The following is a 58,110-nucleotide window of genomic DNA, read 5'->3' as shown; positions in this document are numbered from 1 at the left end:
TGAATGATTTTATGGCTTCCATGACAGATATTACTGGTTGTCTAGGTTGCTTCCCTACAATCTTTTTTATCCCCATTTTTTTCTTAAGCTTGAAGTGGAAATGTGTTCATCCCCAGAAGATGGAGTCAAACAAGTCTTCTCTCATTTGACTAACTTCCACTCATCTCTCAGCATCAGTGGACTCCCCTGAATCTAGGTGAGGTGGTCCTCCCAGATGCTCACCCAGTACCCTAACCTTTTTCTGGAATGTCTGGGTTGGAACTCCATGCCCTTGCCTGTCACTCTCACTGGACTCATGAGGAAACTGCACTAACTGCTTGCTGCATTTCCGGCAGGCACTCAGAAATGACTCGTGATAGGAGTGAATGAAACTGGACCATGGCAAGTGGAGCTATGGGATTGCAACTGACAACCAGAAGGGTGTCACCTATAAATTGAGGGGTTTGAACAACGGTTGGGGACCCAAAGTCTTTGATACCACAGAGGCTTGTCCCACGCAGATGGACCCCAGGTCCTTTCCAAACTCACTCTGACCACCCTGCGGATGAAGGGCAGGGCCAAGCTTGGTGTCGCCGGCTCCTTGAATGTCGTGTCTGGGAGAGTACCTTGAATGCAGTGGTTCCCAGACCTGGTTGGCTGACTCAGAACCTCCAGGGATCTGCCTGTTTAATAAACTTGCTAGGTGATGCATCACACCACGGGAGCCTGGCTCCAGTCCAAGAACTGGCATTCGGAAACCCCTGCTGCTGAAGGCCGATCTGCTTATTTCGTAGACAGCGTTAGACAGTCTGGTCATGAAGGTCCCTTCAAGCTTTCACTTTTCTTTTTTCTTTCTTTCTTTTTTTTTTAAAAGATTTTATTTATTTATCTGACAGAGATAGAGACAGCCAGCAAGAGAGGGAACACAAGCAGGGGGAGTGGGAGAGGAAGAAGCAGGCTCATAGCGGAGGAGCCTGATGTGGGGCTCGATCCCATGACGCCGGGATCACGCCCCGAGCTGAAGGCAGACACTTAACGACTGCGCCACCCAGGCACCCCAAGCTTTGACTTTTCTGATAGACAATCCTTTTTCTTAAATTTCAAAATAAGCTAGTGAGTCCAAACTGTTGTAATATACATCATGGATATACATGTCAGGCACCTAAAATATGTCTTTTATAAAGTCGTATATGATAAGAAATGTCTCCACTTTCTTAATCTTCAGCATTTTTGTTCTAAGCCTCCGTTTCACAATGCTAACATCGGAGATTTTGATTTGATGAATCCTGGGGTGTATTGCATTAGGATCTGACAGATAAATTACATGCATCTGAGTCTTGATTTAGCTCTGCAATCACAGTCAATCTGCACCCTGGCTTTTGGGCACTGGCTAGCCTTTACTTCTACATATAGCATTTACTGATTTTTATTATTGGAATATAGTACTGGTTTTTAGTCCAAAATAGGTTAGTCCTAATGTTCACGCCTCTCCAAAATTATATATCTCTGTCTAAGGAAGCCAAATTGCAGTAGACTTTCCACTCTTTAAAATACCTAATATTCCGTAATGGTTTGGCTGGTTACTGTATGGAAACAGAAATACCATATGTCAAAACCCCACCGAATCCCTGCTCTCCCTCCGATTCTAGACAAAGAGAATGAAGTTCAGAAGCAACGTGGACAGCCCCTCCCACGAGATCTGCAGAGCCAGAGCGGGCTCGTGTGGCTTAGAGGAAGAGCAGAGCCACAGAGGCCGAGTGACCACCTCAGTATTTCTGCACCTCGCAGGAAAACAATGCAGCTCAAAGTCTGCATCTTTTCAACTCAAGGCCTACTTGCTGAGTACAAACTGGGGTCAAGCATGCGGCAGGCATGGCGGGAGGTGAATGCACAAGCAGTTACAGATAAGGAGCTTGCAGTCCTGTGGGAAGAACGTTCTGGAAATTCTAAAGAACTCAGTATCCCATAGAACAATGATAAAATTTTAAAATTCTCACATTAATTTGAATCCTTCAAAGGGAAAGAACACCAGATGTTCAACACTCGGTCAGGGCGTGGGGGATGATTTCATGGTCTGTGAGGCACGTTCCTCACCCCTTCATCACTAGTGAGTATTCGTTTCCAGCAAACATTTAAGAAACAATTAAGCCTTTGTGACTAGTCAGATGTGCATGAAAGTGTTTGGTTACCATTTTTCCGGGCTACCGCTATGATACTTGTTCTAGACTGCAGGACTCTACTGAAAGAACCATGACTTTCTAAACTCATTTCCACATCCCCTGCTTCCCGGGCCTGTGATTGGAGGTGAAATGGGCCATCCACTGAAAAGCTGAAGTTCTTCTGACTTCTCTGGATAACAAAGGGCAAGGAGACCGTTCCTGACATTTTGGCTTTGGAACTTGCCATCAGTGTGTTCACTAGAGCTGTGACAAGTCCTTTTCTGCCTTCGTTTTTTCTTTTCTTCTGTCTTTCTGTGAATATATATTGAGCATACCTTATGTACAAGGCCCTGTGCCAAGCTCTGGTTTAGTTGTTTCAGAAGAGAGAGGCAACAAAGTGACTGCCGACAAAGGTGTGCACAGAGTATTTAGGAAGTACCTGGGTCATCTCTGCTTTTGTCCACTAACCTCTTAATGAGTGATCACCATGCTGAGTCGGACACAGAGGTGAAGTAGAAGGAGTTCCTGTTTGTAAACACTCACAGTCCAGTCCTGACTCCTAGATAGAGGTGACTCTGAAACAACATAGATAATGTTGAATAACGTAAAGGCTGATAGTCCACCTACTCGTCTTTCCACACACCAGACCACCCTTCCATCCAACAAGTATTTATTAAATATCTCCATTATAAACCAGCTCTATTCTCAGCTCTGGGGATGGTGTGCACTCAGCAAAACCGGCATGCAAACCACAAAAAAGAATATTAGTGAACAGAGTTAATTTTAATAGTGAAAACTTCTACAAAGGGAATAAATCGGGATGATGTGCTAAAAAGTGCCCCAGATATAGGGGTCATAGGAGGCCTTACTGAGGCAAGGACACCTGAACTGAGGCCGAAGGGGTATGGAGGAGCCAGACATGTGATTATCTGGGTGAATAATCTCAGGCAAAAGGAATAGCAAATGCAAAAGTCCTGAGGTAGGAATTAGTTTAGTAGGTTCAGAGAACAGAAGAAAGTCCAGTGTGACTGGAGAGTAGCTGGGGGTCAGGGGGCTGTGGAGTACAGGCAGAGGAAATCTGAGAGCAGGGCATAACCCATATCATGTGACCTCTTAGAGATCCTATGAAGTTTGAATTTTATTTTAGTACATCAAAATGCCTTTGAGAATTTTATTTTGAAAGGGACATATTCTGATTTATGCTTTTAAAAGATTGCTCTGAACCTGTTTCTCAGTGATTAATACAATAAGTATACAAAAAAGTGAACAGTAAAGATATAGATCCAAAGAACATGTAATTGATATTTATAGAACATTTTCTACCCAATAAGGGTAAAATACACATCCTTTTCAACTACGACCAAGATCAAACATTTATTGAGCCATTAAATAAATCTCAATACATTCAAGCAACAGAAATCCTGTAGACTGTGTTCTCTAAACCAATGAAACTAAATTGGAAACCAATCAGAATAAGATTATCTAGAAAATTCCACCAAATATTTAGAAATAAAATAACACATTTCTAAATAGTACATGAATCAGAGGGGAAATTCCAAGGAAAACTGGATAATTTTGAACTAATAAAGAAAATACAATATATTAAAATTTATGGTATACAACTAAAGCAATGCTTAGAGGGAATTTTATAGTTTAATTACCTATATTAAAAAGGAAGAAACATTTAAAATCAATGATACAAGTTTCTATCTTGAAAAGCTAGAAAAAGAACACGTTAAATCTGATATAGAAGAAATAATAAACATAAGAGTAGAAAACAATGAAAGGAAATACATACCTTAAATAGAGAAAATTGACAAAGTCAAAAGTTGATTCTTTGAAAAGATTAATAAAATTTATAAATCCTTATTAAAATTAATCAAGAAAAAAAGAGGGTAGGCACTAATGACCAATTTCAAGGATGGAAGAGGGAATATTTTATATATAGATATTAAAAGGGTAATAAGGAATATTACAAACCTCATGTTAATAGTCAATAATTTAGATGAAATGAACAAATTCTTTGAAAACATAACTTACTGAAGCTGACTCAAGATGAAACAGAAAATCTAAATAGCCCAATGTCTATTAAAAATATTCAATTCACAATCTCAGTCAAAAACATTTCCACAAAGAAAATTCCAGGCCCAGATGGTTTCACTTGTGAGTTCTATCAAGTATTCATGGAATTAATAGTACCAATTATACACAAACTCTTTCACAAAAATAGACATGAAAACTTTATTTCTTAACTCATTTTATGAGGCTCACATAATCTTTCTAGAAAAACCTGACAGACATTTAAGAAAGGGAATATATTATCCTTGCATCTCGGGTGAGAACACTGAGGCTCAGAGTGGTGACACAGCTCGCCCCAAATCTCAGGATTTGGAAGTGGCAGAGCACTATCAGGGCCCCCATGTCCAACCCAGACTCCTCCGCCATGCTGTCTCCTAGAAAGCGGCCCCTGCAGAGTCCAAAACTTACATCCTTTAGGGGCGCCTGGGTGGCACAGCGGTTAAGCGTCTGCCTTCAGCTCAGGGCGTGATCCCGGCATTGTGGGATCGAGCCCAACATCAGGCTCCTCTGCTGTGAGCCTGCTTCTTCCTCCCCTACTCCCCCTGCTTGTGTTCCCTCTCTCGCTGGCTGTCTCTATCTCTGTCAAATAAATAAATAAAATCTTTAAAAAAAAAAACTTACATCCTTTAAGCAACAGTTTAAGGTTCCCAGGGCCAGGAACTGAAACCCGAGGAACGCTTCTTCACTTCTTCCTACTCCGAAAGGACTGGCGGGTGGTTCTGTACCCCATATTGCCTATTTCGTAGTCCCTGGTATGAATCTTCCTATTTAGAACGAACAACTGTGTGAGGCCAAAGCTATATGTGTGGATATAGGGGGGAAAAAAAACGAAAACAAAAACAAAAATCCCTTCCATATTACATCTGGTTTTGTCATTTGGGCCAATAATCCTGTCTAGTCCATTATGTATTGCTTTGGGTAATAGATACGGCCCAGAAGAAATGCTGAAAAGTTTTCGCAGGAGCGCAAGCCAATGCCAGAAGACAGCAGAATGGTGGCATAGTGACAGCAAAACTCTACTCCAATTCTACTTACACAGAGGGCCAAGGATTTAAATTGAAGCTTGGGTGCTATGGATTGATATTCAAATAAGTAACATGTTTCATATTTTACCTATTATCAGAACTTGAAACAGCTGCCTCTGTTCCTCCACGGCCCTGTAGTTTTGGTGTCCTGGGTGGAACATGGGAACTTTTTTCACAGTGTCTGTTGTAATGGGTTGTGAACCTTCATGTTGGAGAACATGGCTTGGGCTGGTCTTCATCTCTTGGCCTTGATATGTAATATTGCCACCTCGTCAAGTTGAGCCTACCTCCTGTATCTCTCTCAACTCTGCTTCTTCTCCTCATTCCCATCTGTCCTTGTTCGGGGGGCTTCCTTGTCAGCTCTATGGCCATGGCCTCCTGGCATGTTCCTTGCCTTTAGTCTCCTTGCCTCCAGTCTATCTTTCCCAGGATCACTAGAAGCTGAATCTCTTGTTAGCTTTGTATACCAAAAACTCATCAGTATGTCTTCCTAAATTCCAACCTCAGTATGTGTGATTTCTCAAATTTAATCTCTCCAAACTGAAATCCCAATATCCTTCCCTAACCTCTCCCCCACTGTCTTCCCCATCTCAATTTAAGACAGTTCCATTCATCTAGTTGTACAAGCCAGAAACTTGGAGTCGTAGCTGGCTCTACCTTTCCTTTCTGCCCTGCACCTAATCGAGTCAGCAAATCCTGCCATCTTTATCTTCACCAGAAATCCAGAATCCTTACTGCTCACCACCTCTATTTCATCACCCTGAATCAAATCTCACTGATCTCTCACCAGGATTATTGCAAAAGCTTCCTTACTGGTCTCTCTGCCCTCTCCCTTACTCCACTATTATTATTTTCAAGTAGCAGCCAGAATATTCCTGTTCAGACCCAGAAGCCAGTGTGCAAAATCCTGTGCACAAAATCCACAGTTACCACCTTGCTCAGAGTAAAAGCAAAACCTATTACAACGTTCTAGAAAATCCTACTCTATCCGGCCCCTCATAAGCATCCCAAAACCCATCTCTAGTATTATCTCCAGTGCCTCCTCCACTCCAGCCATACTGGCCCCATCCATGCTCCAGGCGAGCTCCGATCTCAGAACCCTGTGCCTGGCATTCCTTCTGCCTGGAAGGCTGTTCCCCCACACGTCTGCATGGCCCACTGTCTTATTTCTTCTAGGTTCTTTATCACCGAGGCCTTCCCCGACTACCCTCTTCTCTGACTTCTCTGACCTTTTCTATTTTTTCCTGATTTTTTTTTTTTTGACAGAGCACGTATAAACTTCTGGTGTACTATATGCTTATCTAATCACTTATTATTATTTATAATCTGTATTCTCAAACAGAATATAAATTCTATGAAAGCTGAACTTTGTTTATTTTATTCACTGCTGTGTCCCCAGTGCCTGGCACATAATAGGTACTCAATAAATATTTATCAAATGTGTGAATAAATGAATATGTTTCTCTCGCCTCATCTTCTAGAGATTCCTTCCTTTTTGAACACTAGTTGTTAAATAATAGTGATGATGATAATGATGATAGTGATGACAATATGCATTCCTTGGAAAAACTTTGTGATATACAAAGGAGGATAAAAAAACCTCAGAGATAACTATTGATTGTCAACATATGGATATATAACATATTGATTAAAACAAGCAGACGCAAAAAGAATAGAGCCAAAGCATGTGCAGAATACATCAGTGAAGAAAGTGCTCAGTGGATTCCCAGTTCTGTGGATTTACAACAACGATGGCTCCCTGGTCTCAACAGCATCCCAATGGTAATGTCACAGACAAGAAACCAGATGTTGGGTTTATTGTTCAAAACTCTGTGGTGATATGGGTGGGGCTGCGTTTAGCCATCATCCCCTCAAGGTCCTAGCTATTAAATATTCTGATTATTTGGCAAGAACAGAAAGCGTTCCTGTGAACTGCACAGCGCCTATTTGGATCCCTCTTGAAAAGAGAGATCACTCAGGCACAAATGGATCACTCGGGCCCAGGATGTTTCCGGGGAAAGGAAATAGCTAAGTCTCTTCAGTGTTGTTTGACTCTCCCTGTGTCTGGGATTGCCAGATGCTGCAGGACACAGGTGCATGGGATGGTCCCATTTCCCAGGGCCTTGTCCTATTTCAAGCTATGTTGGGACATGTCATGAAATCAAGATGTTTCTCCCTGATTAGAACTTCCTTAATGTCCCTCACGAAAGTGGGTTTTCTATCTGCAGATGACCTACATTCGATTCCTCTACTCCACCCCATATGCCTCAGAAGCCAGGGAGTCAGTCTTGTTAGAGACAGGCAAGCCAAGCCCTTAAAGAGTCCCGATGGGCTACATTTGCTTTTTAGCATCTCCTCTGCCTTCAAGATTTTTCTCTCCCTCACCCTCAACCTCTCCTCCAGGGGTTGTCAAACTTGGGGACACATGAGAATCTCCTGGAGGGCTCCTTAAAGCACAGTTCCCGGGGTCCACCTGCATAGTTTCTAATCAGTAGGTGTGGGATGGGGCTGGAGACTTTACGGTCCTGTCAAGGTCCCAGGTGTTGCTGCTGCTGTCGGTCCTAGGACCACACTCTGAGACTCACTGGTACCCTTCCCCACCGTCCAAACTACCTCTTTGCTCCATCTCCTCTCCATTCTCACTGCCACTGGCTTTGCTTGGGCCCTCACAGATTTCTAAACTTGGAGAACTTGCACAGATTTTAATCAAATTAATAACATCTCAGGGAGGGAAAGTAACAGACTCAAAGTTGCACAGCTAGAAGCCAGTAGAGCCAGGATCCAACCTCAGGTCCTTCTGATTCCACGCGGCACCATACAGTGATTCCATTTCCTGCCTTGCTAGGAGGCCCTGGTTTCTAGAAAAGGACCGGCCTGACCCAGGGCCAAGGCACTGAACAAGTTAGTGGAGGGGCGGGCCTGAGGACCCCGCTCTCTTGGCTCCGAATGCTTCTCTTCTTCCCACTTTCACTCAGCTACTCTAATGAGTACCCACTGGGCACCGAACATGAAATGATCCCTTCATTCTCTCAAATACACGTGAGCAGCGACTACGTAGCCGGCTCTGTCTCAACCCCAGTAGTGAGACTGATAGTCCTCACATGTTCAAGTTCATGGTCTAATGGAGGGATTAGACATTAACCAAATAACTACACAAATTAAAGTTGAACTGTCTTCAGGGCTATAAAGGAGGAGTTCATGGTGCTCTGAGCACATGTAAATGGGGAATTTGATATAGACAGGAGTGTAGAGGAAATTTTCCTGGGTAAGTGACAAGTAGGTTTATATCTAAAGGGCAATCAGGTAAAGAGGGGAGGGAAAGGTATTTGGTGAAGGGAGAAGCATAGATAAAGGGCCTGTGGTAGGAGGGACCCTGGTGATTACAGGGAATTAGAAAGAAAGAAAGAAAGAAAGAAAGAAAGAAAGAAAGAAAGAAAGAAAGAAAGAAAGCAAGCAGATGGCTAGAGTAAGAGGAGTTGAGGCCAGAGAGGTAGGGGGATGCCAGGCTTACAAGACCCAATAAGGCCCATTAAGAGGTTTTAACTTTTAATAACAATAGGAAGCCACCATGGGGTTTTAAGCAGGGAGCAACAGCATAATCAGATTTGCTTTCTTGAAAGATCCAGGTGGTTTTCATGAAGAAGGCAAAAGTGAATGCAAGTTCTGTCACTTTTAAGTATATCCCATTAGAACCAGAGTATTTCAACTTCATTGGAAGAAAGCAGAACCACGATGAAATCTCAGATCAGTGGAAATTAGACAGCTTGACAGCTTGAAGGGATCCATGCAGAGTATTTTATTAAATTATGAAAGCCCCCAAACAGAAAAGTTAATTGCATGTTCCGAATGTAATCATTAGATGTTTTCAAACAAGGCATCTCTAGCCTTCCCAAATGGAAATATATGGCCACTTGGCCGTTATGAATCTAAATTCATCCTACCTTATTTCCCCAGAATTCTTGTGCCCTAATAAAGAGTTGAAATGTATTCTGCTATTACCTGATAAACTTGGGGAACACATTTCAACTACACACCTTTCTTCAACAGCTCACAACTTTGGGGCCCTATGCATAATTCCCTGTTTGGAAAACCCAGATGCCCCTTTTTCAGATTAGAGAGGTTTCTAGCTATCCTGCTCTCCGCTGATGAACAACCCATTTCCTCAGCAACCCCCGGCGATCTCGCCTCAGCCTCTCATGGATGAGACGTCAGTCTGATATGTCATCTGTGTTTTGCTTCAGTCTGAATTCTGGGAAGTGTTACCATTTCCCTTCCTGAACGTTTGCTTTGAAGATAAAGAGAGGATGTCCATCTCCCCCCAAGAAGCTCCCAGGGCGTTCCTGCCTGTCAGTCTTCCCCCAGCCTTGGCGAATTCCATCAGACAAACATGAGCTGGACTAACAACCCATCAGGACACTGGGCTCAGATGAGGAGGGCCCAAGGAAAAGCCCTTTGTAGAATCATTTTCCCCTTTGCTACCCAGGAAGTGATTTTAGGAAGGTGACTTGCTTTTACTAATACCCACACACCAATTTAAGTAGACTTCAAAACCATACTCAAGAGCACTGAAGCATGATAAAAAGCCCAGTGGCCTGGCGTCTGGGTTCCGGGTCTGACTTTGCCACAGAGAAGCTCTGACCTTGGACAAATTTCTTCGATTCTCTGGCTTTTGCGTTCGTAATTGGAAAGTGGAAGAGTTGAATCAAAGTCATAGTTACCAACATTTTCAACTATATTTTCAATCTTTTTTATTAGATCCTTATTGCTCTAGGCCCCCATGTTTGAGAGATTTTTGACTTCTAAACACACTGAACTTATTAAGCAGGCTTTATTTTATTTCTCCTTTCTAGTCATCAAAGCACACACCAGAGGCTCTGATCAACAGGGCTGGTTGATATTATTCTAGCCAAATAAAACCTCATTGTAAGGACATGTGGTTTTTTATAGGATGTTTGAAATTTTGAAAATAGGTTGCAAATCCCTACTGCAATTCTCGTAGACTCCTAAAAACCCTAAGGATCTCAAATGGAGGGGAAAAGATAGAATAAAACATATTTAGAGGAACCATCTATGTCCAGCATTCTGAAGCTTAGGCCTGAGAAGATAGAAGCCCACCGTCCCTATAGTAGGAAAAAAAAAAAAGTGTTTCAGAACCGGTTTAAATAGCCAAACTCGGGCTGTGAAATCCCAGACTCTTTCTTTTGTGTTGAAGGAGACCCACTACTGTCTCTGGATGACATCTATCCATGCTTCCCCTCCACTAGATCTTGCCAGTCACAATATTCACTGGATAGATCCGATCTCTCCACCAGCTACATCCAAAATGGTGAGTACCAAGCAGCTCATTCACATTTCTGATGGTTCCATATGCCAACGTCCCTGATACTTGTGATTACTCTAGACTTCAAAAATAGACCATTTGAATTTATTTTCTATCTCCACTTTGTATTTTGATACACTGATTGAGTGCCTAAACTATTTTCCAGGCACACCGTGGGTACCTAGCACATGCTTGCTGCATGTAGGAATAAATCAACCAACTCACATATGACTAAACTCCAACATTTCCACATATTCTGTGTCATTTAACTCTCTCAGCAACCCTGCAAGGTAGGGAGTAGTCTTTTCCTTTTACAACCGAGGAAACCAAATCTCAGATGCTGTGACTTCTTTAGGTCATACAGCTAGTAGGTAGTGAGGTAGAACTTGAACCCAGGTCTTCGGTCTACACCCTGGAATGGTACCCAGCAGGGCAGCCTGACATGGATTCCTACTGTTCCTCCCTCAATTCTGAATGAGCTGACTCTGTCTCTTCTCCCTCTCCACCACCGGCCCCACCCAGTCCTTAGCCGTCTTCTATCTCAGAGCACTTTCTTTTGCCCTATCTTGCTCCCCCACGTGTCATCCTGTCACTTCCTATCCAACAATGTGAATGCTTGTCCTTTAACAGTTTTTATGCGGGAACAGTTCTCCCCCCAGATCCCCAGCAATGTTCTGATGGGACCACTGAGCATCCCAGCTTGGTGAGACTTGCAGTTTCCTGGTTCATCTCCTCCCTGTGCAGACAAGCCCTTGGGCTCCAAAAGAGGACATCTCCTGCTCACCATCTTCCAAGCGTACATCAGCCCTCCTCACTGTGAGAGGCTCGACCGCTTCCCCTTCGGGACCTTACCCAGCTCCCTCTGGTCCTCGCTTCACCTCCATCCTAACACCTCCTTCATCCTGCAAAGGGCCCACCTTGCCCCCTAAAAGCTAGTTTTATCGCCAATTAGCTGGGTGGTATTGGGCAAGTCACAGCCCCAGCTGGGGTTCCATCAGGTAAGTGGAAAGATTTAACTTGGTGGCCCTAGGAGCTTAGACACATCCTTCTGGCGAATGCCCTTTCTTCTCTCCCTTCCCATTCTCAAGGCTACCCAGTCATTTGCTGAGCCCTCTGTCAGCTGAGGGGCCAGAGCACTCCTCTGGAATCACAGCTCCTCAGGGTCTTCCTGGATCAAGTGGCCCAAGGGGCCATTCTTAGGCCTTTTGATCTGGCCTGGAGCTTAAGTATCTCATCACATTGGAACCACAAACTCCTGGAGAAACACGAGCTGTTAATGAGCACCCGCTGCCCCAGGCCTGCCTGTGGTTCTCGATCCTTTGAAACTGGACATGGCTGAATCCATCCCTTTATCACTACACCTGAGTCACTCCGGTCAACTTCGGAACCACAAGTGACATTGCATTTCCCCGCCTTTTAGAACTGGGAAGGTTCTTTCAGAACAAGTGGTACAATGGTACCCCTAACACCCATGCCCATCTTACAAATGAAGAAGTCCAGACCCCGAAACGCCTGGGTAAAAGGTCGTGATCGAGTACATGAAGGACGGGGGCACCCGGGTGGCACAGTCGGTTGAGTGGTCAACTCTTGGTTTCCGCTCAGGTCCTGATCTGAGGGTTGTGAGATCGAGCCTGCGTCGGCACAGGGCTCAGCAGAGTCTGCTTGACTCTCTCTCTCCCTCTCCCTCTGCAGCCCCCCAAAATAAATAAATAAATAAATCTTTTAAGAAAGGAAGAAGAACATGAAGGACAATAAATGACAGAGGCTTTTAGTGATCGGTGGTGGAGGTGTTTGAAAGCTTTCCTTTCTCTCTCACAGGCTAGACTGACAAAGGACCCACTGGGACAGTGGCTTCTCCTTATTAATCCTATTATCAATGACAAGGCCTGTGCTTTCCTCCCCTAGTAGCACAATAGCTCAATCCCTCGCAAACCTAGCCCTGGTGGGAGCGCTATGGCGCCACCGCTGTAGGACTGACTTCCCCCAGATAAGGGCCATGGCTATACTTCTGGAAGACAAACAGGAAAACCTGCTAGCCAAGTATCTCAGCTTACTCTAAAGCACCCCATGGGCCTGTGCACGCACATACACACGCCGTACACACACGCTATCCCATCCCTTTGACCAAACTAATGTTGTAGCCCTGACGCATTCTTTAATGAAGGGAAAAAATACCCCAGGGCTGGTGTTCGGGGACGGACCCTTCCCTTCTTACCTGGTTTGCCGGGCTGGTGCCGAGTAAAGTCCAGGATCTGGGATCAGAAGAAATGGGGGCAGGATCCTGGCTGTAAATTTGACTCATTGTTGGACCTGGGGCTAGTCCTCTGTCTCCCGAGACAGAAAATAGAAATGCCGCCAAGTTGTTCACAGCAGTGCTGTGGGCACTGGAAGAGTAAAGGCAGCGAAGGCTCCTGGCAAACTGTAAAGTGGCTCCAATAGGAGTTAGGAATACAGGTGCAAACTGTGAAGTGCTCCTCCAATAGGAGTTAGGAATACAGGTGCAAACTGTGAAGTGGCTCCAATAGGAATTAGGAATACAGGTGCAAACTGTGAAGTGTGGCTCCAATAGGAATTAGGAATACAGGTGCAAACTGTAAAGTGTGGCTCCAATAGGAATTAGGAATACAGGTGCAAACTGTGAAGTGCTCCTCCAATAGGAATTAGGAATACAGGTGCAAACTGTGAAGTGCTCCTCCAATAGGAGTTAGGAATACAGGTGCAAACTGTGAAGTGTGGCTCCAATAGGAATTAGGAATACAGGTGCAAACTGTAAAGTGGCTCCAATAGGAATTAGGAATACAGGTGCAAACTGTGAAGTGCTCCTCCAATAGGAGTTAGGAATACAGGTGCAAACTGTGAAGTGTGGCTCCAATAGGAATTAGGAATACAGCTTGTTACTCCTGGGATCTTCTGGGAAGCTCATGTAGGTTGGCCAGGTCACGTGTACGCATGCACACACTGCGGCCAGCTCACTTTCTCGAAGGTGGCTATGCCCACATCACTCGTCCACTCAGAAAGCCATGACAGCTTCCCCCTGCCTGCTGCCGAAACTCTTTCACAAACATCGGTGACCTTCCAAGGATGGACCAGCCTCACCAACCATACTGACCCTGTCATGATTGCCCAACAAACTTGACAAACCATCGCTTTCCTCCTTGCCTGCCTTCCCCCCACCGAGAATACCCTGTCCCACCTCCTCCACTTCCACAGTTTCTGCCCAACAGAAGCCCCCCCATCCTTCTAGACATGCTTGTGATGCCACCACTTCCAGGGATGCTTCCCTGATTGTTCTTCAACCCTCTCCCAGCAGAAGGAGTTTCCTCTCCTCTGAATTCACTTCATCTGTCCTTCTCTTAGTGGGTCTCTTTTCTATATTAAAGCTCATTAGGGGCTTGTTCTAGCTCCCTTTACCAAAGCGTGAATTGCTCAAGGCCAAGTTCTCCATTGTGCTGTTCCCCCATCCCCACCCCTTCCCCAGCACCTTGCACAATTAATTCCTAGCCCCAGTGAGGGTTTGGTGCTGAATGAATCAGTGAATGGGTGCACTCCTGCTTCCATCGAAATGGCCTGGGGAATTCATTCTTTTCTCTCCGGGTTTCAGCTTGATAAAGAAAGCTGCACGTGGAACACAGAAGAGCTAAGGGATGTCAGCAAGTGGAGATCTCTGGAACATGGGTAACACAGACATGGAAAGTCAACTGGTCATGTGAAGCCACATCATGCATGGGTTGGCAATTAACAACAACCAATTAGCCACAAAGTCCAGGACATATTTTTAAAAGGCAGTCAGAGTTATAGGGTATGTCTAATAAAAATCATAGTAATCATGAACTGATTTAATGTCTTAATGGTTTTACAGCTATTCTTCCAGGATATTTAAGCAAAGAGCCAACCTCCAAGGGATAATCTGGGAGCGGGAGTGTAGGGTGGCAGAAACACCCTAGGCTGGAAAATGGACATTCTAACCCGAGCCCTGCAAACAATTAAGTATGTAGACATGTCAGAAGAATATCCCTTAGGTCCCCTCTGTCCTCCTGTAAATCACAGTTAGACCAGGTGGTCCTACGTGACCCTTGGATTAAAGAAGACGTGCCGTTTTCCCACCTGCCTCCCCAGTGCCTTTGGCCATTTCCCACGGACTTCTAACAAAAGGCCCTCTGGGTTTACTTGAACATTAGTCAACTTGACAGTAGCACGTTGTTGGCCAAAAGAGATTTCCTGATGACAGTTGTGGAATAGGAGCCCTGAGAAACAGAGAGGGCTGCCAGCAACTCACGAGCCAGGGTCTGTCTTTCAGCTTGGGGACGTTGCGGTCCCCAGATATCACAGGCGGGGAAGTCGAAGGCAGTGGTCCCGGGTTGGAGTTCCTTGCTTCGCTGTTTTGTCTTTTGGAGGCTCAGCTTTCCCACAGAGAAACTGAGGTGACATCTTTAAATCAGTCTCCCGCAATTGTGTATTAGCCGGCTGGCTACCAACACCCCTTGGCTGCCCCCCAGAGCCTGGTGGCGAGCCACCATCAGCAGGGGGTGAAAGGCAAACAGGAATGGCCCTCCCACCCCTCTGCCACCCACTGCCCAGTGCAAACACCATCCTCCTCCCTCCGCAGCAAGTAATTAGGTGTTCCCAGGGTGGCCTGTAAATTCCGAACTTCTCTCTTTGGGAGGTAGGAAGGAAAAAGATTGCTGGTGAATATTTCTCTATGTTTCTGCCTGTGGGTGAATGTGTATTGAGAGATAGCGTGTGTGTACGCACCCGTCTCCCACCCTGTGACTTACACGCCTGGGTGTTTGTACGCCAGGTGATCCCTGCAGGAAAAGGCAAGCCCCCAGCTGCTGTGGAATTTTAAGAGATCTCCCTGGAATGCCCTTATGGGATGTCTGGTTCTAATTGCCTCAGTCAGCCAGCATTGGCGAGCTGGCAGGAGCAATGAGAGGTGAAATTGAACAGATTCCAGTTCACATCAGACCCCCAGCCCTGCCAGAGTCCCCCAAGGGCCAGAAAAGAAAACACATGTGGCCACAGCAGTGGGTGTGGTGGAAAGAACTCTAGACTGGAAATCGGAAGGCCCAGATCCCCAGCCCTACGCTGCCATGAACGCCCTGCATGCCTTGGACCCAGCGCCTTCCTTCCCAGGCCTCCAGTTTCCTCATTTGCTAAATGAGTGCTGAGGACTGGCTGGTCTCCACGGCCTCTTCTCAGTCACCGATTCAGGGACAGAAATGAGGAGTTTGGTGGGGCATTTTCTTTTGAACCTTAAAACCAGACGCTCTGCGTTTTTAGATCTTTAAGAAGAAGAGGGACAGGGAGAGGATTTCATTCCCACCCACTCTGTGTGAGCCCCAGCCCCAGCCCCATTCTTTCCTCTCTCCCTGGAGGCCTGGAGGAGACCTGACCCCAGCCAGAGAGGAGACAAGAGATCCTGTGGTTCCTTAGTGCCCCCTATAGGCCTAGAGGGCAGTCACGCCGCAGCTGGGAGTTGTTGGGGAGTCACCTGCAACCTGGCACCCCCAAAGCTGCTTCTCCGGCACAGCCTCGGGTTTGAGAAGCCGATGGTTCAAACTGGGCACTAATTCGTGGGGAATCTCTCTCTCTTTTTAGCCTGCTGGTTTAAAACTCAGACGAAAGCCACTGATACAATGGCCACAACAGTTTGGGGGTGAACAGCTCTAGGGGACCTACGGTCTGTGCACAGCACAGCGTGGGTCACCGAATAGGAAGTACTGCAGACTTCTGGCCTAACACCCTGCTCTCACCCTCCCCCACCCCCGCCATCCCTCCCTACCCCTGCCTCCGCCTCTTCTAACACCACAGCTGATGCTTGCACATCTCCAGTGACGAGGAACTCACTACTTTGTGAGTCAGCATGAATCAGTTAGGCATTTTGTTTGATTCGTAACAGAGTCCAAATCACGAACTGGGGGCTTATCGGCTCATCTACAAGGTGCCTTTGAGGATAGGCTGCAGTCCTCAAAAGCATCAGGAGCTGAGACTTTTTCTAGATGGTTTCTCAGTCATTTCTAGAGCATGACTTCCTTACAGGCCTCGCAAACCAGGACGACCACTTAAATTCTAGCCAGCACCTCTGCACTCCGGAGCGGAAGACGGGCAGGGCAAGGGGCTGCATGGCTCCTTTCCACCAGGTCAGCCCCCGGGAAGACCTACCTAATAACATTTGTGGGCATCTCATTGGCCACTCCAGCAGCAGGGGTGGCTGAGAATTAGTCTCCTTGCCTCTTGAAGTAAAACTGGAGTCTGTCACCAAAGAAGAAAGGGAAAAAGGATTCTGGGTCCACAAGGACTAGACCGCCATACGGCCATGTGTGTTGAGAGAAGCCATGAATGGCTGCGCAGCTCTGTTGTCGCCTCGTATGGACGCCAGTTTCCCTGTCTGCAGAGGAGACAAGGCGTTCTGTCTGCTGGCTCACGCGGGAGTGCTCACCTGATCAAGAGAACTCCTCACCTCCCCACACAGGATCAGACTCCTGCCAAGTTGGTGGGGAGAGATGGTATCTGCCAGCTCACTCTCTCCTGAGGATGATGCCAGGCAAGTGAAACCTCCAACCTGCTCTGAGCCAGGCCTCTCGGGTACTTTCCCTAAAGAGAACTATGCCAGCTCACCTGCGAGGACCCAAGCCCAGCTCCAGACACGCCCCCCCTCCTCCCCGCCAGTGCTCTCTGGCAGATCTGGGACCAGTGAACAGCTCCCTCCCAGCAGGCTCCGATGGCTTTGTTCTAGTCCCCAGGGTGCCCCAGCCCACAAGAGGATGTACCCTCCACTCCAGGGAGAGAGTTCACTGCTTTCTCCCCAGATTTGTTCTGCGGGGAGCCAATGCCACCCATCAGCTCCAAGGGCAAACCCTCACATGTTTTAATTTGGTATTTAGGATGGTAGACGAAGAATGTGGAGCAAACAAAGACTGGCTTGGCCCTGCAGCTAACTTCTTCATTAGCTGCTTTCTGCTTTTCTGGCCTCAGAAGCTCCTGGGTCTTCAGGCTTGGAGAGGGGGCTCTGCACTATTTGGTGAATCGCCCCCTCCCTCCTCAGGAGACCCACAGGCGTTTCCTGACATTTTATTCTTGGACTACCGGAAGGCCGCTTCCCTGGGAAGGAAGCTGAGGCCCAGAATGGTGGTCGTTGGCAACGGACCCAGGTGTGGCGGTAGCAGGGCCCGGATGGAGGGAGGACTGCTCTTGGGGGGCAGCAGAGAGGGCTCCCTTGGAGAATCACTCTTCCCTGTGTGTCTCAATCGCTATTTCTTTTGATTTCAATGGCCATGCATATCATTCAATCACCACACCAACTATTTGTTACAATAGACCTCATTCTCTTCAGGGAGCGTTATTGGAAGCAGGCTGCAGTATTTGCCACCCTAGCGAGACATGGCCTAACAGCACCTCTTCCTCCTCCCCGTCACGTTCATCCGTTCACTGCTCTCCCGAGACCGAATGCGTTTGAAGAGAGAAGCCCTTAACCAAATGATTAAAGCAGGATTTCCCTTTAAGATGGAGTTTCCAGGAATGAACTGTGTTTAAAAGCAGGGACCACCTCTTTGGGAATGTGAGGGAGAGAAATAATCAGCTTCAATTTGTTAAGAACCATTTATCATGAATGCTCTAAAGCTATGTCTGTTTTAGATCTTTTCTCCGGTATGACTAAGTTATGGCACATACATCATGGAAGGTTTCTAGACTCCTGGGCATTGCACACGGCCCCCAGCCCCGGAGGTCAGAAATTCCCGTTTCTTATAATATACTCAGGCAAGGACAGAGTGTCATTCCTAACACTTGGCTAAATATAGTTCCTAACTATATTTTTTAAAAAAATAGTTTGTTGTGCTGTTGAATGCTAGGTACTCAATACCTTGGAGCATTTAAAATCCTAATAGCAGGTTGAATTATCAGTGCTTTGTGGCCACCGAAGCTAAAAGAAAGGTTAAAAAATGGGCAGGTGCAGGTTCTGTCTTTAGTTCAGGGTAGAAGCCGGAAGTGAGGTCCAATGACCGTATCATACTGACAGCATGAGACCTTCCTAGCACGTCTCTGGATATGGAAATTATTATGGAGGAAAACTCAGCCAAGATTCTCCTCTCTCAGAAACTCAGCTCTCATGCCTCCAAAACACAAAAGCAGAGTAGCTGAGATAGAGCCGCAGCTCGGTTTGAATAAATAATTTCATTTCCTGGATAATTATTTTCCTTATAAAGTAGGGTCACATCTCCCAAAGATTTATGCCAAGTCTCCCGAATTCCTGGAAAATGTACATGGGAAATGTGAGCAAGAACGTTGGTACAGTAATCTCCTAACATCTACACGGGGATTATTTGTTTAATAAGCCTTGACTGATGCTTTCATCTGCATTGTCTTCTGGGTGAGCCAAAGAGGGTTCAGGCTTTACCGCTGGTGCTACGGAGCAGAAGGGGGTCAACTTGACGCTCAGTCCATAAACTGGAAGATATGAATGCTCGGTGAGAAGAAAAAGGAAAAGGTGCGGGACACTAGATATAGTGTACTGACATTTGTATTTAAAAAAAGGAAAAAAGTGTACAAACACACACATACATATTTACTCGTATTAAAGGCATGACAGATATAAGTGGTAATGCTGGTTTCTAAGAAGAGGTAAGAGCTGGTGGGAGGAAGGGGTAAGACGGAGACTTTCACTTTAGAGCTTTTGTAACTTTTGGATTTTAAACCATGAGAACGTATTACCTATTTATGAAAGAATAAATGACATTTCACTAAAAGCACGATGTGACCTCTTCCAAGAGGCCCAGTCAATGGTTCAGAGGCCTGGGGTTTGGGAAGCAGGACAAGGAGGGGACTGTCTCAGCCAGGCCAGCTGAGGGCGGTGATGTCCACTGACCCCAGAGTGGTTCCTCCTGCTACCCTGAGCGCTCTAAGGGGCCAAGGTCCATGAGTCAAGGCTCTTGTCAGTTCTTCAAGCAAGAAAAGAAGTAGCCACACCGGTTACTAGCTGGCATGTAATGGTTTTCAAGCAAAGCAGTAAGAACGCCTATGTCCCCATCTGGAGACCTTGCCGTAGAAGGATGCAGACCAACCAGAGGGTGTTCCAGAAGCTGGCCAGGATGCACTAGGACCCGGATGCATGTGCTGGGAGAGCTGAAGCATCCGCATGTAGCCTCGGGACCAGAGGGTTTGCAGAGCCAGCACCCCTGTCTCCAGCCATTGGCAGGGAAGCCGGGAGACAGGCTCGATGAGAGAACCCAAGCAGGATGAGTATCTTGGGCAAGCTCCACAGCCCTCTGAGCTGCCTTTCCTCCTCGGTGGCAAGGGGACAGTAACACTGATAACAGTAGTACCCCAGGGTCTTCTTGTTCAAGAAATAACATAAGCAAGATGTCTAGCACTTAGTAGGCGGCCTGCAGAGCCTTCTGAGCTCCATCTGTATCATTTCCTGTCCAAACTAATAAATGTGTTCTGCGTGGCTCCAGTGGGCGAAAGCTGCAAGAAAAGGGACTTGGACTCCTGTAGGAAAGACTTTGCCCTAGGACTGTGGGAGGCTACAGCAGATCTTTCCTGATGGGCATCACGGACATAATGGTGCTTTATAGGAAGGAGCTAAAGGCTCTGCCCTGGTCTGCTACGAAGGAGGCTGGATCAGAGCACCCCGGGCATGTCCTCCCCTAGCTCCTCTCCGTTCCCGTCCCTCCTCCAGCCAGCCTGCTCCCAGAAAGGCTCAATTAAGAAGGCATTCGCAGACCTCTCTGCGGCTGGCACCACCACATTTTTGGCATTCCCTGCCTCTGCTGCTTTTGGAGCTGTGAGGTGTGTGTCTGTGTGCGTGTGTGTGTGTGTGTGTGTGTGTGTGTGTCTTACCTACCTCAAGAGAAAAGGACAGGAACCTTGTGACCCAGACTAAGAGGGATTTTCTCCTTTGACCTCATCATTCCAACTGGTAGAATTTTCTCCAGGTCCTAGCGCTGACCACAAGAGGTAGGAGTGTCTTCTTAAACAGAGCGTTAATTGTGCCTTGACGCTCCAGGATTTCTGAGCAGACACTGTTGTGGGTTCGTGGGGATTTCAGGACAAATGGGGTCTGGCCTCCCGCCTAGGGTAACCACAGTCAAGTGGGGGTGACACAGACTGACGCACGTCACTCTCCCACTGGGAGAGCTGTGATAGATGCCGCACACAGACAGCCGAGTGCCATGGGGCCCCAAGGAGGCTGCTGGTGATTAATTCCGACACGAGGTTCACAGGTCAGCCGTGGCTTCGCACAATAGGTGAGGCTGAAACTGGGGTTCAGAGCTGAGTCAGAGGCTGGGAGTGGGAGGATGGACAGGATTTTGGAGCTCTTGTTGGCTTTGTTTCTGGTCTGTGAATCCTTTTGTTCTCCTGGGTTTTCACACCAGTGAAAGCATTTCCCCTTCCCGGGTGTGACCTGCCCTTGCTTCGACACCCCTTTGGGTGGGGCCTTGCAGGAAGGCCTTCTCTGGCCGCCAGAGCTGGAGCTGGACGGACCCTGCCCAGATCCTGCCCAGAGCCCCCCCACACCCCCGGGGACCGGCTGCCCCCCTTCCCTTTCCTCTTTCCCCTCCAGTGCCCCGTCTGGGGAAACTTATCCAAGTTCCAAGCAGTAAATTTAAGGCCTTGGCAGCCCTCCCACAGATGACTCCCAAATTATCCCATTCCAAGGGTGGGGGTGGGGAGGCCAGGAGTTCAGGCTGGAAGATTCTGCCTGGCCGTCCGAGAGCTGCGGGCGCCATCTGCTGGCGGAATCAAGCAGCCAGCCTGGAAGGGGAGGCGGGGGAAGGGCAGGCGGGCAGGAGGAGAGGGAAGGAGGACAAGCCCAGGCTCTGCCAGGGAAGCGAACGAGCTGCTTAACAGACATCAGACAGAAACAGGGGAGCAAAGGCGGGTGCATGTGCATGCACGTGTGCGCGCCTGAGTTTGCGCCTGTGCAGATTCATCCGCGGGGACTGCCCGCTGCTGCGCTGTGGGTCTTCGGGAGGGTGTGCTGGGATGGCGCGCATGCTTCTGTTACTGTTCCATAGGGTGAGTCTATGGGACTGTCTCCAGAGGAAGAAGGCAGTCAATAAGAAGGTAATCAGGCCCAGATGTATCCCTCCCAGGGAAGTTCCAGATGTCCTCTCCTTAATCCTCAGCCCAAACATGGGTGATGTGTGAGACTCAGTTGATTGCATTTTCAGTTGGGGAGCGTGAGACACAGGGGGATCGGGGCCTGGAGTGAGAACACCGGCTAAACTACAGGCATCGTGGCCTGGGGACAAAGACCCTAGAGGTCATTCAGTCCGTCCTCACCGTTTGCAGAGTAAAAACTATGCATTCAGTGAGGAAAAGCAAGAGATCAGCTTAGATCACCTTGATAGTCTCCAATCCTGAGTTCTGATGGACAAACCGCACCCCCCCCCCACCCCGTACTTGGGCCAGGAGGATCCCGGGCAGCAGCCCCCCTGCCCTGCCCCGAGTCTAACCCACCTCTTCTCTATTTACCCTCCGGAAGGAATTTCCTAACCCGTAAATCTTGAGAGATTTATTATTTCCTGCGGCTCCCTTAGTTGGAAAATGTGGCTATCCAGTTCCAGACTCAGAACCACACTGGGATCACAGCTCTCAGGCGGGAGCAGGAGTTCTCCTGGCCGGTGGTCGGGAGGACACCAGCCTGCCATTACCCACGGAGGGGCCACCGAGGACACGGCTTACTTTTCCTGGCTCCCAACCAAGACTGCTGGAATAACCAGATCAGAAGTTTCTCTCTGCGAGTTGTAAGAGCGGCCACAAGTCCCAGGAGAACCGAAGGGCTCAGTTCCTCTCCTCACCCCACCTGGAAGAAGGAAGGGCTGGGCTCTCCCTGTCTGTTCTCCAAAACCTCTGGCTCTGGCTCTGGTCTTTTCCCCCACTGTGAGGAAAATCTTCCCGAAACAGCTCAGCTTGACATCCTGCTGTTAAGGCCTCCTTTTTGCCTGTAGAATAAGTCCAAACACTTTACAGGGTCTTCAAGCCCCACCAGACATGACCCCCACCTTTCTCTAACACAGAGCTTTCTTGCTGTGTTTTCACGCCTGCACTGAATTCCTGCTACACGGTCCCTTCCCTGTCTCTGATCCTGCCTCCGGGCCCCCCCAACCCTGTGCTGCTCTGCACTTACCCTGGCCCTGCTGTCACCCCCTGCTTCCTACCACCTCATATGCTCTTTCTCCTACCTCCAAATAGTGAAATTTTGTTTTCCAAAGGCTGATTTCAAAGGTCACCTCCTCCCGGAAGCCCTCAGGGATCTCCTCCCTCCAAACTAAACAGGATCTCCTTTGAGTTTCCCAGTCTGTACTTGATCTATACCCCTGCAGGTCCTTGTAGACTGCTTTATTTTATAGTTCCATGATCACATGGATTACACGGCCTTGTAGATTTTGAGCACCTTGAAGGCAAGGGCAGCATCGAGTTCTCCTCTGTCCTCTTCCTCACTCCACCCCCCCCCCCATGACACTGTCCCCAGCAGTAAGGATGCTCTTAGGGGACCTCATAAGTGATATTCAGACAATCCAATATTTTGACTTTTCCAATCTCTGCTATCTTTCCTTAGGACAAATGAACCTGGAAGAGCAACGTACTTCAGAGAAAACAGACAGACCATGTAGCACCATCCTCCTTCTCGGACGAGAGCACAGCCCGGAGCCCCGGCAGGCAGGAAGCGGCTGCGCTGTGACTGTGCCAGCTCGTGACCGGCCCACTCCAGACTCACGATCGGCAGGGAGGCTTCATTCCGAGCTGAGGAGCTGCACCGAGCAGAGATGAACCCGAGCCCTCAGGAGTCATATCTGGAGAACTCCAGAAGGAGATTCAACCCATGACACCCTCCGTAGGTGAGGGAGAGGGAAGATGCCCTCCCAGCACTGGTCGAGAGATGGGAGTCAGAGTCTCCCGGCCTGGCTTTGCTGCAACCAGCTCTCAGCCTGAAGCCATGTCCTTCCCCAGCTGCACAACGTGGGGCTGGCCTGGCTCGTCGCGCGTGCCTCTGTAAGACCAACCACGTGGAATCACAAGGACACTCATCAGGCACGTGGCCCTTCACTGGAAAACCTTCACACACTTTGTCTCCAAAATGAAGTCATCCAGAGTGCGTACATACCAGTTTTAGTCATCCAAAGTTCTCGTTAAGAACGTCCAACCGATAAATCATTTATTTCCTGACCCTTGAAGATGATTAATAGTTGCCGTTTCAGATGTGTGAAAAGTGAGATGTGAAAAGAACACATAGAGTCAACGCCAAGATTTCATTTCCCTTAAATAATTTCTGTAATTTTTTTCTGATTCTCAGAGTGACACATATTTATTATAAGTGTATGTTGGAAAAAGAGAAAAGTATACAGAAGAAAACAAAAATCCCCTAGAATCTACCCCCACCAAGGATCTCTATGAAGCCTTTGGGATAGTTCCTCCAGACCGTTGTCTAGACACATTTATGGCTATTCTTTAGCAAAACTAGTGTCCTGTGAGAGATTCTGTTTAGAAATCCTGGATTTTTGCATAACAAGATACTGTGAGCATTTTTCCATGCCTACAATATTCTATGGTGTTTTTTTTTTTTTTAAAGTAGGCTCCATGCCCAACATGAGGCTTGAACTCATGACCCTGAGATCAAGGGTCACATGCTCTACTGACTGAGCCAGCCAGGTGCCCCTATGGTGTTATTTATAATGGTGTCATCATATCCCATTAGGTAGATAGAATAGATTTTACTTAACCAATCCGTTATGGTCCCATAAATACCCTTATATGAATTTGTCAAGTCACCTCCTTGGGTTATCTTCAAAAGAGAATTACTGGGTAGAAGTTCTCAGTAATAATGGACTTTCAGAACATTTCTGATATTTCAAAACTCTCTTCTCAATTGATCCCCTCGCTGTGGCTAAGTCACCCGGCCAGTCTCTGGCATTCCTGACTTGCTGAATGATGGGATGTCAAAACCGGAAGGGACCTTAAGCATGAAGATTTACAGATCTTTTAACAGATGGGAAAACAGAGGTCCAGAAGGGGCAGGTGCCTTTCTCCAGTTCCCAAAAGGAGCTGGCGGCAGAGTCAGCGTAGGGACCCGACTCCCCTCTGGCGGGCCGCTCCGCATCGCCTGCCTCCCTGATGTAGAACTTGGGCCCTGAAGAACATCACCATGGAGCGCGCGTCTCAGGGTTTAAACACAGATGCCGCGGACCTGGGCATCTCCTGAGCTGGCATTCACACCAGAGAAAGTTCCAGGCTAAATGCCCGTGTTAAATATAAACGTCATCAGCTGGGACACCAATTGTCTATGATCTCCACAGACAGAAATCCTCTTTAAAGGATAAAATGCTTTGTTTTCTCCTTTGAGGGGTAAGACGGAGATGTTGAAAACAGCTGCACAGCGCTGAGCCTCCTATAAATGGGATTTTCCAGGGAACTATCACAAAGTGGCTTCAAGACTTGGGCATTTAGATACTCTCATTAAAATGAAAGACGGGGGTGCCTGGCGGACTCCGTTGGTGGAGCGTGCGACTCTTGATCCCTGGGTTTTGTGTTTGGGCCCCCAAGTGCAGATTATTTAAAAATAAAAATCTTTAAATAAATCAATAAATAAATGAAAGGCAGATCCGGTGTCTGAAGCCCAGGGCGGGTGTAGCAAGCCCACATCTTGGCTGTGGCCTCCCAGGCACCTGAGCCCGGATAAACCATGCCTGTCGTAGGTAAATTCCTCACAGCTCTGGAGAAATCCTTCCATGGGGAAGGGAGCGGCTGGGGAGGCCCTGCTTATGCTAACGAGGCACTAAATTAGTGCATTACACGCCTCATTTAGCACAACTGTGCAAAATCTCAAAGTACTAATAAATTTTCCTTCTGGGGTCAAGAATCATAAAAGGATTGATGATCAACCATTAATTAGCAGAGAAATTAAAGCTTGACGGCTTCTGTTCTATCCCTCCTTTCTCTCAAATGGCACAATTTGTTCAAAGCACTTTTTGCAAAGCAGTCTTTCTTAGATGGGGGAAAAATAAGCAATATCAGCCAGGAGAGTGGCCGGCTTCCCTTCCCCTTGACTCTTGGGGAGGTGACTGTTCTAGATCAGCCCTGGGCATCTTGTCAAGGGAGAAGGACCTCGCCTTCTTTATTTACTTATTTTTCCTAGCTTTAATATAAGATCTATGTCTTATACCGGGAGCAATTTTCAGAAAAGGGCTTTCTTCTTTGTCATTTGCACTAAAAAGTCAGTCACTCTGAAGGATCTCAGTGGCCCCTGAATTTCGCCAGATGCTGCAAAGCAGACACTTCTGGGAAGAAGGGAGCTCCGTCTTCTGCTTGAGTTCGCCAGTGACTACTGAGGACAGATCTCTGACAACCCGTTGTTCCTTTTCTTTCCCTTCCTCTCTGGATATGTTTTATGTATTACAGAAAGCTGGATGCGGGGCTTTGTATACTTCCCAGCTGAAAATCTTGAACTTTCTGGAGATGTCTCTGCAGCTACCCCAGTTTGGGTGCCCTCGTGTGCCCGCTGGATTTCAAGTGGGATACCTGGTCAGGATATCAAAAGTGCCCTTAGTGACACTACAAAGATAACTTTTGCAGATGCTAAGTCTCCCCAGGCCTTGGCACTGCCATAGGGGCAGGTGAGTGTCCCCAGAGAGCCAGAGGGGGCTGACCCTGAGGCTTTCCATCCATCACTAGATCTCCCAGGAGGCCGCAAATAAATTTAAACAAAAGCCTAGAGGAAGGTTCAGCTCATTTAAATCCTCGTGTGTTTCGGTCATGGCTTTGGAGGTATAAATACACCCAGATGTTTTCAACTTTTCCCCTGTTGTATCTAATCACCAGAACAACTGGGGCTTCTGCGCCCGCCCCCCCCCCCAACCCCTGCAGGGCCACGCAGAGAGCCTAATTAAAAGGGTTCTCCTTTGTTTCTCTAATAGCTCTCAGCCCTGGGGAGCCCAGAGCATTTGGTCAACAAGAGAAACTCTAACGTTTAAGGCTCCACATGAGATGACTGAAGCTTGGCCCCGCAGGGAACTAAGGGGTGAGAAGGGGGAGATACACTGGGGTCCTGGGGAGCATCCCTGAGAGGAGATGGCTCTGGGTGGGGCCATCCACAGGAGGGAGGATGGAGCCTGCCTGGGCCCCAGGTTCAGGTCCTAGGCATGGGTACAGGAGCTGTTGCTGGGCCCTCATTTGTCCTGAGGGATCCCTTCCCTCTCTCTAGGGGTCCTGCTGCAGCCCCCCCCTCCCCCCCGGCCCCTTCTGTCCAACCAGCCGCCACTGCCCAGTTCCAGCCCTGGAATGGCTTGACTGGGGCTCACCCTCCAGTCTCTACCACTCACTGGAATCGCCGCCAGCCCCATGCATTCCCTCCTCCACTGCTTGAACCCTCTTCCCCAGACACAGACCGCCTCACTCCCCAGCTCAGAATCCACCCTTGGTTCATCCTTGCTTCTAGAATCAAGAGCGAAGCTGTAGTCTTCTAGCTCTCGCCTCACCTTTCCCCCCACCTCCCAACCCCCCAGTTATCCCACTGCACTCCCTGTTCTCCCCAAGCACCATCTGCCTTTCTTCTTGCTGTGTTTTTTACATGCAAAGCACTCTCCACAGTTTGGCCTGGAAAAAACCCAGCTGCCCTTCAAACATCAAGTGGCCTCTCCGTGGGTGCAGGCAGTGTCTTGCCAGCCCTCTCTCCACGTCCCATCTCTGTCGAAATGACTGCTGTGTGTATTTTCTCTCCGGATGGTCAGCTCCGTGAAAGGAGGGGTAAGTCTCCTTCATCCTCATGCCTCCCCTCCTGGGCACAGGGTCACTATCTCTGTAAGTACCATACACGGAAGCTGGGACATCATGTTGCACTATTTCACAGGAATTTCCTGGGTCACTAGTCCAACTCTCCAGATCACTGCTAGTTAAATGTCAGCTTTTAGTGTCCATCCAACTGTCCATAAGGGTCCCAACATTGCAGCACGGGGCCCAGCAGGGCAGGGGATCCATCCGGCCCAGACCACCGCTGGAACATACAATCCCCTCCCCCCCCCACCAACACTGCTTGTCAGAAGACACCGGCAGAACAGGCCAAAACTGAGTCTCTGAGTCGGGCCAAGGAACACCCTAGCTCAGAATGCATATGGATAAGAGCGCAATGCCTGGACCCCATCTCAGACCAATTAATCACAGGCTTTGGGATGAGGCCCAGGCCTGAGTGTTTCTGAGCTCCCAATGTGCAGTCAAAATTGAAAATCAGTGCTTCAGTCCAAAATAGCAAAACCCTTGCAATCCACTTTTGAACTCTTAAGAATATAGCCAAAGCAGTCTTTCCGGGCGAGTTCTGTAAAATATTGCTGCCCCTACCCCCCTCGGCTATTTGAAGGAATCAGACAGAGCTGGCACAAGTGGCTTCTCATTATCCAAACCCAGCTGACTCCCTGGTCATCAAAAGGTAGCAGAGAAATTAAGAAAACCCCTCCAGAAGGAACCATTCAAAACCACACGGAAACCGGGCTCCAAGGACTGAGATTTAAGCTCACTTGCCACCACCTACTGACTTTGGACAACTTCTCTGAGTGTTGATTTCCTCATCTGTAAAATGGATTCAGCAATGATTCTTACCACTTCGTATATGGCGAAGACCGGGGAAGAGATAGGGAAGCATTCTGTAACCATGAAGGGAAGATGTTACTTGTTGTTATTTTTGGTGCTGTAATTACACATTTCTGGGAAACATGACCCACGTCTTATTCATTTCTGTACCTTGCACTAGACTCCTGTGTGGGGCGCATGTCCCACCCAGAGTGTATATGGAGTATGTGAATGAGTGGATGACGTTAAGAGTAGGTTCGCAAATGAGTGAGCAAGTGAATGGGTGGACGGACGGACGCTGGAGTTCTGTGTCCCTGAACCCCCACACCAAAGCTCTGCAGAGCAGAGACAAAGCTTGTCCCTCCCCTGCCTCCCAGGCTTCAGCCGACATGACTCACACATGGAGCAACTTAGCAGAGAGGCAAACATCTGGGGCGCAGAAGCGCTGTTACACAAACCACCCCCCACCCCGACCTGATCCCGACGCTCAGGAAATGTACACAGTGTCGCAGTTCCCACATTTGTCCTCATGCCCTTCCCTCTACAGTGCTGCTGTCACTGGGCAGGGGCAGGCCACGGCCAAATAGACAAGGACAGGGGTCAGGGCAAGAGGAGCACCAGGAAATGGGTACCTCCCCCCCCCCGCCCCCCCGCAGCTACGCCAGTGCCCTGAGGCTAAAAAGCTGTGGCCCACAGGCAGAGACCACCAAACAGCAGCATGGGGCAGGAGCCCCCCCCCCCCCTCGCCTTCCCAGGAAAAGAGCACTGGACTTCGAATCAAAAGACCCATCTTGGGTCCAGGGACCACCACTCATCGTCCATGTGGCCTGGGACAAGTCACTAACTCCTGTGTCACCCGGCTATCCCAAGTCAATGCAAAAAAAAAAAAATCTTCCTGGAAACTCCTAGCATCACGCTCAGCTTTAAACATTCATTCATTCATTCTTCAACAGAATTTGTTGATGGTGACTTTCCAAGTCCCAGACACTGTTCCGGGACACAAGGCACTCAATCAATCCTTCCACCCTCCCTCCTTCCCTCGCTCCCTTTCTTTTTCTGGGAGTGGGAAGAGGACTTGGGTGTTATTTGGTTTCAACGTAGAGGCAGGAACCAATGAAATTATCATTGTTTTCCCTAAGAGAGCCGCTTCCCCGGCACCCGAGAGGGGAGAGGCAGGGCCCCGAGAGCTGTGCAAATACACCCTGAATACCACAGACAGAGAAGCACACGCACCCTCAGGATGACTCCCCGCGGGCTGGAAAAGGGCAAAGCAAACGAAACCCCTTGATTGAGAAGCCCGCCCTTGGCCGGAGGGAACTCGGCGGGGCCAGATGTGTCTGCCGGTCCAGGAGGGCTGGAAGAATTCTGTGGGCTCTCCTCCGTGTTCCACGTTATCTCCCATTTCCTTTGGGAGCCCAGGAGACACGGCCTTCCCAAAGCAGCCCCCGAGGTGGCCTGTGAAGCTTTTGTCCTTGGCAGCAGAGAAATTTCTGCTTCACTGGTTCCAAACAAGGCTTGCATTAACTCCGGGCCTGTGAGGAGAGCACGTGCAACAAAACCCAACACCGTGTCCCAGCCCTCAGACAAGCCCAGAAACAAATGGTGCAGGAATTTTTCCGAATAGAATCATCCGCTCAATGTCACTGCATACATTTACCTACCTCAGTGCCTATTCACGGCCCCCTTTAAAGGGGGCGAGCAATAGAGATAGATCGGACAACATCTCTATGGCAACACCGCCACTGAAAAAACGGTGGCAGCCACAGCAAGAGGAGCGATGACCATTTTTGAAAAATATACGCAAATGCAACACTGCTCACCCCGAAGGACCCCTTGGCTCCCAGGACGCAGGGTGGTGTTTAAAACAATAGCCTGGGAGCTCATGACAAGACTAATTAGGGGCACAAGGGGGACATGCAAACTCAGAACTGAGAGTTTGCACAAAGAATTAAGACCCGGGGCCTCGGGGACACTGGAATTTGTCAACAAAACTAACATTCTCCTTCCTGGAAACTCTCCAGCTGAAGGAGTTCACGAGGACCCGATTTTAAGTGTCCATCGGGGGACAAGGAGTGAGAGATGGTGAAAACAAACCGTCACCACCAGCAGGCCCCGAACAGGATACTAAATCTAGCAGAGGGCTGGAGCCCTCTGATGGGTGGCCAGTTACCCCCTTCCGTGGGTAAGGGGTGGCCTCCCCACCTCAAAATCAGAAGCCCTAGAGGGGCTTTGTGGTTCTAAAGGGCTGTGTGTGTGGGGGGGTGAGCCCGAGATGCTAGTGTTGAGACCCTCCACCATGACCACCACAATCGTAATGACAATACAGGAAGGAGGGGCATGGGTGCTATTGACAGCCTATGCTGAGTGTTTCAGAAAGAGATTGGCCACCGTCTTGGGAAAACAGTGTTTCCAACTACACGCAAGCGAAGACAAGGAAAACTGCTTTTTCCTCTTGCTTCCTCCTGGGTTGCTTCGTGTGTTCCAGAACAGGGCAGGGAGGAGAAGCGAAGACCAGGTTGAGGGAGCTTGCTGGGCACACAGGCTCCGTTTCTACTGGCCCTATTTACTTTCCCCGCGACCTTAGGCAAGTCATTGGCCTTGCTTGCCTCTGAGATCCTTCCATAAAACGTGAAGTATTTGCGGATGGCGGGATGAAGGATTCCAAAGCGAGTGCAGAGTTCATATACAGCCCCCTTTACACCCCACACGGGCAGGAAAGTAGCTGTAGGAGGCGGGGCGTCAGGTGGAGGGTGTGTGAGTGGGGTGCTCACTGGGACCCCAGTGTCTGGACTCTGGAACTTTGAACAGCCTTGTTTTAAGAAGCCTTGACGGTGGAAAACAGTCTGTGGCTGATGGCACCATCCTCTGTGCTGTTGCTGGAGGCCGGAGTCTGGGGTACAACTTTGCCGGGCCCCGGCTTTGCCTGCAAGTGGCTGTCCCGTGCCCCCCACAGCCCTCACCGATGTGCCAGGCTCCAAACGGCCCCAGCCTGACTCTGCTTCTTCCTTGTCTTTCCTTTCTGTTCCTTCTTTCAAAACAGATACTCCTTTTATGCAGAGGCAAGAATTTCTCTGATAATTTATTTTCTAATTTCCAGGAGCCATAATAAAAACTTCTCATTTTCGTTCTTATTCAGAGGCTCTTAAACACACACAAATTAGACCATGAAAATCATTCCTTTTTCTGGGAGCTACACTTCAAAGCAATTATCTTGTATAAAAATTTAAAACTCTACTTACAATGTTAAAATATATATTTTATATCCAGTTGAGGCATAACAAATATTAATTTCACTAATGTATATTGATTTTTCTATCTCACGGTTTGTATAACTAATATCTATTTGTTGGGATTTCTGCAAGGGCTATAAAACTATGATAAGGACTTAAAGCATTTAATTAAATTTAAAAGAACTGCACTTTTTTTTTTTTTAAAGATTTTATTTATTTATTTGACAGAGAGAGAGAGACAACCAGCGAGAGAGGGAACACAAGCAGGGGGACTGGGAGAGGAAGAAGCAGGCTCCCAGCAGAGGAGCCTGATGTGAGGCTTGATCCTAGGACTCTGGGATCACGCCCTGAGCCGAAGGCAGACGCTTAACGACTGAGCCACCCAGGCGCCCCAACAACAGCACTTTTGAGTTCAAAAGCAATTGGTACCATTTTTGCTCACTCAATGAATTTTCATCTTATTTTAATAAATTCCCTCTCTGACATGACGACAATACAAATGCTTTAATTAACTCCATTTGTTTAAATGACTGATACTTTTATATAATCATTATATGTTTTTGCTCTTTTCATGTTACTTTTTACAGTTAAATCAAATTTTGCTTCATTTTTGTTCTGTCGGGAGTCGGTTTCAACCCCGTAGAGAGGTAAGTGACTGTGGTTCAGAGCCAGTGATGGTAGACACACGCTGAAAGTCCTGGTTTTCAACCTTGCCTTGTGTTCATTGAACTGATGACAATTGTCATCTCCACAGGCTTTAGCACTTCCCATCATCAGCTGTATGCTTTGGAGCTTGGCAGAATGATGGATGGAGCTTCTGTTTATTTTTTGTCTCTAAGGGTATTTGTGGTATTTGCGGAGGTCTCTGTGTCCCGCTCCCCCGGCCCCTCTCCTTCTGCTGCCATCAAGGAACCAGCGGGAAGATCACCGTCTGAGGTCACATCAAAATGCGTTGTTGTACAGGCCTCCCAGAGTCCTCTGGGCCCCGACCCATCTTCTCGTGACCCTTTAGAAGTTCTAGGAGAGCCTAATGAGCACAGGAGCCATCAACTGAAAAAGAAAATTACACAATGAAGTTAGTTTCAAATGCTTAAGGAAGGCATTGTCTGCTGATTTGCTAATAACTGGGGACAAGTTCATGACTTTGTTGATTTCAACAGACATTTACTCCACCGCAGAGTGTGTGGGTGGGGAGGTGGGAGGGCCCACCATTACAGATGTAATAACCCTATAATGCTATCTCTTGATATATCTTCATCCAAATCGCTGGGCATGATCTTGCGGTTCGTAAATCTCACTTTACAGACAGGAAAACTGAGACCCAGAGCGGGCTGCACCTAGCCCAAGTTCATTTGGCAAGTGCGACGAGAAGCCAGGTGTGCTGGCTCTGCCCCAAGGTTCCATTTTGGTTTTGGAATAACTCCATCGTTTCCATCACGGGCGGTGTTAGATTCCTATGCTGTAGTTTTCACACCAGGGATTGCGATTAGGGTCACAGCCAACCTAAGCTTACTGAGATTTCCACAGTCCATTTTTGCCTTTGCTAGTATCCCGCTGACCTAGGCACAGAGCTGGAAGGGTCAGATGAATAATGGATGGGGAAGTGCCTGGCAAATTACTATTATGCCGGTGCTTCCTAGGGCCCCTGGCCCCAAGATCCAGCAGCAGCCTCTCTCTCCCCACACAGCTGATGTTGCTGACTCAGCCCCAGGAGCCGGGAATAGAGAGGCTGCATCTGAGGGAAGGATGGGACAAATCCATGTGGCCATTTGGAAGCCAGAAGCATTTTGATGCAGCCAAAAGAAAAAAAAAAGTGCCCATCTTTCTGTTTGTTTTCTTCTTAATGAACAAGTAAATATCTACCACAGTCATCCCTTCCCCGCCCCTGGGGGCTCAGGAATGGGGTGGGGTAGGCTCGGGAATGGGTCAGGGCCAGGATGTCTGCTGCGCAGACGGTCTAGTGCAGGACGAGGTATTGACAGAGCAGCTGGGTCCCCACGGCCGCACCCTGGCTTACAGCTTTGTTGTGTGCACAGGCTGTGGCCCCCCCGGGGACAAGCCGGTCCCCCTCTGCAAGCCCGTGCCTCGCTGGGCTCTCTTCTGTGTTCTAAGCGGGCCAGCTAGGAGGGCTAGAGGAAGTCAGGAGGTGACTACGGCCACTGGAAGGGAACTGATAGAGAAGCATTAAAGGAGAGACCCACTGGCCCGAAGCGCCCTGGGGGGAGACCTGTGCCGGCGCCCTAGCCCTAGCCTGGCCTCTCGCGGGGCTCTGGAGGCTCACCTCCCCTCTCTGGACCTCACGAATAGGAGACCATAATCCCGGTCCTGCCAAGCTCCCCCAGCTGCTGGGAGATTATTATCAAAGGCAATACCAGGAATCATTAGGTGGGAGAATGTGTTCACCTACTGTGAGGGCGTAAGGGACACAGAGATAAATAAGACACCCCCTGCCTCAGAGAGCCTTAAGGCAAAGAAGTGGTAAGTACAGTGGCTGCGTGTTCCTGGGTCCAGTCAGAAACTGTCTGGGGCAGAGGCACGCATGGGTTTTATTTCTCTAAGCCCACAGACGGCTGCTTGCAGGGAGAAGGAAAGCTGCCCAGCGTGGGGGGGAGACCTCGGGGTAGGGGCAGGGGGAGGGAGGGTGGGAGGTGGCTAATCCACCTGGAATATTGATTTTATTTCAGTCTGTATAACACACTCTTCCAACTCATCTGATCCTCAAAAAGTAGGTTCTGTTATTAGCTCCATTCTACAGATGAGGAAACTGAGGCATGGAGAAGTGAAGATTCTCGCCCGTCCCACGGGAGCTGCCCAGTGACAGAGCGGGGATTCCTACCCAGGCAGTCCGGCTCCAGATCTGGCTACGTGAACAGCCGTGTGTGTATAAGTCAGGAGAATCCTAGAGGCTAGAGAGGATTTCACATCAGGAAAAGAGATTTTGTTATTCTAGTTTTGTCATTTTTTTTAAATTAGTTTTTGTTGAAAAATTGAGTAAAGAGTTTAAAAGTAAGTTACCAGGGCTGAGGTTGCAGAGAAACTCGTGTTCAGCCTTAAAGCTTCTACTTCCGGCCCTGCGCCCACTGCAATGGGCTCATTCAGGGCCAGGGCGTCCTCCTGCCTCTGTTTTCCTCCCATCTTCCCAGCCGGGCTCCCTGTGACCTGCCTTCCCTCTGTCCAGCCTCTCTGAGCTTCATCTTCAAACACCAAATTGTGCATCAGCCCAGAACATCTGGGTCTAGGGTTTAACCTACAGGAGGCAACTCTTTAGCCCAGATGCATGGATCAGATGTGCTGACGGTCCCTCATACTCTGCGATTCGCCCTGCACGGTGTGTGGCCCGGTGCCCACGTAGCCATCGCGGTTCTCTTTATTCACCTTCATAGCCGGCTGGAAGCGGAGCCATACAAGAGCTAGAGCATAGAACATGATTACCATCTCCCCAGGGAAAGGGATAGACCCGCTGCAGAGATGGGGTAAGCCATGACCTTGGGTCTCTCCCGCTCTCCATGGAGAGCACGCTTTGGCACGCTTGCTCCCACCTTAGGGGGCCCCACAAAGTAGGTGAGGGCCTTACACATGCCAGCTGAGCTCCCTGCCATGGTGCCACTCAATACTGGCCACCCCCATGGCTGGGACTCACCCCCTCCGCCCGTATGGCTACGAGCGTTACTTCTTCTAGAATTCGGAGCTGAGCCAGACCCCAGCAAATGCTCATTGGCCAGCACCATTGCCCCCGTCAAGGGGCATATCTATACAAGGGTGTCTCCCCATCATGGTCCGATTCCATGACATGCTCAAACCCGTGAGAAAGCCCACTGACCCCCAAGAAACCAGCAAGAGGGGACGGGGCAGTTACAACCCATGGTGGCTGTAAAACCTAGTCTCTACCTTCCTTGTTTCTGCCTTTGCCCTTAAAGAAGAAAATGAGAAACAGGGAACCAAGACCAGCACTCTCAAGTCTGAAATGGGAACAGAAGGTCAGATTCGAGATAGCCAGGCAGCCAGTCATTGTTTGTTCACAAAACTTACGTCCTCTGGTGGACAAATGGGACGTCAAGGCCATGGGGAGGCCGAGATAGCAGAGCCGTTCAGGGCTGCTTGGCTGCTACTCTGTCCTTAAGCTTGAATGACCCTCTCTTCGGCCCTCGTCATAGAGGCTGGGGGCCGAGCTGGCCTGGGTCCTGCCGGCCCGCGCTCCCCCCAGCAAGGCTCTGATCTGCCCAGATTCTCTGCACGGACTCCTGGGATAACATCAGGAAGATACTACGTCTGCTTTGACCTCTCTGAAGGCATTGCCTGCTGCTTGCCAGATGTGCTTTTTTTCAGTCCTTTCCCCCAGAGACCTCTGGGATGGGCCAGGCTGAGCTTCAAAGGAGCTTAGCCTTTCCTCTCTTTGGCTGGTGGGTGTTAAGGTCATAGTCCTTGTGCCAGGTCCATGCTGTGCTTTGAGGAAACACGGACGCCGCCTTGAGCCCTAGAACCTGAGGCTTACAGTACAGCTTCAAAGCCATCAAGATGCCAGATCACCTCCTCCGTGAAGTCACTTCCAGTCACCCAAAGCCACCTGAAAGATAGAATGTCTCTCTCTCTCTCCTCTGTGCCCCCCTATTGTACTTTGAACTCATAGCGTAGCACTTCTAAGTCTGCTTTGTATTAAAGTTAGGTGTTTGCCGGGCATCTGGGTGGCTCAGTGAGTTAAGCAGCTATTTTCAACTCAGGTCGTTATCTCAGGGTGCTGGGATTGAGCCCTGCCTCAGGCTCTCTGCTCAGGGGGGGAGTGTGCTTCTCCGTCTACTCCCCCACACCTGCTTGTGCTCTCTCACTCTCTGTCTCAAATTAATAAATAAAATCTTTTTTAAAAAAGGTGTTTGCGTGTCCAATTCTAACACCAATTCTAATGCATGGGTTTTTTTCCCACACCATCAAACAATCCTCAGACACCAGCTGGGTGTCCTAGAATTCGTGTCAATTCCGACTCTATCTACTCGGAGATAGCATCAGATTTCATAGGTTAAGGGCTTAGTTCCACAAGACTGTCCGCTTCAGATGCCAATTGCTCATTCAAGTTGTTCCTTATGCTTCCTGCAGACTATAAATAGTAAGTGCTATAAATCAGAGATTTCCACGACACCTTCCTTGGGTTCAATTAATTTGCTAGAGTGGCTCACAGAACTCAGGAAACCAGTTACTTACTAGATTTCAAACGTATTACAAAGGATATTAAAAGATACTAATCAATAGCCAGATGAAGAGAAGCATAAGGCAAAGGTCCTGAACAAAGGAGCTTCTGTTCCGTGGAGGTTGGGGTCCAGCATGGTGGAACATGGAAGTGTTCTGGTTCCCCAATCTGGAAGTTCTCTGAACCCCATGCTTTGGGGTTTTTATGGAGGCTTCGTTACATAGGCACAATTGATTACATCATTGGCCATTGGTGATTGAATTCAATCTCCAGATTCTCACCTCTCCCCAGAAATCAGAGGGTGGGACTGAAACTTTCAACCCTTTAATCACATGCTGGTTCCACTGGCAACCAGCCCCCATCCTTAAGTGAGGCCCAAAAGCCACCTCGGTAACATAACAAAAGACACTTTCATTGTTCTTATCACAGGAAATTCCAAGGGTTTTAGGAGCTCTGTGTGGAACTGGGTTGAAGACCAAATATGTATTTCTTATTATAAATCAGGATATCACAGCACGTGTGTCTCCTCCAAAGACTGTGAGCTCCTCTTGGGCTAGGCTCAGAGTGGACCCTCAACAAACACTGAGTGACTAAGTTAATAAAAGAATGGGTGCAGTAAATAACCCAGTTCACTGACCTCCTGAACACCTACGTGGGGAAAAACTTCTTTTCATTCACTCAACAAATATGCATGGAGTCCTACTATATGCCGGGCACTGTTCTTGATTATAGAAGGAGATAAAGCAGACAAAGATGCATATCCTCCTGAAATTCATAGTTTAAAGGAGGAGAACAAATAATATGGATGGGGAAACAACGAAAAAAACAAAACAAGTATATAAAATACATAGACTGAGAGCAACAATTAGAGTAGAAATAAGCAACGGAGAAAAATCAGGCAGGAAAGGGAAATAGAGCTGGGATGGGGGCAGGGAGATATGGAGGTCAGGGAAGTCTTCACTGAGAAAGTAGCATTTGAGAAAATACCTGAAAGATGCGAGAGAGGGAGATACATGGATATCTGGGAGAAGAGCCTCTGCAACAGAGGGAACCACATGTGCAAAGGCCCTGAGGCAGGAATATTCCTGACGTCTGGAGGAACATCCAGGAGTTCAGTGTGGCTGGAATAGGGTAAGTGAAGGAGATAGCAATGGGAGGTGAGGCCTGAGAGATAGTCGTGTAGGGCCTGGTTGGTGTTATTAGTAAGATAGGAAGCCATTAGAGAATCTCAAGAATAGCATGGTCCGACTCAGGTGTTACCAGGGAGGCTCAGGCTGCCGTGTGGAGCACGGACTACAGCAGGGCAGAGCAGAAAGCTGAGGAAAGTTAGGAGGATGTTGTGATAATTCGGGCGGACTATAAGGGTGAATGGAGACAGGCAGATAGCACTGGAGATGGTAGAAGTGGGAGGATCCTGGTGCGTTTTTCAGAGAGACAGAACAGAATTTGCTGCTGAAATTGGAGGTAGCATGTAGGGAGAAAAAGAGCAGTTTGGGTGGAGAGGTCAGGGGCAGGGGTTGTGAGCACAGCACTGGCACCAAGCAAGAATTCGAGGAGTGGAATTTGGTGTTGGAGTGAGAAGGCAAATCTCTTAAGGTGTTTGGCAGGACAGGGAAGGAGAGAAGGAGGTGATAGTCAAAGGGCATTGGGGATCCCCTTTGTGACTTCTGTTTAGGCTGTTGATGGTGCTCTGACAGAAGGGAAGTTGAGGATGCAGGAGAGGAAAGTGACTGCAATAGTATCCTTGGGTAGAATCTGGACTCCAAGGGCCTCTCCTCTTCTGGATTTGTGATCCCCCCTCCCCACCACTGCTTTCCCCAGGCCCACCCCAGCAGAAGTCTTCCAGTTTCTCGTGATTTTCCAGCAGCCTGCAGGTCAGCAGTGCTCCACCTGGAGAAGGTAGAGCCGAAGGAAGGAGACCTGCCTTACTTTTCTCTGCCCGACTCTGAGAGTCCTTGCCTAGAGAAGACGACCCTGAGATTCTCCCAGAACAACACCATCCCTGTACATGTTCTGAGAGTTAGTACACTCTGAAGGGCCTGGCTCCATCCGAGAAGGACAGTTCAACTTCACACAAAAATGTATTTTTTATGGTCAAATATGATAAAAATGTGGCCTCGTTCCATTTTCTCCCCTACTTTTAATGACATCGAGTTGTTAGTTTCCAGTTTCCTTAATGACACCCCGAACATTTCTCCTGCCTTTCGTAAACTCCTTCCTGTCAGTCGTGCCCAGAATTCTTCATCACCCCCATCCCGTCTCAGCTGACGTCTCATGAAGATGTTAGACAGGACTGGATTCCCGGGTGGAAACTGACAGCCAGTGAAGTACAGCTTCTTCGGTTTTCCTAACAGTATGCATTGTCTATTTGAAGCAATGCACTGCCAGTGCCCCCGTGCCAGGCCTTGTTGTCTGAAACGCCAGAGGCGTTAGGATAGTCGTGCCAGCGACTTTGTGATGCTCACGATTCGCAGTCGGTTTCCTCACGCTTCTCGTTGCCACAGCTGATGTGAAAGGTGTTTGTAAGGATCACTCTGGAAACATTTGTGGAAATCTAAAACAACTTCAGAGAACCTTTGCACTGGCAACCTTATGTTCCCTAAATAAGCGTCTTAAAGAACATTTCAGATTTTTTTCCTCATCAAACACGACTCTCGTCCTAGGATACAAATAATAGTCCTGAATTGTTGGTCTCTGTCTTTATGTATTGAACACGTAGATAGAGCTTGCCATGAAAGGGAGCTGTCTGGACTTGGGATTCATAGTTGGGATTTTTTTAAAGTCTTTTCATTAAAAATTGTGCTTTAGGCCGCTTCTGCAAGGTGCCTATCATCCTCCTCTTTTTTTAAGATTTTATTTTTATTTTTAAGATTTTTATTTATTTGAGAGAGAGAGCAAGCAAGCACAAGAGAGAAAGCAGGAGAGAGAGAGAGAACACAAGCAGGGGGAGGGGCAGAGAGAGAGGGAGAAGCAGACTCCCCAGCGAGCGGAGAGCCAGATGCAGAGCTCAATCCCAGGATCCTCAGATCATGACCTGAGACAAAAGCAGACGCTTAAACCACTGAGCCACCCAGGCGCCCTATCTGTTCTGTTTCTGAAAGCATACAAAGAAAAAGAGATTCTATGACTCTATACATGGTAGGATCCATTTTTTAAAAGACTATATTTTTAAAAATCATCTCTATACCCAACATGGGACTCGAACCTACAACCCTGAGAGCAAGAGTCACGTGCTCTACCGACTGAGCCAGCCAGGCGCCCCATGTTGTACACATTTTCTAAATGTGCTGCTGTTTTAGAATAAGATACAAGTAAGAGGATCTATCCCAGCCCCTTATTTACAGGTGGTAAAATAAGCTTCCTCAGTTCAAGCAACAGGTCAGAGAGAGCATGCGCTCAGGCCTCCCAGCTCCTGGGCTGGTTCTCTCTCCATCCTATTCTGATCCCCACTGCAGCCTTTACTGATTCTAAATAGTCACTGGACTTTTGACCAAGGTCTCATTGCTCTGGAGATTTCAAACTTTCCTAGGGGTATGTTGCTAAAAAAAGAAAGGCTTCTGTTCTGACCCTCTCCAATGACACGAGATGAGAAATTCTCCTGCCCTTACTTGGGAGGATAAATGACTCAAGCTGAAGCGCAGCCTGCTATGTTGGCAGAAGCAGGTGGGGAAGGTGGAGGGGAGGGGGGACAAACACAAAGAAACAGCCTGAGCTAGAAGGAGATGTCCTGGGAAGTAGTCCTTCTGATGCTCCTTACTCACTAGGTGCCCTTGGATTCATTCTGTCCCATCTTGATCCCTAGCTCAAGTTTCCCCCACAAGTTGAGATGTTATGACAAGTAGTCACTAGCTGTGTGTCTAGGGCTCCTTCAATCAAAGACTGTCCTGCTTTTGTTCTTGGTTTCTTCTGTCACCATAACTAAAAGAAAGCAAGATATTCGCTGAGCCACATGTGGAATGCTCAGTGCCCTGGGAGTTATTAAAACCCAAGCATGCTGAGCCCTCCATAGAGAAGAAGAAGCCCTTCCCTGGTACATGCCGCTGTGGGGGAGGGCCAATATGGGGTGCATCCTTGGGACAAGATTCATTGTGTTACAAAACCCCAGAAGAAAGCTTGGACACACGCACACCCAGTTCCTGTTAGCAGCATCCTTCGACTGATTGTCCAGAAACAACTTCTGTTTCCAGTAAAAAGGAGCCCTTCAAGGTCATCTCTGGCCAAGAGGTCTTTGTGTCTTGTAGATTAAAAACGGCAGGTAATCAGGAACTAATCCTTCCTCTTTCAATCCTTTACGCCCTTCTATTTTTATCCCTTTTGGCTGAATTCCGGAGGAATCTGTTCATTTGTGGATTCACTCACCGATTCAGTGAACATTCAAAGAACAATTCTTGGCTCCTAGACGCCAGGCACTTGGTTAGATACTGGAGCTCCAGGCAAGGTTTCTGCCCTCAAGGAGCTTGCAATCTATGACAAGCAGACGACAAGCCAGGGGCTGAAAATCAACAACACAGGTGTCTGTGTGATCACGAACGGCTTTAAGAGCACTGAAGTTCATGGGGGCGAAAAGCGGAAATAACAGGTGGGCCAGTGAGGAAGCGTCAGCATATGCTCTGACCGAGTTTTGGGAGGACACGCACTTTCAGAAAGATGTCAATTTTCTGTTAACCTGGAAATAGGGACTCTGGCAGAAAGAGATGAGGGTAATGGGGCGATGGTTTCCCGTGCTCTGACACCACATTTATTTCCTAGGTGGAGGACAGAAAATCAGAATATGAAGGCTACCCGATGCTGAGCCACTCCTTTTTTGGGAGCTTGTGGTCAGAGAAGATTTTGTTTAGCAATAAAGCAGCTATTTCTCTCTTCCTGGTACATTTCGGCCAGTTTCTAGTTAATCCCCATAAGCCTTCTCAGTGAAGTCACCCCGCCAGCCAAACCTGAATGACTTTTGCTTGAAGCTAAGGGGAACTTGCTAAAGACTATTACAACAGTTTAAGAGAAATCAGACCCTCCCATCCTGCAACATCGGGAAGACTAACGTTGCGAAGAATTAAACTCACATGGGGATTTCTGTTTCTGGCCACGGCGGAGGCGCTGGTACATAACTTGCCCTCCCACTTTAACAACTACCAACAGAGACAGAACATATGAGGAACTGTCGTCAGACACTGAACAACAGACAGTAGAAGACTGAGTTTGGAGAGAAGTGAGCTATACGAGGACAGACCCGTGGTCACCCCGGCTTTGTGCCCAGGAAAGCTTCCCTGCTCCAGCTGACATAGATTCCACACTGACCCGTGCTCCCTCTGAGCTGACGAGGCAGAGACTGGAACTCCAGGCTGCGGAAAAGGCTGCAATTTGTGTGGCAGGCTATCAGAGGAGAAAGAGCTTCCCAGAAAGGCAGGCCTTGGACGTGTGCATGGGGACCAACAGAGGGTCTGTAGCTGAGAAGTGGGCTGCAGAGACAGAAGCCAGGAGTCCACAGAGCCTGGCGAGCATCGCATGTTGCAGGACAGAGAATCTACGGAGAAGCCATGAGTCCTGTCGTGCTGAATGCAGATGCTCTGAGGACTCGTTTGAGACCCCAGAAGAGCTATACTGTAAGAGTAAGAACCATGACCTAGAATTAGGGCCAAATCTCAAACAAAGCTCAAAACAAAACCAGACTCACTCTTGCAAAGAAAAAGAAACAAGCCTGACAGGACCCAAAAGATCTTTCAATCATTGAACTGCCTTCAAGAACGAAATCCAACGCCCTTCAGAGGAAGATGTCATCATCTGGACTTCTCCCATCACATTACTTGTATTAAGGAGGATGCAGTCAAAAATCACCAAACACGTGAGGAAGTAGGAAAGGGTGACCCCACAGAATCAAAAGAATCCATCTATAGAAATGAGCCCTAAGGTGAAAGAGATGTTAGAATTAATAGGCAAGACTTTACATTTAAAGAAGCTACTGAGAGAAATGAGAAAACATTTTGGTCTAAGCCATGATTAAAAACACATCATATCAAAATTTGTGAGACTTCGGATTCCAGTCAGAACCTGCACTTCTGGTCAAGATGATTCACAAGGACCAGATTTACTCTTGGAGCTAAAGTGACCAACAACAAGGAGAAAACCAGGTGAGGTAGAGGAAACAAGAGCTCTGAAGACACTGGACACCAGGCAGTGAAGGACAGTGATTCCTGAGAGGCAGGAAACAAGTGATGTGAGCCTGTTAGCACCCCAGCTTATTACCTGAGGGAAGGTGCCTTGGAAAATCAAAAATAGAACTACCTGATGATCCAGCAATTCCACTTCTGGGTATTAATCCAAAGGACATAAAAATACTAACCTGAAAAGGTGTCTGCACGCCCATGTTCCTTGCACGGTTACAATAACCAAGACACAGAAACAACCATTGTGAGAGCCCCATGTGGGCCGGCTCCCTGCTCAGCAGGGAGCCTGCTTCTCCCTCTCCCTCTGCCCTTCCCCCCCAACTCTCTCTCTGTCTCTCAAACAAATAAATAAAATCTTAAAAAAAAATAAAAATAAATAAAAGAGAATGCTTAAACAAACCAAACAAAAAGCAATTTGTCAGAACGGATAAAAAAATAATGAAATCTAAACAACATAAATATTGCTTACTTCCCCAAATATTCTCACCCCTGCCCACTTACCACTGATGACAACAGTGAAGCCCTTGTGCTGTATATATAATTTGAATCCCCTTAACATTAATCATAAACATATTTCCTCATGAAAAGCTTCCTGGAATAGGAAATTTTTTAATTTAAGTATAGTCGACACACAATGTTAACATTAGTTGCAGGCATAACATAGTGATATGGCTTCTCTATACATTGTGCTATGCTCACCACAAGGGTAGCCTCTGTCTGTCACCACACGATGTTGTTACAGTGCCATTGACTCTATTCCCTATGCGGAACCTGAAATAGGAATTTTTAATGATTGCATGATACTCCTTCAAATTTTGTTAACTGATCCCCCATCCTCGAACACTAAGATGGTTCCCAACTTTTCAATCTTACAAACAACATTGGGATGATGTCTCTGTGCATAAATCCTTGACGTTTTTTCAGGCGATTTCCTTAGGAGAGAAATGTCTCTTCTTGTTTTTTGGGGGGCGGGAGGGTTATGTTTGAGGAAATTTTTGGCCCATGAAATAGCAGAAAATGTGTAAGTGACAATGTGTGTGAGAGGCATAGGTGGCTGCCCCCCACAGGACTGAGAGAGGACAGGAGGGCAGAACAGCAAGGGGGGAACAGCCTGGGAGGGCCCCGGGAGAAAGAAAGAGTAGCTTGTGCAGGACTCTGTCAGAATGGTGGGCAGAGGAATAATAAGGCCACGCCGGCCTGCCAAACAGAGATTAGAAGTACATGGGAGCGGCCATGTTCCTATGGCTGGCCAACTTGACTCCTGTGTGCCGCCATGTTCTCATCTTTAAAAAGAGCTTAGAAACAGCACCTGCCTCTGTAATACCTATTTGTAGATGAAGTGGGTTAATGCTGGCCAAGTGTGCATCACATAAGCAAGCGTGCCTCCTCGGAGGAGCCTGAGCACTGCCCAAGCGGGAAATCCATGCTGAAGAGCATACAAAATGGAGGCTCTGATTCCCTTTACCAGGGAAGGAGACTGGCAGCCTTGCCCCGGAGTCAACATCCCTCAGAGCGAATCTGGAGGCCCGTGTGGGGAGCCTGCTGCCCTTGCTCTCCGACGCTGGCCAGCCTCTCCAGGATCAGCTGTGAGGAAGGAAATGCACTGAGCTAGGAGGCGGAAGGCGCTGCCTCCCCCTTCCATCAGCTCTTGGAGGGCACAGGCACCGCTTAGCAAGCAGTTTATGTCATTAAGCATCTCCCTGGGGACCTGGAGAACCACAGGACAGTGCAGATAATGAAGATCTATTGCATAAGCAGAAAAAGCTCAATGGTGAATTGCCCCCTCCACCGTGCTCCCTGGCGGCTCCCACCCTGCAGCCCTGTCTCCTTTTCATTAGCTGTGTGAGAGGGCTCAACATGGATTTTATTTTCTCCCTCCTTGTGGGAGAAGACATTGATCCTGGCTTCAAAAGCGCCTCTGCCTCTGTTCCTTGAGGCTGAGAGTTGGGTCCCACTTTGGGAGGACTGTTCTGCCAGGCCCAGCTGGACTGCTCCCCATGCCAAGGCGAGCCCTGGGCACACTTCTGACTTGCCTCGTTTCCCTTTCTGGGCCTGTGAGGTCAAGGTCAGTGCCTGCTCCCAGGACCCTCCAACCACGGAGTACCACACTCAAAAACAAGGGGCTACCTCTGAATGGGAGCCAGGGGCTTCTGCTCTGTTGGTTTCTTCATCCTGAAAACAGAGGGTAAAGATGAAGTGAATGAGGTCTCAGGGCCTTCCAGTCCGGGCATCGTGTGGGGTGGAAAGCCACTGAGGGTCCAGGCAGCATCCGCACGCATAATGGGGCTCAGGCCAGGGGGAGGTCAGCAGGGGAGAAGTGGGAGGGATGCACTGCTTGAGTCCCAGGCCAGCAAAGTCCAGGCATGTCCCCAGCAACGGGCCTCTCTCTCTTTGATAGAGCCTGGTTGGCATCATGATTGAAGAGAAATAGGTGAAAAGCGCACTGCTCATTTCTAGCAAACATTTCTCAAAACCTTTAATGAGTGGTTTGGAGGCTGTATTCCACTTCTTGCCCTCTTTGGTCTCTTCCGTCGCCTGTCTGCCCTGGACATTGCTTAGCAGTGCATTCAAGTAACCCAAGCTTCGGGTCTATCATTTGGGTCCCCCTCTCCCCCGCCCCCACGTGTTCATTCCATTCTTGAACTTGCCACCCTATCTCCATCCGTCCCCCCATCTTCACTCTTAGAACCAGAACCCTGCCATTATAAGAGACAGCATTGCAGTCACCCCAAGCTTGCTTTCACAGATAAAGTAAATGTCTACAGTCCTTTAGATGTAGAATAATGACATTATCGGAATAATCATCTGAAGCAAAAGATTAGGAAAAGTGCTTTTCTCTTGAACCTGGTAAACCATCTAGTTCTGAAGCAGAGAGACCGAATCAGAAATACTACCACTGGAGAACGATTCACACCCTGCACCTGTGAAGGGTGCTGAGACCTGGAAGGGGAGAAATGAACAGGACACAGACGATTTGGGGAGTGAAGCGTGCTCAGCCCACCGGACCCAAATCAGGAGGGCTGGGAAGGGGGAGGTGTGCATAGGACCGAAACACCGGCCACTGCCGCTCTGAAGGATTTGTCTGTCACTCAGAGCTTCTCAACCCGCGCACTTTTAACAGTTTTGACAAATAACTCTCTGTTGCAGGGAGCAATCCTGTGCCTTGTAGGGTGTTTACCAGAATCCCTGGCCTCCATGCGCTGGATGCCCAAAGTACCTTCTCCCAACTGTGGCAAAAACGTTTGCAGTGCAGGGACTCGTACCTGTGCCCCAGAGGGCAGGTGAGATTTGCCACTGGGATGAGAGAAAATATCAGACCTTCTACATATTCTTACTTGATGATAAAAAACACAGAATTTAAGTTTGATTAACATTAACGATGCCGTCATCCAAGATCTATCATTGCGATACCCATAACCTGGCAGGTAGACAGAAAACTCCTCGTTGTTCTGTGTCTCTCGGCTTATTAGGAAGTGTTGCAGTTCATATGTGCCCAGTGAGGTGGATTTAGTTAGTATTTTAAATCGTAGATGGTAAATAACCATAAAGACTCCACTGGTTTTCTCATGGCAAGGCACTTAAAAATGAGGCACATTTTTTTTTCTCTTACAAAAAGATGAATTATTCTAAATGTCCCCTTTGCTGTGGTATAGGTAGAATGGCAGCAATACCCCCCCACTAGATATTTTCAATATACACACAATCCATCCCTTTAAATAAATGAAAAATAAATAAATAGTGATATTCAACAATGAAGTGAAAACATGACAACTTTTATTTTTTTTAAAGACTTATTTATTTATTTATTTGACAGTGAGAGAGAGAGCACAAGCAGAGGGAGAAGCAGGCAGAGGGAGAAGGAGAAGCAGTCTCCCTATGGAGCAGGGAGCCCGATGCAGGGCTCAGTGTGGGGCTTGATGGGGGGGCTCGATCCCAGGACCCCGGGATCATGACCTGAGCCCAAGGCAGATGCTTAACCAACTGAGCCACCCAGACGCCCCCAAGAATGACCACTTTTAAAAAGAAATTCATGCTATGGCATTTCTGGCAAATAGTTAGAAAACTTGAAAATTCCTCCTGTAAAAAAGCATCTAGATATTTTGGGTAAAAGACACCATGCACACTTCTAGATTCAGAAATGAGCCACTCAGAAAGTAAGGAAAATCACCAGGAGCCAAAACAAAAGAGGGAGTCAGTACTGACCCCGCCTCTCTTCTTGAGAGTGGAAACGAATCTGAGTTCTGCTGGTCCTGCCCTGGAGAAGGCCAGACCTTCAGCCCGAGAACGCTGGGGAATTAGAACCCAGCTCCTACGTAAAGTGGGAAGGCTGAAAGGTATAGTCTCATAGAAAGCTGGACTGGAAATACCCCTATCCCATTGCTCAAAGGAAGATGAAAATGAAACTTATCTGCATGAGGGGTTAAATTCACACTCTCTGTGTTGACTGGAAGCCCCAAGCAGAAGAATTTACTTTAAAAGGGTCTGGGGTTACAGCATCCCGGGGTCACTTGGCAGAAGCATATCCTTCTGCAAGGATGCACTTAGAAGCCAGACCTCCTGGGTTCCCACAGAAAAACCCAGCTGAACTTGGGTTTGTGGGAGCTCACAATCCCAAATCTTAAAAAAAAAAACCAGCCACTATAATAAAAAACCAGAAGAAACAACAAACAGCCTCCTGAACTCCCAAGGACTTTGCATACAGGAATTACATGGCACAGAATAGAAAAATTGATGAGTTTTAAGGAAATTAAAGGAAATGCTTTAGGGAATACATGAGGGGATCAGAAAACATGAGCAAAGAATAGTACACTCTCAAAAAGGCCCAGGCATTTGTGGAAAACAACCCAATACAATTCCAAACATGAGAAAATAGAATTATTGTAGTTAAAAATTAAGTGGATGAGAAAAAAAAGCCTGGACGGACATTGAATATTAAATTAGGCACAGCCAAAGAAAGAATCTGTGAACTGGGAAGTCGATCAAAGGAAATAGGCGGAACTCGTAGTTTTGGAGTCAACGGAAGGACCGACTGCTGAAATAATTGTCAACCCAGGATTGTAAACTCAACCAAAATATCATTCAAGGAAAAGGACAAAATACATTTTCAGATGAATAAAACTTGAGAAATTTTGCCATGAACAGAATAGGTACTAAAGGATTTTCTAAAAAAGAACTACTGCAAAGGAAGAAAACATTCCTGCCAGGGAGGTTCTGAGCTTCAAGAACGAATGATTTCCCATGTAGAACAAAAATTCCTTTAATAGTTCCTAATTATTAACGATTTACATACAAATTTGTGTTACTTTGTAATTTCAATGCAGTGCTAAGATTAGAAAAACCAATGTTAAAAGTTAGACTTTTTTTTTTACCACTTATCCGCATTAAAATTTTAGACCTTTTTTTATTTTTTTTTATTTTTTAGACCTTTTTAAAAAAGGAGGGAAAAAGAGGGAAAAAAAATAGCACGTGGATGTCATTTAAAGACAAATGTTTGGGGGGGAGGAGTTAAGATGGCGGAGGAGTAGGGGACCCCTTTTTCAGCCGGTCCCCTGAGTCGAGCTGGATAGGTACCAGACCAGCCTAAATAACCACGGAATCAGCCTGAGACGCAGGATGATGCATCTGGATCTCTACAAATGAACATCTCCAGCGCTGAGTATTGAGGTACCAAGAGGGGAGCTGTAAACCGTGCACAGATATCGGAAGATAAACGGAAGGGGGAGGGAGCCGCCGCGTTTGGGCGCCGGGAAGCGGCAGCCACCTGCACGGGGGAGCGGGCGGACACACAGAGGGCACCTGCGAGAGAGCGGACTGAGACCGGTGAGCCGTGAACGCGCGCCACCAGGCATCTCCCGGAACACTGGAATCCCGGTGTGCTCACGGGATCCAGACTGAGACCGGGAGCTCCCGGAGCGCGCGTGGGGCGGCTGGCGGCTGGCGGGCCACCTGCACGGGGGAGCGGGCGGACTCGCGGTCGGCACCCGCGAAACAGCAGGCTGAGACCCTGAACCGGGTGCGCGCGCCACCAGGCTTCTCACGAAACTCCGGAATCGAGGTGTGCTCACCGGGCATAGACTGAGACCGGGAGACCCGGTAGCGCGCGGGGCGGCCGGTGGCTGGCGGCATTAGAAACACAAAGGACAGAGACGCGCGGGCCGGTGGCTGGCGGCATTAGAAACACAAAAGACAGAGACGCGCTGGCCCTGGAAGTGAGGGCAGGGTCACGGAGTTGGTGCGCACATCCCGGGACGCTGCAGGGTTGAGCAGCACCAACAGTAGCAGAGTTAAAGTGGCCAGAACATCAGTGGAGAACGGGCCACAATCCCTCTGTTCTGCGACAATGCAGCCTCTGCTGCTCTGACCCTCAGAAGAGGCATAGCCGGCCGCCAGGGAAAGCCGCCAGAGAACAAAAGCCTGGAAACACTGGCTCAGAGAGTGCCCATCCCCATCCTCCCTCGCAGGGGACACGGAGACTCTAACCAAACAGGGTTGCCTGAGTATCGGCGCGGCAGGCCCCTCCCCCAGAACACAGAAGGCAGGCTGAAAAATCAAGAAGCCCACAACCGGAGGCGCCTGGGTGGCGCCGTCATTGAGCGCCTGCCTTCGGCTTAGGGCGTGATCCCAGCGTTCCGGAAAGGAGTCCCTCATCGGGCTCCTCCGCTGGGAGCCTGCTTCTTCCTCTCTCACTCCCCTGCTTCTGTTCCGTTCTTGCTGACTGTCTGTCTCCCTCTCTCAGATAAGTAAATAAATAAAATCTTTAAAGAAGAAGCCCACATCTCTAAGATCCCTATAAAACAAGAGGCACGGCCTGGGACCCAGTCAATAATTTTGGGCTCTGGAAACCCCGCAACCTCTCTTCATCAGAATGACAAGAAGGAGAAGCCCCCCCCAGCAAAGAAAAGACAGTGAGTCAGTGGCCTCTGCCACAGAAGTAACGGATATGGATGTAACCAAATTATCAGAAATGGAATTCAGAGTAACAATGGTCAAGATAATGAGTAGACTTGAAAAAAGTATTCAGGAAAATATTACTGAGAATATACAATCCCTAAGGGCGGAAATGAGAGCGAATTTGACAGAAATTAAAAATTCTATGAGCCAAATGCAGGCAAAACTAGAGGCTCTGACGGCCAGGGTCACGGAAGCGGAGGAAAGGGTTAGTGAATTGGAGGATGGGTTAATAGAGGAAAAAATAAAAATAGAAGATGGTCTTAAAAAAATCCACGCCCACGAATGTTGGCTACGGGAGATTACTGACTCAACGAAACGATCCAATGTTAGAATCATCGGCATCCCCGAGGGGGTGGAGAAAAACAGAGGTCTAGAAGAGATATTTGAACAAATTGTAGCTGAAAACTTCCCTAATCTAGCAAGGGAAACAAAAATTCGTGTCCAAGAGGCAGAGAGGACCCCTCCCAAGCTCAACCATGACAGACCTACACCACGTCACGTCATAGTGCATTTCGCAAATATGAGATCCAAGGAAACAGTATTGAAAGCGGCCAGGGCAAAGAAATTTCTCACGTACCAAGGCAAAGGCATCAGAATTACATCAGACCTGTCTACACAGACCTGGAATGAGAGAAAGGGTTGGGGGAGCATTTTTAAAGCTCTTTCAGAGAAAAACATGCAGCCAAGGATCCTTTATCCAGCAAGGCTGTCATTCAGAATTGATGGAGAAATAAAGACATTTCAGAATCGACAGTCACTAGCCAATTTCGTAACCACGAAACCAGCCCTACAGGAGGTATTACGGGGGGGTTCTATAAAAGTAAAAAGGCCCCAAGAGTGATACAAAACAGAAAGTCACAGCCAATACAAAGACTTTACTGACAACATGGCAGAATTAAAAGCATATCTCTCAGTACTCAGCCTGAACATTAATGGTTTGAATTCTGGTTTCAAACGCCACAGGGTTGCAGATTGGATAAAAAGAAATGACCCATCCATTTGCTGTCTACAAGAGACTCATTTCGAACCCAAAGATGCATTCAGACTGAGAGTAAGGGGATGGAGTACCATCTTTCACGCAAATGGACCTCAAAAGAAAGCTGGGGTAGCAATTCTCATATCAGATAAATTGGATTTTAAACTACAGACTATAGTTAGAGATGCAGAAGGGCACTATATTATTCTTAAAGGAAGTATTCAACAAGTGGATATGACAATTATAAATATATATGCCCCCAACAGGGGAGCAGCAAGATACACAAGCCAACTCTTAACCAGAATAAAGAGACATATAGATAAAAATACATTAATAGTAGGGGACCTCAACACTCCACTCTCAGAAATAGACAGAACACCCTGGCAAAAACTAAGCAAAGAATCAAAGGCTTTGAATGCCATACTCGACGAGTTGGACCTCTTAGATATATATAGAACACTACACCCCAGAACCAAAGAATACTCATTCTATTCTAATGCCCATGGAACATTTTCAAGAATAGACCATGTTCTGGGACACAAAACAGGTCTCAGCCGATACCAAAAGATTGAAATTATCCCCTGCATATTCTCAGACCACAACGCTCTGAAATTGGAACTCAACCACAAGGAAAAATTTGGAAGAAACTCAAACACTTGGAGACTAAGAACCATCCTGCTCAGGAATGACTCGATAAACCAGGAAATCAAAAATCAAATTAAACAATTTATGGAGACCAATGAGAATGAAAATACAACAGTCCAAAACCTATGGGATACTGCAAAGGCAGTCCTAAGGGGGAAATACATAGCCATCCAAGCCTCACTCAAAAGAATAGAAAAATCTAAAATGCAGTTTTTATATTCTCACCTCAAGAAGCTGGAACAGCAACAGAGGGACAGGCCTAATCCACGCACAAGGAAGCAGTTGACCAAAATTAAAGCTGAAATCAATCAAGCAGAAACCAGAAGTACAGTAGAGCAGATCAACAGGACTAGAAGCTGGTTCTTGGAGAGAATCAATAAAATTGACAGACCACTGGCAAGACTTATCCAAAAGAAAAGAGAAAGGACACAGATTATTAAAATTATGAATGAAAAAGGAGAGGTCACGACGAACACCATTGAAATTGGAAGGATTATTAGAAATTTTTATCAACAGCTATATGCCAATAAACTAAGCAATCTGGAAGAGATGGAATCCTTCCTGGAAACCTATAAACTACCAAGATTGAAAAAGGAAGAAATTGATTTCTTAAACAGGCCAATTAATTACGAAGAAATTGAGTCAGTGATAAACAACCTTCCAAATAACAAAACTCCAGGCCCGGACGGTTTTCCTGGGGAATTCTACCAAACATTCAAAGAAGAAATAATACCTATTCTCCTAAAGCTATTTCAAAAAATAGAAACAGAAGGAAAGCTACCAAACTCATTCTATGAGGCCAATATTACCTTGATCCCCAAACCAGGCAAAGACCCCCTCAAAAAGGAGAATTACAGACCGATTTCCCTAATGAATATGGACGCCAAAATCCTCAACAAGATACTTGCTAATAGAATCCAACAGTTCATTAAAAGGATTATCCACCACGATCAAGTGGGATTCATACCTGGGATGCAAGCGTGGTTCAATATTTGCAAATCAATCAGCGTGATACATCATATCAACAAAAAAAGACTCAAGAACCATATGATCCTCTCAATCGATGCCGAAAAAGCATTTGACAAAATACAGCATCCTTTCCTGATTAAAACCCTTCAGAGTGTAGGAATAGAAGGTACATTTCTCAATCTCATAAAAGCCATCTATGAAAAGCCTACTGCAAATATTATTCTCAATGGGGAAAAGCTGGAAGCCTTTCCCTTAAGATCAGGAACACGACAAGGATGCCCACTCTCGCCACTATTATTCAACATAGTACTAGAAGTCCTTGCAACAGCAATCAGACAACAAAAAGGGATCAAAGGTATTCAAATCGGCAAAGAAGAAGTCAAAATGTCTCTCTTCGCAGACGACATGATACTCTATATGGAAAACCCAAAAGAAGCCACTCCCAAACTATTAGAAGTTATAGAGCAATTCAGTAACGTGGCGGGATACAAAATCAATGCTCAGAAATCAGTTGCATTTCTGTACACGAATAACGAGAACGAAGAAAGAGAAATCAGGGAATCCATCCCATTTACAATAGCACCAAAAACCATACGTTACCTTGGAATTAACTTAACCAGAGACGTAAAGGACCTATATTCTAGAAACTATAAATCACTCTTAAAAGACATTGAGGAAGACATAAAAAGATGGAAAGATATTCCATGCTCATGGATCGGAAGAATTAACATAGTTAAAATGTCCATGCTACCCAGAGCAATCTACACTTTCAATGCTATCCCGATCAAAATACCGAGAACGTTTTTCAAAGAACTGGAACAAATAGTCCTTAAATTTGTATGGAACCAGAAAAGACCCCGAATCTCCAAGGAACTGTTGAAAAGGAAAAACAAAGCTGGGGGCATCACAATGCCGGATTTCGAGCTGTACTACAAAGCTGTGATCACAAAGACAGCATGGTACTGGCACAAAAACAGACACATAGACCAATGGAACAGAATAGAGAGCCCAGAAATGGACCCTCAGCTCTTTGGGCAACTAATATTTGATAAAGCAGGAAAAAACATCCGGTGGGAAAAAGACAGTCTCTTCAATAAATGGTGCTGGGAAAATTGGACAGCTACATGCAAAAGAATGAAACTTGACCACTATCTCACACCATACACAAAAATAAACTCCAAATGGATGAAAGACCTCGATGTGAGACAGGAATCCATCAAAATTCTAGAGGAGAACATAGGCAGCAACCTCTACGACATCGGCCAAAGCAACCTTTTTCATGACACATCCCCAAAGGCAAGAGAAACAAAAGATAAAATGAATTTATGGGACTTCATCAAGATTAAAAGTTTCTGCACATCCAAGGAAACAGTCAGAAAAACTAAGAGGCAGCCCACGGAATGGGAGAATATATTTGCAAATGACACTACAGATAAAGGACTGGTATCCAAGATCTACAAAGAACTTCTCAAACTCAATACACGAGAAACAAATAAACAAATCAAAAAATGGGCAGAAGATATGAACAGACACTTTTCCAATGAAGACATACAAATGGCTAACAGACACATGAAAAAATGTTCAAAATCATTAGCCATCAAGGAAATTCAAATCAAAACCACACTGAGATACCACCTTACGCCAGTTAGAATGGCAAAAATAGACAAGGCAAGAAACAACAATTGTTGGAGAGGATGTGGAGAAAGGGGATCCCTCCTACATTGTTGGTGGGAATGCAAGTTGGTACAGCCACTCTGGAAAACCGTGTGGAGGTCCCTTAAAAAGTTAAAAATTGAGCTACCCTATGATCCAGCCATTGCACTACTGGGTGTTTACCCCAAAGATACAGACGTAGTGAAGAGAAGGGCCATATGCACCCCAATGTTCATAGCAGCAATGTCCACAATAGCTAAATCGTGGAAGGAGCCGAGATGCCCTGCAACAGATGACTGGATTAAGAAGTTGTGGTCCATATATACAATGGAATATTACTCAGCAATCAGAAAGAATGAGTTCTCAACATTTGCTACAACATGGACGGCACTGGAGGAGATAATGCTTAGTGAAATAAGTCAAGCAGAGAAAGACAACTATCATATGATTTCTCTCATCTATGGAACATAAGAACTAGAATGATCAGTAGGGGAAGAAAGGGATAAAGAAAGGGGTGGTAATCAGAAGGGGGAATGAAACATGAAAGACTATGGACTATGAGAAACAAACTGAGGGCTACAGAGGGGAGGGGGGTGGGGGAATGGGATAGACCGGTGATGGGTAGTAAGGAGGGCACATATTGCATGGTGCACTGGGTGTTATACACAACTAATGAATCATCGAGCCTTACATCGAAAACCGGGGATGTACTGTATGGTGACTAACATAATATAATAAAAAATCATTATTAAAAAAAAAAAAAGACAAAAAAAAAGACAAATGTTTGCTTGGAAGTACAAACATACAGATTGGGAAGGAAGAAATAAAATTGTCTTTGTTTGCAAATGACACTATCTATGTAGAAAATCCAAAGGAATTGACAAAAACAAACTAAAACAACCCCCCAAATTAATAAGCCATTAGAGCAATTGCAGGAAACAAGGGTGATACAGTCGATAGCTTTTCTATATACCATAAAAATGAAATACTTAAGCATGAATCTAACACAAAATGTACAAGATACAAAGGAAGAAAAGTACAAAACCCTGACAAAAGAAATCAAAGAAAAACTAAATAAATGGGGAGATATTTCTTGTTTGTGGATAAGAAGACTCAGTATTGTGAATATGTCAGTTTCTTCCCAATTTGATTCAGTGCAATCTCAACCGAAGTCCCAGAAAATTATTTTGTGGCTACCAGCAAATTGATTCGAAAGTTTACATAAAGAGGCAAAAGTATAGCTGCACAATATTGAGGAAGAACAAATTCAGAGGATTGATATTGCCTGATTTCAAGCCTTCCTATAAAGCTACAGTAATCAAGATAGAGTGGTATTGATGAAAAAATAGACAAATAGATCAATGGAATAAATAGAGAGCCCAGAAATAGACCCCATAAATATAGTCAAGTGATCTTTGACAAAGGAGCGAAGACGACACAATGAAGAAAAGATCACCTTTTCAACAAATGGTGCTGGGGCCACTGGACATCCACGTGCACAAAAATGAGTCTAGACCCAGACTTAACCTCTTTCACAAAAAGTAACTCGAAGTGGATCGCAGATCTAAACGTAAAAGGTGAAACTCCTGGAAGATAACCGAGGAGAAAATCTAAATGACCTTGGGTTTGGCGATGGCTTCCTAGATGCAACAACAAAGGTGGGGTCCATGAAACAAATCATTGATGAGCTGGACTGCACTAAGATTAAAAGCTTCTGCTCTGTGAAAGACGGAATACAAGCCACAGACTAGCAGAAAATATTTGCAAAAGACACATCTGATAAAGGGCTGTTACCCCACATAGACGAAGAATTCTGAAAACTCAACAATAAGAAAATGAACAACTCGATTAAAAAATGGGCTAAAAGCAATGTCCACAATAGCTAAATCGTGGAAGGAGCCGAGATGCCCTTCAACAGATGACTGGATTAAGAAGTTGTGGTCCATATATACAATGGAATATTACTCAGCTATCAGAAAGAACGAATTCTCAACATTTGCTGCAACATGGACGGCACTGGAGGAGATAATGCTTAGTGAAATAAGTCAAGCAGAGAAAGACAACTATCATATGATTTCTCTCATCTATGGAACATAAGAACTAGGATGATCAGTAGGGGAAGAAAGGGATAAAGAAAGGGGGGTAATCAGAAGGGGGAATGAAACATGAGAGACTATGGACTCTGAGAAACAAACTGAAGGCCTCAGAGGGGGGGTGGTGGGGGAATGGGATAGGCTGGTGATGGGTAGTAAGGAGGGCACGTATTGCATGGTGCACTGGGTGTTATACGCAACTAATGAATCATCAAACTTTACATCAGAAACCAGGGATGTACTGTATGGTGACTAACATAATATAATAAAAAATCATTAAAAAAAATGGGCTAAAGATCTGAACTGACATCTCACTGGAGAAGGAATACAGATGGCAAATAAGCAAATGAAAAGATATTCAACGCCTCAAGTCATCATGGAGTTGCGAATTAAAACAATGAGATACCACATCACACCTATTAAAATGGTGAAAATAAAAAATACTAACAACACCAAATGCTGGCAAGGATGTGGAGTAAAGGGAACTCTCATTCATTGCTGGTGGGAATGCAAAGTGGCACAGCCACTTAGGAAAACAGTTTGATAGTATCTTATAAAGCTAAACATAATCTTACTTTACAATCCAGCAATCACACTCCTGGGTATTTAGCCAAATAAGTTAAAAAATTTATGTTCACACAAATACCCACACACTAATGTTTATAGCAGCCCTGTGCGTCATTGCCAAAACTCGGTCGGAAGCAACCACAGTGTCTTTCTGTAGGTGAATAGATAAACTGTCATATACCCAATTTGTTGTATACAATGGTTATTCACTAAGAAGAAGAAGAAGTAAGCTCTCAAGTTTTAAGAAGACATGATGGGAAGTTCGATGCAAATTGCTAAGTGAAGAAAGCCAGTCTGAAAAGGCTATGTATTGTATGATTCCAACTATGCGACTCTCTGGCAAAGGAAAAACTGTGATGGGTGAAGATCTTCAGCTGGGCCACACCTGGGGCCCTGAGCTGGGCCTTCCGCAGTTTGCCCCCAACACGCCCCCCTGGGTGACTACAGCTGAGCTCCAGAGCCAAGGGGTTGCCAGGGGTTTGGGGGAGGGAAGGAGGGATGCACAGGTGGAACCCAGAGGATTTTTAGGGCAGCGGAACTGTTTTGTAAGATGCTGTAAGGATGGATACGTGGCTCTGTGCGTGTTTCAACCTCCATAGTACTGACAACACAAGGAGTGAACACTAAGCTGAGGACTTGAGCTAAAAATCATGAAACCAGCACTGGATCACAATTGTAACCAACACGCCACCCTAATGTATGGGAGGCCGTGTGCCAGGTGAGGGAGTTCACAAGAGGGTACCTGGGAACTCTCTGTACATTCCACCTAATTGCTCTGTAACCTTCAAACTGCTCTAAAAAATAAATCCAATTCAAAACCTATTAGGATGAATGAATCCAGCAAGCTTCCAGGATACTAGATCAACGTACAAAAATCAATTGTATTCCTATTCAGTCACTATAGCTGTAATTCAATCCCTCAACGGCCACTCTACGGGACAGCTCGGATGTAGGATATTCCCACCATCACAGAAGGTTCTGTTGGACAGCACTGCCCTCACACAGAACAAGGGCTCAGTGGCCTCGCCGGAAAACTGGGCATAGTTTCCACCTCACAGGCCGCTGTGACTACTGAGCAAAATGACATCTAGAACATGATAAGTGTTTGGTGAGTGTTGTTATGATGAACAAACAAGAAGTGTGCAGTGTTGGTTGTGGGAAAGAGCCTGGCCTGGCCTGCCTCGGGGCTACTGCTCACCAGTCGCATCACGTTGGATCATTAGTCCCCCGACCTGGGGCCTCAGCGTCTTTGTCTGGAAAATGCCAGAGTTGTACCAGATGCTTGTGACCAGTTCTGACATTTGAAGAGCCTCTTGATCAAAGGATCTTTCAATGATAAATGATTAAAGAAATGTCCCCCCCCCCTCCCCCACACAAGGACCAAACCAGGCGAAATGTCGAGAAAAGGAACTGGAGGAAATGACTTTTTTTCTCATTTTTATGAACGGTCCCAGAATTCTTGGTGAAATCGAACAGTTACAAACAGAGATGATTCACTCTTTCAACATATTGAGGAAGGAAGAAAGAAAGGGCGGGAGGTGGGGGGGGGCTGGTGGGAGAGAGAAAAA

The 58,110-nt window shown here is 47.0% G+C and overlaps 1 long non-coding RNA gene across 1 annotated transcript; it reads right to left on the bottom strand.

Annotated features, from left to right (window-relative positions):
* Positions 1-1,206: 1,206 nt before the first annotated feature.
* Positions 1,207-12,965, bottom strand: LOC130542663 (uncharacterized). Its single transcript, XR_008957373.1, has 2 exons — positions 12,778-12,965; positions 1,207-2,713 (listed from the first exon to the last, which is right to left on the bottom strand). It is a non-coding gene; the product is annotated as an uncharacterized LOC130542663 (long non-coding RNA).
* Positions 12,966-58,110: the final 45,145 nt, after the last annotated feature.

This window comes from Ursus arctos, unplaced genomic scaffold (genome assembly GCF_023065955.2).
Source record: "Ursus arctos isolate Adak ecotype North America unplaced genomic scaffold, UrsArc2.0 scaffold_4, whole genome shotgun sequence".
Classification (NCBI taxonomy): domain Eukaryota; kingdom Metazoa; phylum Chordata; class Mammalia; order Carnivora; family Ursidae; genus Ursus; species Ursus arctos.
This window is presented reverse-complemented; position numbering and strand designations above follow the sequence as displayed.